This window comes from Osmerus mordax, chromosome 18 (assembly GCF_038355195.1).
Source record: "Osmerus mordax isolate fOsmMor3 chromosome 18, fOsmMor3.pri, whole genome shotgun sequence".
Lineage (NCBI taxonomy): Eukaryota > Metazoa > Chordata > Actinopteri > Osmeriformes > Osmeridae > Osmerus > Osmerus mordax.
The window spans coordinates 6015727-6086423 of NC_090067.1; the positions used below are offsets into that span (position 1 = coordinate 6015727).

General features: G+C 45.2%; 5 protein-coding genes across 5 annotated transcripts; 2 read left to right on the forward strand and 3 right to left on the reverse strand.

The window, feature by feature from the left end:
* Positions 1-6519: 6519 nt before the first annotated feature.
* On the reverse strand, positions 6520-9818 carry edn2 (endothelin 2). Its single transcript, XM_067256088.1, has 5 exons — positions 9665-9818; positions 8862-9012; positions 8616-8729; positions 7943-8035; positions 6520-7833 (listed from the first exon to the last, which is right to left on the reverse strand). Exons 1-5 carry the CDS (start codon positions 9726-9728, stop codon positions 7743-7745), a joined length of 513 nt encoding a protein of 170 aa, XP_067112189.1. The 5' UTR covers positions 9729-9818; the 3' UTR covers positions 6520-7742.
* Positions 9819-13119: 3301 nt separating this feature from the next.
* hivep3a (HIVEP zinc finger 3a) lies at positions 13120-22605 on the reverse strand. Its single transcript, XM_067255863.1, has 6 exons — positions 18736-22605; positions 18274-18437; positions 16100-16275; positions 15886-15984; positions 15105-15793; positions 13120-14481 (listed from the first exon to the last, which is right to left on the reverse strand). The coding sequence occupies exons 1-6, from the start codon at positions 22603-22605 to the stop codon at positions 13900-13902; spliced, it is 5580 nt and encodes a 1859-aa protein (XP_067111964.1). The 3' UTR covers positions 13120-13899.
* Positions 22606-36941: 14336 nt separating this feature from the next.
* On the reverse strand, positions 36942-41713 carry serinc2 (serine incorporator 2). Its single transcript, XM_067255457.1, has 10 exons — positions 41567-41713; positions 40256-40417; positions 39824-40017; positions 39491-39570; positions 39258-39395; positions 38987-39156; positions 38765-38855; positions 38370-38523; positions 37998-38213; positions 36942-37670 (listed from the first exon to the last, which is right to left on the reverse strand). The coding sequence occupies exons 1-10, from the start codon at positions 41603-41605 to the stop codon at positions 37532-37534; spliced, it is 1383 nt and encodes a 460-aa protein (XP_067111558.1). The 5' UTR covers positions 41606-41713; the 3' UTR covers positions 36942-37531.
* Positions 41714-46810: 5097 nt separating this feature from the next.
* Positions 46811-52180, forward strand: LOC136962604 (cAMP-dependent protein kinase inhibitor alpha-like). The gene is made up of 3 exons (XM_067256417.1): positions 46811-46899; positions 51555-51731; positions 52098-52180. The coding sequence occupies exons 2-3, from the start codon at positions 51590-51592 to the stop codon at positions 52178-52180; spliced, it is 225 nt and encodes a 74-aa protein (XP_067112518.1). The 5' UTR covers positions 46811-46899; positions 51555-51589.
* Positions 52181-63173: 10993 nt separating this feature from the next.
* Positions 63174-66081, forward strand: LOC136961946 (stathmin-like). The gene is made up of 5 exons (XM_067255461.1): positions 63174-63219; positions 64624-64658; positions 64746-64936; positions 65124-65315; positions 65396-66081. Exons 2-5 carry the CDS (start codon positions 64643-64645, stop codon positions 65456-65458), a joined length of 462 nt encoding a protein of 153 aa, XP_067111562.1. The 5' UTR covers positions 63174-63219; positions 64624-64642; the 3' UTR covers positions 65459-66081.
* The last annotated feature ends 4616 nt before the right edge of the window (positions 66082-70697 follow it).

Consider the following 70697-nt stretch of genomic DNA (forward strand, 5'->3'; position numbering starts at 1 on the left):
TATGAACAATCCAAAACTAATCATCTCATCTCAGGACTTTGGCCCACACTCAAACTGTAAAACACGTTTCTTATATACTAGTATTATAATTAGACCAATACGCTGTTCTTATTGGTCCAGACGTTCTCAAAAGTTAACAAATCCGTTTATTTTGCATCATAATTAGCTTACCGCAATGACTGTTTATGACCGTTATCATCACAGATATATCTATGGTTACCATGACAAGACATAATTAACCTAAAACAGACAATCCTTGACTCAGTGTACTGTCCTATGTATAAACCTGGTGAAGGACAAAGGATCAAATCTGAACAGGTTCAGTTTGAAGAGGGGAAAACAATAGCACTGATAATATGCGTCACTGTTGTCATGTGTGGGTTGAAGACAGACAGTGAACCCATGCGGTTGGAGACAGAGATGTTCATGGACAGTATGGCACTGAAACCAGAGATCAGTCATTACTGCAGTCTGCTTTCGACACTGCTTTGGAGTGACTCATGGTGGAGCCTTCTACAATGCCTGATGTACAAAACCTCACAATACCCGTAATATATACCGATATCACACACCGCTGGAGATGCCCTCCTTGTACGGCTAAGAATAGGCACTTGAGGATCACCTTACTGACGGGCGGCAGAATGAACGCAGGGATGAAAGGAGGAAGGGAGGGTTGAGCTGTGAGAATGGAACACTCTCTTTTATCTCCATTTGATGTTTGTGACACTGGTATGCTCAAAGCGGGGAGGCCCCTGCCTCAGAAGGACGGCGAGGAGAGTTTGTGATGTCACAGTATAAGCTCGGACGTGCTGCATGGACAGATGTGCTCCAGATTCTTGTCTCTTGTGGGAGTGGCTGATGGAGAGGCCCGATAGACAGCTGATGATGGCGTGACTGTACCCACCAGGAGAGAGATCGGCTTTTCATCCAGCACGTCCCATTGTTGACATGTCCGAATCATAGTGTTTATTTCAAATCAACATTAAGTAAGAAATGTCTGTAAGACGATGGCTAAAACTCGTGTCTGACGATGTGTGATGTTCATGAATGGTAAAGAACACCTGATGGATTTTTAACAGTAATTATGACACATTGTCTTTCTATAAACTAATGTCCCAGACACCGAACGTCGGAATGTTATTAAGTCGTCCCACGTCACTGGTGAAAGTAGGTCTGACAAACCCTGCACGAACACAACCTGGCAGATTGACAGGTGAAGAAAACAGTTGCACACCAGATTGAACGTTTGTGGCACTGTCATAGACCTACGGTGTGTCTGTGTGGGTTCTCACATTCCCTGGAAGCTCAATATCTGTCAAATAAATTGGGCAAAAACAAAACTTATCTTGAGTAGTGTTTTAACTGTCCTGAATCACTGGATCATGAGAATGCACTTGTCAGTGATCACAAAAAAACACCTTAACTGCACAATTATAACCATTCCAGGCATAAAAAACGAATCTGCTTCAGACCTTGTTGAGTCATCATGCTGGCAGGGGGTGATGGGTATTCAAGAAGGGAGATGAGAGCACGTGTTAGTCTTGTGCCCCATGCATGCCAGGGACCGCGTGGGCTCATTCTGCAAGCAGACAAGCCAGGCAGGCAAGGGTCTCTCCACCCTGTGGTTCTGGAGGACACACCCCTGGGTCTGACATCACCTTTGGGGATAACAAGCAGCTAGCCTGGGCCCAACCTGCTGTCTTCCTGAAGGTGAACACCCAGAGGCTGTCTGACTCCGTGATGCCCACCAGACTCACATCCGCCCCCTCGCCTCTCAACACCACACAGAAGAACTAACAACGTCATTCTCTTTTTCCCTCCTCTGGAGAGCGAGGGATCGGGACCTGTGTCTCACGGCCGCCGAAACATCACGGAACCTTGATAAAGAAAGTTATTTAAAGAGAGGCTCTTTGTTTTAAGCAAAGGTTATGAAGACTATAATTAGAACAGCCACATGCCTGGAAAATGTCAGATAAAGTTAATGCAGAAGATACATTTCCTTGACGGCTATTTGGGTGTTTCCGCTTCAATAGGGTAGACATGTTAGAGCTCAGTCCTGATTTAATTTGGGCTGTGATTGGGTTTCTGTTGTGTTCTGAAAAGGAATGTGACTCAGAAAATAAATACTCCACAGTGGATCACTTTACCCTGATCTACAATGATGGTTAATGTTTTGTTGCAAGGTGACATTTACTCATCCCTTCAGGCATTTTGATCCAATCTCTGCCTTATAAACTGTCAGGGCTCAGACTGGTAGTCATAGCCTTGAGTCATAGCAGACTGAAGTCAAGTGTGTCACCTGTGTGGGTGTGTGTGTGAATGTGTTTGTGTGTGTTCCTGTGTGTTCCATACACGGTAAAGAAACTCTTCCAGAAGGAGGTATGGACACAAATGTGCAGAGAATGTACACAAAGTTCCAGTGTGATTAATGTGAAGAAAGATGAGATGTCACTAAGTTATCCAAGTTTATTTTTAGTAAAGCTCTTTATCTGCATTATTTTGAGAGTTGTCGCACTTCAGGTAAACCCTGCAATGTCTGGTATGTAAATTCCCCATTTTAGATGTTATCATCTCATCTTCTCAGTAGGACTGTATAGATAGACTCTGAAAAGTGATTCCTGTAAAGTGGTTACTGAAAGGTGCGAGGACAAAAAAAGAGATACGGATTTCTTTCTAAGTGAAATTGACCCAAATGACTCGTGAAGGAAAAGCTAGTTTCATTTCTGAACAGGGAGGATTAGTGGTACACACCCAGGTTGTTCTCACCCTCTGTGAAAAGCAGCAACATTCTGTCTCCGTAGTCTTCGTGAAACAGAACATTGCAACTCTGACCTTTCCCTGCAAATCAAACAAATGTGGCAGATAGCGTGCCTGCGGACCATTTCTCTTTTCAATCGTGGACACATTCTAAGAATGTCTCTCTCTCTCTCTCTCTCTCTCTCTCTCTCTCTCTCTCTCTCTCTCTCTCTCTCTGAGGGGTACACACAGAAGCCAAGTGGACGACTTCATGCCTGGAGAAGGTGAGGAAATACTTAATAAGTGACTGATCAGAGACCCCACACGCTGTCTTAAAATGGTAAGAGCCAACATTAAAATAGTTGCCTACTCCCGTTACTTGCCCATCTAAGGTACAATTAAAAGTCATCCATTTCTGTTGAACTTCAAGATAAAACTACAAGTTGCCCACTGGACGCATCCAATCTAAACAGTGCAATCCTGACGGCATACCAGGTGAGGAAAGAACTATAATAGATCTGCCTACCCTGCTTTTCCCCTGTTATTGATACCACCTATCTGGCCTGTGTTCCCAACCATCTGGGGCCATGGAATGTTCCTCTCGAACCCAGCAGCTTCCTCCAGTGTGCCAGGCAAGAGGCAGCGCCTTCCCCTACCCCCCCTGCCCCCCTAGCCCCAGACACAACACAAACACAATCAACCCCATGCCACACAGCCAGGCCCTGTCAACCCGAGAGAGGGAGGGAGAGAGAGAAACAGAGGACAAGGGAGCTCTGGAACGAGCATGAGTGTGTATTCTTCTTGTGTGTGCGTGTGTGTGTGCGTACCAGGGTGCATGAGGGTATGTGTGTGTGTGTGGGGGGGGGGGGGGGTTTGTGATTGAGAGACTTGTTTGTGAGGGCACTGTGAGGAAGCAGCCCTTTCCTCTAATGGAGCCAGTGGCTGACCAGTCTGGGCCCCCTGTAGATGAAGCTGAACACAGGCACACCTCAGACGAACCTGTTATATATCGTTCAACCCCAACAACAATTCACAAAAAACAGTCTACTTGCACAGCCTGGCGTGACTCTTTGGTCACATTTATGTTGGAGCGAATGTCTTTAGAGGTCTCCAAAGAAAGCAACAGCTGTTGTAAGCCCTTCCTTTTCGACCCTGTGATAAAGGATGAGGAAATTGCATATCAATGTGAACTCTGACAACCCGCATGCCTCAACCTCGAAGGTAAAATGTCGATGATGTGTCATTGACATCTCTGAGACAGACTGCTGTTACGGACACAATGCGATCGATACGTCTGTGTGACACGTGTACGTGTTACACGCGTGTGCTCAGTCTGCGTTCTGTGTCTGAACACAACAATCGCGTGCTCATCCTCCCTGTGATGGAGGGATACGCAGGCATGGCTGCCACTGCTAGTTTCCTCCATTTGTGCCTTGTCTTTTGGCATGTCCAGGGGGTAAGCAGATGGTCATCATCGGCCGTTTGAATGGACCAATTAAGATCGCCATCAGCTGCTGTGAATGGAAGACAGTGTGTGTTTACAGAGGCTGTCAGGTTGTTTACACAGAGCCACAGGGTCTCGTCGAGCAACCGGGCATATCTCCTCTGGTGTACGTGTGCCCAGACACATGGGAAACACAGATGACAATCAACACGACGACTAGCCCCAAAAATGTCATCCAGTACAAACATGTCATAGACAAGTCTGAGAAATACACTTTCTGGTCTGAACAGGAATGTCTGGTATATGTGGTCTGTGAAAGTAAACGTTTGTGATTATCTGGGACTGGAATAACGAGAAGAAGGCTGACTAATTTAACGAAGAATGGGTAGACGGGCTGGATTGGAATGATCGAACCGCGGGGTGACGAGCTTCACCTTTGGACTTAAATACACAGTCTACATGCAGGAATGTGTGACCGTCTTTGAGCACAGAAACCCTTCTGGGGACATTCACTATTCTGTCCAGGGGGTTGTTTTGCTCCAAAACACTGCACACTCTCCCTTTTAAAGTACCAGCCACTGTTTTTTTTAAATCCGTTAAACAAGCGTGACTTGTAATCGCTGACCTGGGCCTTGGTCCCTGTTTCCTTGCTGCTGGTGTCGGCCAGGCCCAGACGCAGGGCTGCGGTATCTGAGGGCTCGCGTCTGTCTCAGACTGCAGTGACAGCCATGCAGGACGAGCCCCGTCAGTGGTCACCCTGTGTCCCCAGCAGCCAGCCACCTAACGGTCCCCAGCAAACAAAACCAGGAAGAGAAGGAATGTGCAGATACCGGACCAGACTGTAGCTGGTCTTTACTGCGTGCTCTGGAGAGCTTTCTCTGACTGGAACCAAACAACAGCATCGACCAAGTGATAGCATGTGCATAAAGAAAATGGTACAGTAACACATTTGCAGTATTGTTCATCACTGACGGGGCTCGTCAATGGGGAATTGCATCGCTTTACCAATTAGAGCAGTTACAATGTGTCTCATCCTACCATAATCTATGTGTAGGTGTGTTGTGTGATGACTGATTAAAAAACATAAAAAACATTTGTATCATTTATTTGATGAAGCAGGAGTTTATTAAGTGCATGCAAATTGTCATTTTGCAGAACAGCCTTAGTGAAAGTAAAGGCAGGTTGACACTAAAACACAATCCGTTGTTTCGGCTGTAAACTGCCAACCACAGACAAAAGAAGAAGAAAACTGTAGGTTGAGAGAGGGTTGAAGAAATAAAAGAAAACAAACAACCCAGCAATGTTATGATAAGCGAGTGATTACGCTGGCCAAAATCACAACCTCCATCCATTTCGTATCAGTTCCTATCACTGGGAGGAGTGGACACATTTTTCCACTGTTTTTCTCTCTTGTTCTCTCCTGTGCTATAGGAATGTGTCGGGAATGTGAAAAAAGCATCCTGTTTTCATTTCTTACACTTAGTCAACCATTATGTAGGCCACATAAGTCTGTGCTGGGGGTCTGTATATCCTTCACGATGTCTGGTTAAATAAATATTAAAGGAGTTTGGTCTATGGTAATGTCAATGCAGGTTCACTTTTGACCAGCTGTTTGTCTCTAAGCAACCTGTTGAAGGTGAAGACAGCCTTGTGAAGACAGCTAAGAAAACTGATTTACTGAGATCCACAGTTCTTTGAAATAGCAGAGGTATGTGCGACTTTTCTGGGATAGTAAAAAAGACGAAAAACAAAACACAAGCATCACAAGTTGCTTCACCAAGATACCACATTGAGATACCCATGTCAATACAATAGAGTTATCTTGACTGAGTTGTCTTACCATAATACATCCATTGTGCTCATACACTTGTATCTATACACCTGCAGAGACATCAGCCTCTGTCCTATACCAACTAGCAGTATCTAGAATAAACATAAGTTCATGGAATAAGGCGAGACAAAGGCTGCACACATCAGGGATAGATAACAAGTGAAATTACACAAGACACAGACCTATCTAGATACACCATATCTAGTATAGGTAGTATACAAAACAATACTGTACTTTCCTCCAGACTGGAGACTGTGTACACTGTGCCTGTAAAGGCACAAATGGGACTAAACAGAGGAAAGCCCATACTTGTTCCTGCTTTATCCTTCTCATCCAAAATCTGAAGTCAGATATTAGACTTTTCAGTCATTAGAATTATTGTATTAAATTGCAATCAGAAATGAGATGATTTGTTGATGGAAATCTTAAAAAGGTCAAAAACTCAACAGAACAAGCATGTTAGTTGATGTATATTTATTTCAACACAATAATGAAGTAACTCGCAACAATAAATATATATATATATATACATACAAATAAGTTAAATAAATAAATTAAATGATACCATCTTTAAAGTTTCTTTTCAGAGCGACTGAATGTGAAGGTAAACTTTTTCTTTTCTTCTTGGAGTGTCTTTGACTGGTAAACATTCATATACGGAGGACACATTACAGCATTTTGATAAACCTAAATCCCCAAAATAAATACAGCACTGGAATATTGAACATGAGTAAGACTTCAACAGTTCACTGACAGAAGCCACATATTGGTCAAAGATTGAGGGATCTCAATCCCAGCTTGGAAGTAAACAAATTCCTTTGGAGGTTTGTAACATTGTCATGATTTCCCAATGGGTAGTTACTAAGGCATTAACAGGACATTTTGTTGAGAGAAAAAAACAATTACTGCATTTTTGGCTGGGCTCATGCTATTGAAACCTGCTGGCTTATCTACAATCAAAACATTAAACAGTAGCTACGCAATAAATACTTCCGCCATCATAATAGACCTGCTTTTCTTTTGTGTCTGTACGATTGTGTGTGTGTATGTGTGTGTGTGTATGTGTGTGGTCCACATATAGCAATGGATAAAGCCTAGGTGTAATGAGTATTACAAATAAGATCTTCTAGGATCTGTCCTTCATTATATTTAAGTGATGCATGGACCAGCTTAAACGTAGTGACATCTGATCTTATAGTTTCAAGTATATTTTTTGCTGAAGACAGATAAACTTAAGCTCTGATACAGAGAAAAAAAAGGAAATAAAAAGAAGAAAAAAAAGGATAAAATATTGATAAATGTATCATTCTGTACATGATGATTCAGAGAAGGCTAGGCGATGAGCTCCACACACAGAACACTCTTCTGTATGTGGGACTAAAAGTCCTTCCTAAACAGTCCAGCAGAGTCTCAGAGAACTGGTTGGGGTCCACTGTTTGGGGCTCTTAACAAGCCATGCACACGTTTAATTAGAATAGTCATCACCCTCCCAGTCAAGAGCTTAATATCCAAAGGCACTTGCAAGGATTAGATCCTTACGCCCTTCTCCACTTAGGTCCAGATGTCCAGTCCGTACCAGACCAGACCAGGAAGCAGGCTGGCAGGTAGGCAGGACCAGGCTAGGCCAGACCACACCAGGCCAGGCCAGGCCAGGCCAGGCCAGGCCAGACCCCATGAAAGGTCTCCCAACAGGTCATGTTGTTCCATGCTCGCCTCCGTCCAGCTCTTCCTCTACTTGATCTGGGGTCTGTTGGCTCTGGAGGATTTCTTCCTTGAGGAGGCTGGCAGACGTGCAGCAGCCATATTGGCTTTGACCACATTTCTGTTACGACAAAAAGAAACAAACGTTAGGACTGTAAGAGCTGTCTTGAACAATATTTGCAGTTTCATTTTCAGTTATTGTACCATGTTCTAATTTTGTGCTGTGTTACCTGAGGGAGGTCAGAAAGGTTTTGTGGCTAACGTCTGAGCGGACACCCATCTCTTCTAAAGGGCTGACCTTCACAATGCTGGAATTCTCAGAGCTGTGGATTAAAATGAGAACCGTGTTAAAATTAGGCCAACAAAGCAACCCTCTTGGCAACCCCTCCAGGCGTCATTTGTATATATATAAATAATTCGGCAGACCAAATTTTTATGGTTTACGACAGATTTCAACTCAATATGCTTTCACAAACCCCCCTGGCAGGGAACCTGTCCCTGGATAAGACATCGAGACACTGACTAATCCTCAACCTCGGTTTCATAACCGCAATAATGCAGTGCTGTTACAAACCTCCCCTCCGGTGAGGGTGAAAAAGAAACTATCCAAAAATAGAGACATGACTAATAGACCTGCAGCGGCGTGCAGGTACTTCCCTTCCACTCCTACAGTACCATCATAGCCACATCACAGACACCAGCCCTACTCCCTCTCTCCCTGACTCTCACTATGATCTGTCTGCTTACAAACCACCCTCATGCTGCTCACACATGAATTATCCACTGGAATTATCCTTAAGATAAAACTCTCTGTTGATACAATCTGGAATGCCGAAATGTAGACGTGAGGGGAAGGAAGTCCCTTGGATCTTGGGAGACTCGTGGGGATGGGGATAGGCTCACCTGTCGTGGCAGAACCCTGAGCAGGTCTTGTCGTCAGGGCGGGCGCACTCACAGCGAGCGGCGGAGCGACGGCGCCGAGACAGGGGGCTTCCCAAGCCATAGGGGGCGATCTTACTGTGGGGGAGAAGGTAGATAAGTCAGTGGGTGCGTGTGTCTGTGTGTCTGTGTGTGTGTGTGTGTGTGTGTGTGTGTGTGTGTGTGAGACTCAGTGAGTATATGCGTACAGCAGCTGTCAGTCAAACTCACCTGGGAGTATTAACCCAGATAATATCCAGGTGGCAGAAGTAGATACATTCCGTGTCCATCCAGTTGCTGCAGGAGCAGCGCTTGGTTCTGACACGGTGTGTGGCAGGCTTGGCTGGAGTCTCAGACTGACCCGATACAGGCAGCCCAATACCTAGATAGACACAATATCATATGTGGTTAGCACTAGACAACCTCAAAGGTGCTTAAACCGATACTGTTTCACATAAACACTGATTTGCCATTCAACACAATTGCCCTGGATTTATGTGATAGCTTTTCTAATCTATTGTGAAACTCCATCCAGGTGTTATAAAGTCGGCTTAGTATCTTATTTTCCTTTTCTGCCTTGTTTCCTAGGCGTGGCTGTACCTGCACCCTCTAACAGTGAAACCAGTCTCTGGACAACCAGCAATAACACACAGCCTGCTTAGACATGATGCTGTAGTGCAAGCTGCTACTCCAGCTTTCAACATCAGGGGTCTCATGATGTTATCTCAGATCAAAATGTCTACTGAAAAAGCTATTTTATTGTTCATTATTTATATTCTTTTTTTTGTTTGATATTTTTTAACAATGTATCCATGCCACTTATGTTTTGTAGTTGTAGAATGTGTTTAATAGTAAGTAGAAAATGTTTAAGTCAATGCAATCCTACAATGCAAATCTTACAAGTTCTATGTTGAGGAAAACATCTTCAGTACTTGCAAACTTTACCAGTCTATCATAGAGACCTATAAATAACATCTAAAATCTCTTAGTCATCTAACGTGACTAAGAGAATAAAAATGAAGTAGCAAGCTTACCCTCCTGTAGGACCACACAGAGTATGAGAGTGAAAGTCAGCGTTCTGAACAGAGAAAGAGCCATTATCCGTCTCCTTGTATAATGACAGGCTAATATCCAAGAGCAGAGGTTTTTTACACACACAGAGGGTGCAGTAGAATCTGTACGGTCCGGATTGACGGGTATAGTTGGACAGAGAGAGGCAACAGGTGCTTTGTGCTGAGCAGTCTGCCTGGCCCTCCTCTTATACGATCATGTCCCTGAGCCCGCCTTCTACCTACTAGCCGTGTTGTTACACAACATAGCGTTCCAGCTGCCTCTATACATTCCAAGACTCTCCTCTGGCACGACCTCCACCAGGAAGGAGGAAGTTGAGTGTCAGACAACGATAGAGAGAGGGAAAACTCCATTGAATGTGTTGTTTTGGCCTTCAAAGGGCAGGTCATTGTCAGCCAGAGACAGGAAGTCTAGTGAAGCTATGGAATGTCTATGGGTTTTTCCGAGACGCATGGCAGAGAGGGGAACCTGGAGGTGGGATAGACCCCAGTTCCATCAGGAAGGGCAGGAAAGATAGTGGCTGATGGGCTCATGTTTTGCATGTGCCACAAGGCTGATATGGAGTTGAGGGCAGGCCGCCAGGCCTCGCGTCCAGCTCCCCTACGGAAACTGATGTCACGGCAGACACTTCCGGGATGAGCCTGCTGCCACACACAAGCCCACGCTATCTAAGCATCCTCCCTGCAGAACGGCATGCGCCCTGACCTTCTGTAGAGATATAGGGTGACGGACCTTTACAGCCCTGCTGCCCCCAAACACCCACACACCATGTATCTGTTTGCACTGCTTTGACTGTACCAATGTTTTTTTTCTGAATGCCGTGTGATCAAATTGAGTAACTGGAAATCTTGATAAGAAGAAGGGAACTGCACTCCTCCACAGTCGTTGTAGATAGACAAATACAAGCCAGTTATACAATCTATTCATTGAGCAGAAGTGTTTTTCTAAAGCGACGTACTGGGTGGAGATTTGAACCTGCAACCTCTTGATCTGCAGTCAAATGCCATCTACCACGGAGCTAATACCACAACTTTGCCCCTGATACCCTAACTACCTGTGGACAGACTTGAAAACATGATTCAATGGCAAACTATGGCCACTAGAACCCACTATGCATTTGATAAGTGGTTATCCCATAAGGTAACAGAGGTGAAAGCTTGCTTAAAGGATGAGATGGCGACTATGAATTGGAACATGATCTCCATATTTGCGTGTTCACAAAAACAAAGGTTGAAGGTACAAAGATACTTCCCCTGAATGATGGCTCACAGGTGTGCACTCTCGCTGCTGTTGTAGAAAACACGGGCCTCAGCAACAAACCCAATGAACAGATAACTAAGATGACAGCACCCACGATCAATCCATAGTCCCTTTGTGTCCCTAATGCAACTGCTAAGAGAAATTCTCTCGCTATTCTCACACGCTGGGGCGCTCTGCAGAACTGGCGACCTCAGCAGTTTTAGTTAATCATTGTACTTTGTCATACAGTATACCAGTGTTTGAAGGTTTCAGGAAACACACTGAGGAATTCTCTGCAGCCTTTTAAGAGCTTGCTTTGATCTCAAACACAGGGATATCACTAGGACAAGGCTTTGGGGACACCTAGGCATGGACAAACAACAGTTTTCAATGACTGGGTAAGAAACAATTTGGGACATGAAGTGTTTGCGAGGGGGTAGACTGAGCGGTAAAGGGAGGAAATGCCAAAGTAATGTCATAATCTACAAAACAATGGCATTTCAGAAACTATTTGTCCCAATGGGGGAAAATATCTAGAACAAATATTTGTCTGATGGCAGGGTGGCGAGAGAGGGAAGCCCCCCCTTATTCTCCCCCTCCCCTCCCCTGCTCCTCCCCCCTCCACCCCCCCTCCCACTTTCTTGACGGCCAGTGACTCTGCAGTCACAGTGTGTGTGCCCTTATCCCATTTTCACTTCCGGAGGAATGTGAAACGATGACAAACACAAACAGACGAGCCACTTGTTCATTGTCTGGATTTCATGGAATTCATTCAGGCCTTCGAAATCATAAACCAATGATCTCACCACACTCACATACTGTGTCATAGAGAGCGAGGGAAATATTAAAAGGGTGAGGAATGATCTACCAAACTGACCAGGATCTTGTCCTAAATTAGATTGGAATGTGGAGGTCATGGTAGATGTCACAGATGACTTGCGTGATGTCATTTGTGATGTATTTTCCTCTGAGAGACCCGGTTAAATATATCATGGATCCTAGAGTGAGATGGAATGAAAAAACTCAAAACATAGATTTGGGATTAGGAAAGAGCCCGGGTAGTGAAGAAAGCAGCTGTATTGTAAGAATTTGCAGCTGTACGAATTTGCACACCCCTTATCCTCTTCCTCATAATTCAAATAGCGTGAGGGTTGAGGGTTCTACACAGTGTAAACAAGCACAAAGAGCATTATGTTCGTCTTTATCACTATCTCTATTGTGAATAGAGGTGTATCAATGAATCAAACAACTAGTAGTTGATACACTGGCGTTGCCATGGTGACAGAGGCACAATCGGACAGTAGACGTCACTTACTCATGCATCATAAATATTCAGTATCTTATCATGCCAGCACCACCATAAACAGAGGAAAATGTGTACCTCTATTGTTGTGCACTATCGTGATCAGGTATAATCACAGCACTGTCAACCTATATTTCTCTTTATAAGTAATCGATAAAAAAAAATCACTAGAATGTGAATACTGCTGATACGAGAATAAAAATTGATTTAATTTTCCAGATATTATATTGTAATGTCAGTCAGATTTCCAATGTACCTTTTTTGTAACACTTTAATAGGTCTATGGACATGTCCTGTTTGTCTTTGACAAAGTGGGCCAAGAGTACGTTTAGCCAATGATGTCACCCTTTTCACCAAGCTGCAGTCTCAAGCCCCAGGCAGGGAGGCTGCATGCTGACACCTAGTGGTTGCTGCAGGCAGGTTCCTCCATGTGGAGACAAAGGAAGGCGGCCTGGACCACCCTAGCATCTCTCCAGCCAAACACCAGCAGGACACACATGCCAACAGAAGTGAAATCCTTACTCTATCAAGCACCTTACATGTATCAAACGACCTCCACATGACACTACTGAACGACCTTATAGCATATGCTTTGTTAAAAATTGTCCCAAGTGTATTTTTGAAGACATGGACATCTTGGTCCTTCCCTGCCTTAGGGATTAATGCAAACACAGGGTTGTATTAGATCGATATCTAGATTGTGAGACACTGCACCAGACTGCAAAACTGGTGCACGTTCAAGAAAACAGGGTCGTGTTTTTTTTGTTTTGTTTGGCCACAGGGTGGTGCTATTACAAGATAACACAAGGCACTGTACACATAGAATCAAAAGACACACAGTGACATCATTTCATTATAAATATGTAAAAACGAGAGCTTTAATGGCAACAGACATGGAAATGACAGAAGTGACTGTATAAAAACAACACAAAATACATGTATCTGTTACATATGACAATATCAACTGTACCATGTGAATGATCATACATATTTCTTGAGATTATCAAATCATCTGTCAGTGCACTACAGGTCAAAATGTGTTATTTCGAGACGTAACCTTCTGAAGATTGTAGAAAAGGATGATGATTTTCTAACCCTGCTTGACTACTCAAACACAAATAGAGGACACATGGTAAACATATTAAAGTCACAGCCTGTAAGTATGACAGTTCAAGCCACAATCTTGACAGAAATTGCACTTCAAAATACTGGTCGGGGTGAATAAATATTTCTAGTACCTTTCTATAATCATTTTGGTCATACAGTACATCGACACGTGAGTATATTTAGCTGTCCAAAAGGTTAACAAGGTAAAGATGGACAGAATAAAATCATTATCATCTAAATTTCATTCCAGCTGCTCTCTGGCATAGTACAGAATTGCATAAGAGCACATCAATAAATTAACAATAACATCAAAAAGAAAGAAGGATAAAAAAAGATTACAAAACATATACTGCATATTTAACATACATGTATCTATATATTATTCATGAAATTACATAACAGCACATTGTCAGAAGCAGCACAGGAGTACTGTTTTAATTTCCTTTGTCTTCAGTCTCCAAACCAGAACAGGATACACACAGTACCAACAGCTCCTAGCTTGTAGAATGAAGTCTTTTGCACCTTCCCTCAAGCTTTCCTCCACCCGCATCAGAGTTTAGTCTGGCAGGAGGGAGGAGAGCTCTGGCCTTGAGATGTCTCTGGAAAAAGAGAGCCGTCCAGAGCGTGTGTGTGTGTCACTCCCTGGGCGTGTGAGTGTGAGCTGTCACCCTGCGCAGAACAACAGGGCTCGCTCTCCTCTCCAGGGCTGCCCGCTGCTTGCGTGCCGAGACACACCCGAGATGTGCACTTCCTATCTCTGACCTCCCGTACCCTGTGGTCCTGGTGGCTGGTGTGCGAGCTCGGCCCGGCCTCTCTCAGGGTGTCCTGACATTCCAGTGAAGGTAACCTACCCAGTAGGTTCTTCCTCAGGCCAGCTGTCCAGGCTCCGTGCTCCCCTCCAGGGCCATATGGAGCTGGGGCCGTCACGGGACTCCTCACCAGGCTGTAGAGTGGGCTGGTCCTGGGCTGGACCATGTGGATCCCCCCGATAGGAATCATGAGGCTGGGTGTTCTAGCAAGCTGCTGGGAGTGGAGGGGCAGATGGCTGAGGACCCCCTGGACCCCTTGTGGCAGGCCCGGCCTGGGGAGGAGGTGGGGGGGACGAGATCCCTGGACCGACTGAGTCCTCTGCTTGGAGAAGAAGGAAGGGGAAGGAGGTTTCAACTTGATGGATGAGACCAACTTGCTGTTATTATTTTCAACTTTTAAAGGGATAAAATTGGTCGTTTTTATCACCAGCTGCCCAAGGAAAAACAAGTTGTGTGTATTTTAAGCTGCAGCAATATTGGCTTGGTTTGAATAATATAAAAGTAGTTGACTTTCCTTCCTTTTTCAATAAAGGTGTGACTTTAAAATAACCTAGAATATATTAAGGTATCTATATTTGTTTGAATGTTTACTCTTCTGGAATTTGTTTACCCCTTGACAGGATTTGAAAAAAAGGGGGATTATTTTAATCTCTCGACTAAACCAGCAGGTAATGGAAGTCCCAGCAGAGTGCGGTGATCAGGCGTCCTTTGACTAACATTAATTATACAATATACACACAAAAAAAAGAACACCATAATAACAATAATTATGTACTCCACAAACACATTTATCCAAAGCAATGTACATAGGGACATTTAATAACCTGTGACCCCTTGATCTGCCGTCAAACCCTCTAACCACTGAGCTAAACCCGTCCCCTCAACGGAGGTTGTTCTTAACCACCACAAACAAAGGGGATTGTTATAGGAAATGGAGCGACTTACCAGCCTTGTCATTGGTGTGAAGCAGCCAGCTCGGTCCATAGGGGCATCTGAAGGGGAGTCTCTGGGCGGGCTGGGCCTGTGGAGAGCTGAGGTGCCTGCCAGGCAAGGGGCAGGGGAGCCTGGGGGGCTGCCACCAGGGGACTGAGCTCTGATGGGGGACGGCTGTCTCCCTTGGGAGGGGGAGACATGACAACTGGAGGGGGACAGGTACGAGGGAGGGGACCCGTGTCGGAGGGCAGGGGACAGCTGAACCCCGAGGGATGGGCTGTGTTGAGCGGACAGGTCGCTTTTTTGGGAGAGGGTGCGAGCAGGGGACTGGCGTTGGCCTGGGGATGGAGTGCCTGTTGATGGGATGTGGGCCCCTGAGGAGGCTGTCCCTGGAGGGGGCTCAGCATGGTGATGTGAGAGTAGGGCTCTCTTCGTGCTGGTAGTAGGAGCAGGGTAGCCTCTCTCTGGCCCCTTGGATTCAGAGGACTGGCTGGACTCAAGCTCTGCGGGCGGGTCTGGTAGGCTGGTCAGCTTGTGTGTGGAGGCGCTGTGGGGGTTGGGCCTGTACCATGGTTCTTCATCATCTTCATTATCATTATCATCATCCTCATCCTCATCTTCTTCCTCGTCAGTTTCCTCCAGGTCTGAGTACTGATGGTCTTCCTGTGTCTCTGGCCAGCCTGGACAGTCTTCACTGATCCCTAAGATTTCAACATATTCTTTTACAGTACAGACTATAGACATTGGATTATTGGTTGCCCCCTTCCCACGTACACACATACACTAGGTTTACCTTCATCAGCCTCTGTGTCGTCCAGGGAACAACCAGCAATCGGCCGCTCATGAGACTTCTTACCGTGGGCCTTGGACTTCATGTGTTTAGTGAGGTTTCCTGCAATTGGGGAAAAACAAACATCTGACTTCTAATGATGATAAATGAGATGGATCAGACTTGGGTCCCAGGGCAATTCAAAACATAACAGAACAGGTGGGTTATCCGTCTGTACCTTTGGTTTTAAAGGCGAAGTTGCAGTGTTTGCAGACATACGGGCGAGCGTCGGTGTGCAGGCGGATGTGCTTGTGCAGCATGCTGGGTTTCCGGCAGCGGATGCCGCACTCCTCACACACATACCTCCCCCTGCCTCTTCCCCACACGTACACATACTCCTCATTCGACCGGTAGCTGTGAGGACACCAGGGGAGGTTGGGCTATCAGCACTGATACAGTTTACAGACATTTGTCCATTGATGCGGCTACTCTCACAATGACAACCACAATCGATATGACTGTAAGAGGATCCGGTACAGTGTGGGTCCTGTACTGCAGCACCTGCGAGCTGCAGGCTTGTGTCTTTATTTATCCAGTGTACCGTGTGTGTCTGTTTGGCAAACGCCCTTATTACACAGTGAACTCACACTCTGGCAGCTGGGCTGGCGGTCCGCCCCTGGGTGTGGGCTGTGTACGGAGGGTCCCACAGCGAGCCCCCCACTTCAGCTTTAACAGAGCAGCTTTCATAACCCCCAACCTCCCCACCCGCCCGCCCTCTCTCTCTCTCTCTCTCTCTCTCTCTCTCTCTCTCTCTCTCTCTCTCTCTCTCTCTCTCTCTCTCTCTCTCTCTCTCTCTCTCTCTCACTTCCCCCACTCCCCTGAACCCCCTATACCCCACCCTCTAACCTAAGCACACCGCCCGGCGCTCGCCCTCTCTTTCCGCACACGAGGAGTCTGCAATCTCGCCCAGGGGCCGGGGGTTTGCTGCTGGCAGCCAATAAAAACAGCCCAGAGAGGGAGGGAAACCCTGGTCCAGACCAGCTGCTCCAAATAAACACCAGGGGGGAAAAAAACGAAAGAAAATAGCAACACATTTCTAGAACAAACAATCATTACGATTAGAATCTATGTTATTTTCTCGATCTTCTTAACTCCCACTGCTAAAAATGACTTCCCTGGCTGAATAAATCACAGATGGACCATAAAGGAATACTGTGGGGTATTCAGGACTGAGAAAAACATCGACGCTCTCCGGATACACGAGGGTTATCAAGCTTGAAAACATATCGACTGCCATAAAAGCAACAGCCGCCGCGCAGTGTTAAACGATGGCCATTCACAAATTGAGCACAGGCTTTATCTAGAGAGACAGCCCACACAGAAACCCTTCACTCACTCACTCATTCCCCCCATAGACGAGCCATCATGAAAGGTCCTTGTTTGACTACCTGGTTCCCATCCGCTTGGTCTTATCATCCTCCACACACCCCGAACAGACGGCGTTGATGGCGGGAGCGGGCGAGAGGATGAGTCACTCGGAGGAGAAGGCTGTGATGAGTGTCAACGTGAGTCACGACGGGGACCGGCTCACAGACGCACTCCGAGCCACAAAACAACACACAGATGGCCCCTCGCAGCACTCTCCGGTATGACAGTGGAACGTTATTTCTGATAACTAATCGGACCGCGTTTCATACTGTGCGTGATTCAATCGCAGATATCGAGCTGGCGGTCCGAGGGATGAATCAGACCGTCTCTCTTATGTTTCCCGCCCGTATGTCACTGAGTCAAAGTTATATTTACATCTAAAACCCTTTATATGTGATAAAATATAAACACTACCCTCATTCACAAAGAGGTTAAGTAATACACTTCAGTATGGCTCTATGGCCTACCTGTGATTTATTCAGCAAAGGAAGAACTGTCTTTCCAGTAAACAAACTTGAAAAAACGCTGCATTCATCCTATCAGTCACCATCTAGAAACCAATGGGCTGTACTGCTACTGGACATGAATGGTGGTGATCATTTACGGACATGGGTGTAAATGGCCCTCTGCAGGGGTACAGGGTGAAGGGAGCTAGGTAGTTTCCTGGCTAGGACCGAACTAACAGACGGGCTCTGTTGGAGCAGACGGCCAAGCCTTCTTCCCTCCTGCAGGAGGAAAGACAACACTTCCCAGCATCCAGCTCTCTGCTCGCTGACAGAAACCAACCGCCTGCACTGTAGGGAGTTTGGACCATGGCATACGCATATAGCCACACACTGGGTTGTATTCTGGGGGTTCTAAGCTATTTGTGAATGCAGGGATTGGGAAGGTTAAACATGATGTGGTATGGCCTGCATTGCACTGTGTTTGCAGTGTTATCATTTCAGCTGGGTTAGGCTGGAAATGTGATGAAGTCTTACTCACCCTCCTTCACAGACCCAGATCCGTGACGGTTCACCATCTTGGTTGGATGACTGGGGCTCCCCTGCCTCCTCTTCTTTCAAAATGTTCCCCCGGTCTTCTGCTGACCGTTGATCATCCTTGGTCCGAGCCTGGCTGTGATGACACGCTGTGACAGTGTCGTGGACCTACACCCGAGAAAGACATGGGCAAAATCACCAACTCTGCTCCAGCGTGCCAGGAGACAGAGATGGGGGGGGGGGGGGGGGGGGGGGGATTCTCATTCAACTTTGTTTCATTATGTATCTTTATGTAGATATTCAGTTGTTACTGGTTTGCAGTTTGAATCGGACAAAAAACACAGCATCGTGAAGAGAGGAGCACATTTTAGATGCCAAATGACACACACAAGCAATGTGCTTCCTCCTGGGGGGAAGGGATGGGGTAAGAGAGATTATACCAAACATGCTACTTTAAAGTAATTACCTCAGAAGAGCACGGCTTCGTGGTGTCAGAAGGCTGTGGAGTCTCGATGGTGCTGGAGGACATGGCAGACATGGTGTAGATGGAGGGGCTGGAGCTTTGCTTGCACTGCAGCAGGGACATGGCCGTCTTACTGGACAGGCCCGGCGGGTTGGGGTCGAACTCGCTGGTGGACCACGAGGAATACACCGAAGGCTGTTGTTCATCCAGGGTGGAGGGGTTGGGCTTTATGTAGTTCAGGTAGCACCAGCTGAATGAGGTGCTAGACTGGAGACTTGGGAATGAAATTCCACTCTGGCTTGCTGGAGAAGGATGACTCTTCTTTTCCTCTCTGGATGTTTCTGTTTCATCACCGAACCTTTCCTCCTCCTTTTCCTTTTCCTGCTCCTTGACTCTTTTCTGCTGCTGTTGGGATTCTGGGCTGAGCTCTATACTGCTAGAAGGGGATAGCATCCTCTTGTTTCCCCCTGAACCTGACGTTCTGAAGCCCTCCATGGACCCTATCTGGCTGTCTAAAGACATGGCCACGGGGAGTTTATATTCACTGGTACCAATGTTCAGTGCCGAGCACATAGGCTCCTGGGACCTGGGGCACATGGCCTGGGACATGGTGGTGTATATGCAACGGGCTGGGGAGAGGGTGTCTGCATGGAGACGGACTGCTACCGCCTGTGACACGGGGGGCCTCAGCATCTCTGAGCTGGGGGTGATATTAGGTTGACGTGATGCCATTTGCGAGGGGGGCGTTAGCTCAGGTTCTACATGATCATGTGAGGGGATTTTCAGTTGTAGTCCTGTAGACATGGGGAGGTAATGAGCCCTGGCTGCCCCTGTTGGGAATTGGTCAGACTGGGGAGGGAAGGGGTGAATGGAGATGCTAGAACACTGTCCTGATTGGATGAGTTTCGCCAATGGGAGGGGTTCATGGGCTGGGTTCTGAGCAGGTAGGACATCTAAACTTCTGGTTGACTGTACACTTTGACTGAGGGGTGTTGAATTGCATGACATGACATCAGTTAACAGGGAAGAAGCAGGGGAGCGACTGAGAGGACCTGGGGAGGCTCTGGACAAGGCGCTGGAAGAGGTCGGGTCAGGTATGGGACTGGAGTGGGAAGGGTTCAACTTCAGGGCACCACATTTGGAGGGCTGCTCCTCCTCCTCTGGGTCTCTGACTACCGTGTGTCTCATCAGGAGACACTTGCGCCTCTCCCTCCAGCCGGCCGCGGAGCGCTCTGGTGACAGGCAGCTGTAGTCAAACGATTTGCTGCGAGTTTCCGCCATGAGGACGCTATGCGGCGGGTCGTGGGGAGCCTGTTCTGAGGCTGAGCGTCTCATCTCCCGGTGCGGGTGGAGTCCAGGGACGGGCAGCGTGTGAGGGGCCCTCGATCTCCTCAACGGTGTTGTCGTCCCTGCTGCCTCCATGTCTAGCCTGTTGGACTCTTCAAAGGAAGCAGAGCGACTCGATGCGTACGAGGCGCTGCTGTCCTGACTCGGGCTGCGGGGGAGGGATGTGGAGTCGAAGCTGGACTCCCCCGATGACTGGGCTGCCTCTGCAAGGCGGAGGCGCTTCTTCTTGGGCGGCAGCTTTTCGATTGGGAGCTGGGCCAGGGTGGGGCTCCTCTGTGGCCACTGAAACTCGTCTGTCCGCTCTGTCTGTTTGGGTATGGACGCCGGCACTGGTAATGAAACAGACACGCTGGCTGTGTTCGAGTCCTCTGTGACGAGTATCTCTGGGACCTGGACGTTGTGTTGGCGGACCAGCTTCCGGGGTGCTGGTTTGGACGGCGTCTGCTGGGATTGTTTCTGAGGCTCCTCGTCAGGTGGAAAGCGGGCCTGCACCTCGTCGTGGGCTTTGCTATCCGCACAGAGCGTCTCCTGCCTCTCAAATGAACTGGTGTGTTGGATCACAGAGAAGCCTTTCCCCGAACTCCTCCCACTTTTTTCCACTTGTGGCCATGCGGTCCGACCGGGCGTCTCGTAGCACGCGCTGCTCTCGTCTCTGCCGGGCACGGACGAGGGGAAGACGGGTAAGGACGTCGCGACAGGGGAGGAGGAGGGATCGTCCAACTCGAAGCTCTCTTCTTTCCTTCTCTTGCGGATGGTTAAAGCGCCAGGCCTCATGAGATGGTGTGTCAGACTGAGACGATCCGACTGACATATTGCTATTTCGCCTTCGAGGGTCCGTTGTGCCAAGCAGAGGCTCTGTTTGTGTGTCTTGTAACCCTCCCAGTCCTTGCATCCGGTGCCACAGGACTCACACTCGTATGGCTGTAGCTGACATTGCTTGTGGTCAGGCACTGCGGACATGTGATGATGGTAGTGGGGTTGAGAAACCGGAAGTTCCTCTTTTGGTAATTCAGCACCAATGGGTAGTTCGATAGCTGGCTGCCGTTTTAGGATGCCGTAGCGGCGAGACAACTGTGTTTCTGAAGCTTTCTGTTCATCAAATGACTGGCTAAGGCGAAAGCTACGTGGGCCGGTTCTTGAGGCATCAGTTGAGCTAGCAGCAGACGGCATGGATTGACTTCTCAGAAGAGGGGCGGTGGATGTTTGGCCAGCCAAAGAGTTCACGTTTAAAGATTGGTGATGAAACTTATTACATGGAACACCCATAGTGATGGAGCCACTGCTTTGGAAGCCGGGCTCTGCAGCTTTAGGGCTGTTCAGAGTGGGTTCCTTAAGAGATGACGCTTTCGGAGATTCTGAGCTACTTCTCCTGGAGAGAGAGAACCTCCTAGGCTTCACGCTGTCGATTTTACTCGTGTCCACCACGGCCTCGTTGATGGTGATGAGCTTGGTGATGTGGTCTATGACCTGCTTCTTGGGCACTGTGAACGGGATGTTGTTCTCCTCTTGACCTGATGGCTGCTGGTTGTGATGACGAGACATCCTCTGAAGGTGCCCCAGGCGCCCATACTTCCCCAGGATGATTTCTGCATAGCTTTTGGCACTTGTGTTGGGAGGGCTATCTTGGGATTGCTCAGTACTCTCGGAGCGGGAGAAATAGCCCGATTCTGTGCTGCCCCTACTCGCTAGGATCAGCGAGGAGCTCTTCTCATCGGACGAGCCGAGAGGTCCACGTTTTCCGCGGCTCAGACGCATGGCCAACCGTTTTTTGACGGCAAAGGAGTCATCCATGCCTCTAGGAGGCTCTTTAGACCTCTCTGAGTCAATGTTTTTGGTCGTACACACACTCCCTTGTCTGTCCATACTTGCAGCAGACGAAAGCTGTCTGGACTCATCCTCCGACTCTGTAGCCGGCTCTTCTAAGGCCCTCGGCTCAGCAGTGGCGAGCCCAGCCTTCACCCTGTGGGTGTGAGATTTTCGGTGCTTGTAAAGGTTACTCTTGGTCTTGAAGGAGAAGCCGCAGGGACCGCAGGGGTAGGGCCTCTCTCCTGTGTGGGAGCGGATGTGTTTTTGGAGGACACTGGGCTTAGCACAGGCACGTCCGCAGTAGGAGCACACATATTTCCCTGGCCTTTGAGGCTTACGCTCTCGTTTCTGCTTAAGGCTGCCTTCCTTGCTATCCTCCGTGGGCCGGGTCTGTGTGGACCGGCTAGGAGTCGACGGTGAGGGACCCGGAGGTCCCGACGATACCCGGCCCGCTCTCTGTGAAGCCGGCTCCGGACGTTTACTCTCCACTCCTGTATCCGAGTCGACGCTCTGCCTCTGGTGCCTGAGACGTTTGCGCTCCGGAGGCTGCCTTTTAGGCTGCTTGTGCTGCTGGGACGTGTCATGGGGCTGCTGTTTAGACTGAGGTGATTGTGGCGGATTTTTCGGGGAGGGAGATCTGGGCTGAGGAGAACCGGGCTGAGGGGGTTTGTGACCTCCGGACTGCTCCCCAGTCGTCAAGTGGCTATGCAAGTCCTCCATAAAATGGAAAGGCAGCCTCAGGTCGACACCTGGGATGTGTCTGCCTGAGCCAGGCCACTGAGGTCAACCCAATTCATTCAATGGATAATAGGCTGAATGTAGTCTAATTCAGCCTTTATGAGATCTGGGTCGACTGGCTGTCTAGACTCATAATTATCTTCAATATTATTGGGCTTTATTGCTTGACAATGGGATGATGCCATCAGAAAGGAAACGGCAGCGCCAGCAGAGGCAGCTGTGATTGGTTACACTGTGCTGAGAAAAACCTTGTCCATTCTGGCCTGAGGCCTCTCATGTCGTTGGCACACAGGGTCCACCTGGCCTCTCAAACCAGTTCTGGTGTCCTCAAGTACGGAGAGAATTTATCTGTCTTCTGATATCACCTCAGTCCACCTCAGAACATCTGCAAGACATACACAGACTCAACAGATTAGATGGCTGACAGACACACTGAAGAAAGTTCAAATCCATCTCTCTCTCTCTCTTTTCCCCTCCACATCTGCAAAATCAGTTATTCCATTCAGTCAACCATTCTTCTGAAGTTTCTTGTGGCTTGCCATAAATCTACTTCAGTAGTTCCAAAATGTTCTTCAACTGAAAGGTGTTAGTTAAGTATCAAAGTTGTTAGTCAGGTATATTTATGCATCTCTATCAAATCTTTCACCTAGAAGTATGAAGAACACTTCAACAAAAAACAGGCCCTTTCAAGGCTTTTTAATCATTTGGGTGCTTAGTCACAAACCACTTCCTTGGAATCACACTGTTCAGACAAGTGAGACTGATTTCTTATCTTGATTGGCCAACGTCCTGAGCTTTTGTTGCAGCCAGATTCTTCACAAGCTTCACTCACTCTTTCTCGCTCTCCCAGTTGCTGAAGCTAGTGAAAAAAGACCAAATGCCAACTCTGTAGTCCTCACAGGCCACTGCAGAGAAGAAACAGCCCTGTCTTCAACGTTATCAGTAGCACTTGTGCTTCCCTCTCATTCAGTCGGTCTTTGTCCCTGTCCTCTGATCTCCTCACATCGTAATCAAGATCAACAACGGGCTGAGATGGCAGGCACAGTGTTCCTGTCATTGGTGAACATCTTTTCACTCGAGCTGCTCATTGATTATAGTCATGCCTATAGAGAGTTTGACCTTTTGATTCTAGCACTGTAACACGCCGCCTAATCTTTACGTTCATATTTGTCTTGTACTCGCATTCCCGGCATCACAAAACCTGCCTCACTCGTCACTCGGTCTGCAAATTTTCATCCCAACACATGTAGCACGTTGTAGTCCAAACGGAGTGAAAACATAGTGTTCTCGGTGCTGTGAAATGTATTATAAAACCTGAAAGAGCATCACCATACAGATGTAAAGATGTGACTTGTGTTGTCTATGAACAGTGCGTGGATTTATTCTGAATGCTTCCTGCATTAACTGAAACTGAAAAAGCTGAATATTGGCTAGGACACACCAAATAAGAGCCATGTTTATCACCATGGAGAAAAGCTGACCGTTTCCAGTTTGGATAGCCAAGATGACCCAAAGTCCAGTGCATGTACCGGGTGAAAATTCCAGTATTCTTCAAGCCAAACCGACTGTAACAACAAAACATGCCATCCTACTCAGTGACCAGCTGGTTTCTACGCACCCACACTGTCATAGAGAAGGGCAAAACCATGGGAGAAGCTGCTGGTCAATATCCAGTATAACAGGTTGACATATCTATACTGAGGGTGTGTAGTTACAATGACTTGCTGACAGTCACAAAGTTGGAACGCTTGAACGCATTTAAAGAAAAAGTCGCCAATTAGAACAAGTATAAGTAGGTCAGACAGGAACAGTGCTGCGGATTAACGAAGGTCTTCAAGAAGCGATCCAGGCATCTCACAGAAAATAACACCTGCTTCTTTCTCGGCCTGGCAATATCTGTGAGACGTTCCAAGAAACGGTGGCACGCTCTGAAGCCAAGTGATGATTGGTATGAGAAGAGGCTACATGCAGCTCTATCACACTCCCAGCACACACCCCATAATGTATTCACACGATAAAACAAAAACAACCATGTTTAATCACTGAATATCACCTCTCCCTCAAAGTGTAAATGAGATTTTCTGGCAGCTTGTTCCTTATGACATGTACAACAGTGTACAGTACACAATGTCTATGGGTAAGCCATCACTTAGAGACGGACACACAGGTGGTGCAGGGAAAGACTCATGTCAAGGGCCAACTGATAATAACAGGGCCAACTGATAATAATATTATAGACAGACAGAACTGATTGAGGGAACAATTTACATGTTATTGTTGCAGCTTAACTCAAATGAGCTAACTGAGAGTCAATAAGTATCTTCATGTAATGGACAACTGACAGCCAACCACACCCCCCATACTTTAAGACCCAGATAGACGGAGATAGAAAGCCAGTGTAAAAGTGGGTTATGTAATTTCACATAATTGTAAGACTTTTATGCATTTCAGTGTGAACAAAATATTGTTTAAATGCCTATTTTTTAAATCAAGTCAATTTCCTGCTCTCACACTAATGGGCACCCAGCGGTGGTTCCTATGGTAACGGCCCTAAACCATGCAGCAGCAGATGGAAGGAGAGCTGGAGGGCTAAATTTATCTCCCAGCATCCTCGCTGACTACAGAGAGAGTGAAGCAACCAAGGTGCCACCCTCCCACAAAATACAAACCCAATTCTTTTTAGCAAAAAGAAAACGGTAAGTGTCCAAAAATCTATGCCAGAGAATACTGAATTAATTCCCAACCACTATGTATCCCTCTAGTAGTATGATAGCATACCAGACTACTGTGGCCAACACAAACATAAACTGACTCATTTTGATTCTTCAGTTACTAATTCTGACATATTAGAAAGTCGATTTTCTAACAACTACCTAAGTGTCCCTCATGGAAAACCCAAAATATCCCTAACTGAGCCTTCTACCAGTGTCATGTGACCTTGCGAAAAATTACAAATCCAACTCTGTGGACTTGTGCCGGTGTTATCAAAGCTGGAATCAGCCTGGCATCAGAAAGAAAACACATCCCCATCAACAGGCTCTAAAACTCTATCCCCAGACACCAAGCAGGACCCACAGGGCTCTCCACAAAACACACAGCCTTTCCTACGGCGATTGTGTGTGTGTGCGCGCGCGTGAGAGTCTGTGTGTGTGTGTGCGTGTGCGCACACCTCGGGGAGCCCATAGAAGAGCGGAATGCGGAGCGCGGGAGCTCCGTCACACAGCACAGGGAGCCCATTCACTCCCAGACGGAGCGGTACGCTGCTACACCCTACAGTACCACAGCCCTCGCAATCATGCTCTCTCTCCCCTCTCTCCCTCGCACGCAGGCACACACGCTGAAAACACCTCCACACGCAGCACTGGGCAGCAAACATTGTATAACATTCATTACACACCGCATTGTGTGTGCTGTAGCTGAGACAATCCACATAGAAGATATTTACATTGGATTAAATCCGATTATTGTAGAAAAACATGTATCAATACCTAAAAACATGTATTAATACCAAAATAAATACCAACACAGCTCTCATCCAATCAATCCCACAGCTGTCCGACTGTCAGAAAAAATGATTAATTGACAATAATATGTTATAAAAAATATCAATGGATTTACCCGGTAGCAGGTGTTTATTCGTCCTGGTCTGAATGGCAGAGAGAGGAAGAGCAACAAGAGGCGGCAAGATGGAGAGAGTGAGACACCGAAAGAATGAATGAATGCCCGTACGATGACGGAGAGGAGAGGGGTAATCGAGGCTACACTGTACGTGCTCTGCGCTGACAAACAGGTAGCAGAGTATATCATGCCTATGAATGGGGAGGAGGAGACTGTCTCTCTTCCAACCCTCCCTCTCTTTTCCTCCCTCCCTACCTCTCTCTCCCTCACTTTCTCTTTATCTGCCTGTCTCTCTCTCTCTCTCTCTTAGCCAGGACTCACAGATAGTAAAAATGAAGTGGAACCTCCTTATTTGGAAGGCAACGTCAGGCTATGTTGGTCTTGGCTGAGGTTTCAGGCAGCACAGCTGGCAGAGAGCTGAGAGGGGGAAAGGTAGAGGGCCAGGGTGTGTGTGGTGACTTTCTCATTTGATAGGGGAGGTCACTTTGTATTTTTAACGTACAGTTTCTCCATTCAGTTCTCACTTCCCGGGAAGGCGGGAAACAGAGTGCAGCTTTTGCTACAGAGTTCTGAGAAACCCCTTTAGAAAGCTGAAAACACAAGGACCCAGGTGGAAAAAAGGCACAGGGGTCCAGTTTTAGCGAGTGGTTCTGGAGAATGTCCACACGCCACGGCCCCCTTTCCCTCCACGTACGCCAGAGAGAGATCCAGCTGAAACAAGTCCAGGCAATTCTGACATCACTGACTTCTTTCATGCCATGTTTTTCTTTTCCCTGTCCTTCTTTCCTTCACTTTAACTTTTCAAGAGACTGAAAGTGTGCCGACGTATGTGGTGATGAGGGAATACCAGGCAGCTAGTGGGTGAGGAGGCTGGCTGGACCGCCTTTTCTCCAGGCTGCCTGGGTCAGAGAGGACAAGCAGGTAGTGGAACAGACCCAGACCAGACCCAGACCGCGACCAGACCCATCCCCAGATACTGACCTATACCCAGACCCAGACCCAAAGCCAGAGCCAGGCTCTAATAGGCCCAGCAGAAGTACAGAGAAAGCTCCTGTCCTGTCACAGTCATTACTGGAGTGATAGACCTGCTAGTGTGTGTTCCTTTCCAGTCTGGGTCTGGCTTATTTCATCTGAGACTTGGGCTCAATGGCCAGGCAGGCCTATGCTGGACCACATAGCCATTCTCTATCTAGCAATCTCTTTGTCAATTAATATCTGGGTTCTATTAGTGACCACGAGAGAGGGGGAAAACTCCGCCAGTGGGAGCTTACTGCATTTTCACTTAACCAAGAACTTGAGAACCTTCTAGATGAGGCCATGCAGAGCAGCCGGCAGTTTATTCAGGAAATAGGGAAAAGCATGAAAAACACAAAGAACAGATTCTTTGTGAGCACTTATACTATATATGTACAAGTGCATGTCTGTGGGTTTTTCCATCAAGCCTTATGTAAAAACAGTACTTAAATCAGGTCTTACATTAAAAAGTGCATATGCGCCTTACATGTTCCCACTCATTTCCATTGTACATGTTATCTATTAATTGACTGCAATCAGCGTCCCCTCAATGCTCTACAGCAGGAAACCATTAGAAAGTACTTGTTGACCTTTAGAACGGCAGAATACGCTCGACAAATGCATGTTGAATGCCATCCCGAAGCCTTTGAATGGGCAACTAGATGTACAGCACCAGTAGGTCACAGAGTGAAACCGCAGGGTTGCTTTAAAAGCACAGACGCTCCTTGGTGTGTGTCTGAAGCTGCCAGTTTCCCTAACCACCCTTATTATGGCTTTGCCAGCAATAATACACACAATATCCCCTCTGAGGCAGGTAGAGGAGCTGGCCGGTGTGTCTTAGCAGTGTCCTCCAGGTTGCTCCAGTGAGGCTCACTGCCAGGCCCTCTCCATCCTGCCACGCCACGGGGGGAGACGGTGCTGTGGGCCACCTGACAAGAGGAGAGAGAAAACCAACGTCCTCAGCCTTCCAGCGGTCCAGGGGGAATACACATGACCTTTAAACGCCACTAAGACGACTGCATTGGTCACTGACATGCAGGGACTCCTTTAATACGAACGTGAACATTTGTAGGTAGGATACCTAAATGACTTTGTGTTGTTTGTTTTTACACAAAAACGGGTATGATGTAGACTGGAGCAGCGTGTACTTTGTCTGAGGACAGAAGAGATAGGGGCCCTTTGAGGAGAACCTGGTAGCGAAAAAACAACAGTCTAGTTTAAAAAAAAACTTGCAGCAAAAGAGTAAGCCTACAAAGCCTAATACAGCTTCACTAGCCTATCGCCCCACCCAGACCAACAAACCAACGAGACAGAGACAGTCTTTTCACCTCTTTAGGACCCTGCTCGAAGACCTGGCCATGGACTTCTAAAAGCTACCTGATCAAATGGACTTGTGTGTCCACAACAGATATAACCTCCTACGAGCAAACCAGGCGCTGTTGACGGACAGCGTACAGTCGGCCTGTGTGGTGGCAGGTTGGGTGGGTGACCCATGTTCTTTTCACAACTTGTAATTAAGTGTTCCAACAACCTTCTAATGACATGTATGCATGAACTGTGTTTGCACATGAGACCGTACGCGGCTTTCCGGGAATCTTTATTTTGGAGACAGAAACCGATTGCTGCGCTCACCTGTTTAGCCTCCCTCTCTTTTTCTTCCTGTCTCTCAGTCTCTTTCTCATGTTCTAGTCCATATTTAAGACACCATTGATATAAACAGCTGTGGGTTTCTTGGCCAACAGCATAACCCCACATAGTCAAAAGAATCCTTTGTAGACATGGGTGATGCACTCATCTCAAAATAACTAAAAGACAGTTTATAAAGAGGCAGGGGGGGGGGGTGACAAAAGCCATTTGAATGATAGTTATTGTGTGGACAGGGAGAACATGCCATATAAAGAAAGAGGAAATGCTAAATTTAGAGTGTTGCTGACCGCCGTGGCAAACTTAGGCTACTGCAGAGAGGTGGGTGTGTGTGGTTTGGTTTGTGTATTTGTGTGTTAGAGAGGGGTGGGTGGGGTGTCAGGGTGGGGTGTAAACACTGATTGAAACTCTAGCATTACGTACTACACTGCCATCTGGATAGCTAGGTGTCTCTCGGATGCCAACATTACAAATGACAGTGTTGTTCTCTTCTAATGGGCATGAAGCCTGATTGCATGGGCAAAGTAAACATCAGTCTATAAACTGGCACAGATCTGTTTGAAACAATCACACATATGAAAACAATAAAGGCCTGGACCGTGACATGCAAAGCTGCCCAAAGATGTGATGCAACAAAACATTCAGACAAATCAATAGTACACTAGCGAAGAGATACATTTTCTGAGAGCTAGGTTAACCAGCATGTTAAAAAAAAATCTTCAAAAATCTTTATAGAGAAAACCTACTCCATTATGATGGGTTTGGTCATTTTGACTCTGGTCTGACTTTTTCAAAGTGCAGCTCAAATACCAGCCCTTTGAGAAACAGTGTTTTTTCAATTGTCCCTTTGGTTAGGCTGGACTGTAATAGCAAACCAATCTGCTACAATATCAGGTGATGTAATGCGGAGAGGGAGCAGCCATATGTTCTCTTATTTCACCAAACACTGAATCAACAGACAGGCTGAGGCAGTCGGCCAACTCACTACCCCCCTGCCCAGGAATCTATAGCAATCACTGAGATGGAGAGATGGCGGGGTGAGAAAAAAAGAAAGAGAGAGAGAGAAAGGGAGAGAGAGAGAAAGGGAGAGAGGGTGATAATGCACACAGTGAGATGCGAAGGACAATATTTTGACATGTACTGCAATGAGGACATTCATCACGGTGTGTCAGAGCTGCGTCCGGAGGGTGCAGATGACAGGTCTCCATTATTCAGGTACACGGCTCCACACTAACCTGGGACTTAACCAAATCACTTTGTTTACTAAACAACTCTATTTTGAAAAAGCTATCACCAAGGTCTCACTGAGGAAATGATCACAAGAATATCTGGGGGGAAAAAGGAAAAATGAAGCTTCTGGCCTTGATAGCCTTGAAGCCCCGGTCTAGTCATCTCCCTGCGAGATGACTAGACCGACTAGATGACTCCTACCTCGATCCTAGCCCTTGACCTTGCCCTCGATCCTAGCCCTTGACCTCGATCCTAGCCCTTGACCTTGCCCTCGATCCTAGCCCTTGACATGACCTTGATACAGACTGACAATGGCAACAAGTGGCAATAGTAAAGATGATGTGTGATGATAAGAAACGTCCCCTCAGCTCACCATCATTTCCCCCCCCCCCTTCGTAAGGGAGAGAGGAGAGAAAAAGAGAGGGGAGAGAAAGAGAGGGAGAAAGAGTGGGAGAGAGAGAGTGAGTGAGAGCGAGAGAGAGAGGGAGTGCATGTGCACGTGTCCATGTCCATGTAGGTGACTTGTGAATTAGCCCTACAGCTGACCAGCCTTCTGCCCGACAGGCTGCTCTCTCCACAGGACAGGGGGAGAGTTGAGAAAGAGTGTCTCTCCACCTGACTGAGACAGCAAGCTGAGTCCATACGCCTGGCCCCGGGGTCGCAGCAGCATCCAGACCCTCACAGGCCTGGGCAGCACTTCAGACCAAGGGCCAAATGCCTCAAACTGTACACACGCAGCCTTGCATTCCCATACTCTGACCTGACAACAGAACACCATGCAAAAACACTGTGGTCATTCACGAGTGACACACACGCACTGTAGAGCAGGTCGCGCGCACGTGACGCACATAAACAGCAGGTGTGCTCATTCACGTCCAGCACACTTGTGCTAACACACACGTCTGGAGCTACACAAGTGTGCGTGGGTGTGCGCGTGCACGCACAGAGGCAAGTGTACCCTTTCATTAACGAGGATGAGGGAAAGATTCAATTTCCGCTCCCGCCGTCCTAAGCCGGTTGCCAGCAGGCAGAAAATCTGTTCACTTAGGGGCAGTTTTGACATTTCAGCTGTCGCCACAGCGACTGGGGAAAGTCCTTCTTGATGGATGGCCAACTTGAATCTCAGGTTCTCAACCTTACTGCGAGGGCATTTTGCTGCCGGCCGAGGACCGATGTAGGCTTATTACTTTTGTCTAGGACTGTATGTAGGCTACATTCCTGAACAAAAGGAGATAAGCAACACTAGACATTCAAAACTAAGGTGTGAGCGGCAGGAAGAGGCTGCGAGGGAACGCTGGTGATGTGGGAGTTTGGAGTGTTGGCCAGCGATTATGAAATGTAATGTGAAAAGACTGAACTAGAAGGTATAAGGGCTGGACATAGTGTACTCTAACATTATCGATCGATGGTGAGATCCAATTTCCTGGAGATTGTTATCGCCGTAAGTAGGACACTGTGTGGCCATAATTGGTGATCTGTTCACTGTCTCATTAGAGGATGGCAAGTATGAAGATGAATATGGCTGCATGAGTGGTGCATGGTTTTAGAATGAGCCTACCCTCTTAGCTTCAAACTGACTGTTGATAGCATGCGAGCATTGTTAGACAACTAGTATTAAAGGGATTTGAATTAACATTGCTTTAAACACCTGCGTATCTTTAGCAGAGCTAAATTCTGACTGTGGTTTAATGACGGGGTTCATGCTAAAGAAAGTCAGCAAAGTGTCCATTAAGACTGTCTCACCAGAGAAGAAGTGCCCTCTCATTCACCTGCTCCCAAGGACACTGTAATGACTGACACCTGAGGGATGAGGTGCCTGACAGTGACTCCGTAAGCTAGAGGAGCATGAATGTCAATGTTGTCCTCACCGGGCCGGCCGCCCTTGGCCTGACAGAGGGACCTTTGACAGGCAGAGAGAGAGAGAGAGAGAGAGAGAGAGAGAGAGAGAGAGAGAGAGAGAGAGAGAGAGAGAGAGAGAGAGAGAGAGAGAGAGAGAGAGAGAGAGAGAGAGAGAGAGAGAGAGAGGGAGGGAGCATGCCATTTCACAGTGCAAGGGCAACAACATGCCACACAATTTCAGGGCGCACTTTAGGACTCCATGAGCTTCTTCAATGTTTACCATACCCCCAACTGTATGTGTCCTGGGCAGGAAGACAGATCACTCTTGAGGCTGCTCTCGTTTTGGGTTGTGCTCGTTTACAGCCTTCAAGAAACCACACACCATTCTGGCTCGGAAGGAAAACACGTTGAAAGCTGTTTGGGCTCTGGGCCTATCTGTGTCACAATCCCTGCACTATACTCCATCTTTGTGTACCACCGGAAACAAAACTACACAGTGGGAAATTCTATCCCAATAAGATTCAGGATTATTCAAGAGTGATGAAATGTAAGATTGTCTTTACTGCAAATCAACACTCAAAAAGAGTGCCACAGTGACTGAAATACAATGTTTACTGTCGGGAATTCTCTCTCAAGCTTCAGATTGCATTGCATGCATGAATAGAATCTGGGACGAATGTCTGCCACTGGGTTGTTAGAGTCTATGTGAGTTCAGCAATCTCCAAACAATATTGTTCAGGAACAGAACACAGGGAGCTACCTAGCCCGCGTCATCAATTCCTCAGGCGGACATTGATGTAACTGTATAACATCAACCTTGACCAATGGAACACACCGGCCTGTTATATAGCCTCTCTGTCACATGACTAAGAGGAAGAAGGACGACACTCAGAGAAAATAAATAATGACACTACTGCTGGCTTTTCCATGCAGCCACAGGGGAGATTCCCTGTGAAGGCACAGTCTGTCAGAAGAATTTCAAAAATCCTACCCCTCCACACAGTGAAGGAGTTAGACAGCATGCTCTCTCTTAGCATGCCAGACTGACACACAATATTGCAACACAGGATTAGGTTCCATGGGACTCAATATGTCAGAATTGATTGGTTCACGGCACCAGACTTCTGGCCTTCAGGTCAGATTCAAGTGCCAGTTTTGGTGAGCAACACAGTAACCCAGTCAAAGTGTTTCCATTTTGACTCACCCAAACTAAAATACAAGGATTAAAGAAATTAATTGCACCTTGTTTTCTCAAATGTTTGTTTGGGTGTACTACAATCTAGTTAGTTTTTTAGTTATTTGTCTCTTCTTGAAATCACAACAAAGTTCTGAATCTATTCTTAAAATCACAACAATTGAAATGTTGATATGGCATAGGCCTGTACAATCCTCAAAATCAGGTAGGCATCCCTTGGCATGTACCTTCAAGGAGCATCGAATACATTTCAGGGTTTTATACATAGGACTTAGGTTGTGTCCTGAAATGCCCTCGCGTAAAGTACTCTGTTCCCCGTAACTTGATACTGTAGACTTAATATCATGTTGAAAATCGAAATAATATGAAGCTGAAGGAATCGAATAGTTTTTTCTGGACATTGATCTGTAAGATGCTGCAACTACTACACATCCCAATACAGCATTGGCTGTATTTTGATAATAAGGAGGCCGTAAAGCATGCGTTGTAAAGCAGTGCGCACAGGATGCCTCATTCGCGTGCTTTCATGGACGTGAACTGCGGAATAACTCGTACGTTCCAAGAAATGAACAGAATACATTTTATTTTCCCTAGTTTTTATTACCGTGTTTTTTCTTTTATTTATAAAAAGCCTGTTTCGGAGGATAGGATGGGTAGACTAATGTCTGAATTTCTCTCAGAAATAAATGCACTCGTGCCTTATTCACTTCGGTAAGCATATGGAGGATCTATCATACCGCAGTAACACCTATTAAACCCAAACAATGCGCAACACGAGTTGGCATTTGAGATTATGTAATATGTTATTCATATTTGTTTGATTCTACTGTTGACAATGTCGTGAGCAAGGGTATCTACTCTCATCTGCGTTGACAATGACACGTTGAATTCAGATGGCAAGAACAAATTCACGCAACCCACACGGCTAGATGTACAGTAGCCTACTATGACTATATTAATTCTTATTATCCTCAATGAAATGCGATGGACCTCCATTTTATAGAAATAAGGAATTCCCGTTCCTTGTTGGACTGAACTAGGCATCCCGATTTGCAGTTTATAGTCGTCTCTGCTTATCTGAGGGGGACCTTTTCTTTACAGGTTTGGGCTGGATACATAAATAAAATTCCAACCACAGGTTTTAATTGAAACCATAATGCAATAGGTAGGGCTATCATTACTGTGCCAATGTTTTTGGGTGATCGACAATTGAACAAATTCATTCATCTCACAATCTTTACTGTATGTTACAATATTGACTGACAAAACACATGGCCGGTCGAGCATCGACTACTTCAGTTCTCATTTTACAAGATGCCTGTGATTATGGGGCGAAACTGAACAACGGCTTGCTTCAACATCCTCAAATTCCACGTGAACAACTGGGTAACAGTTCAATGCCAATACTAAGGTAGACCTCTTGAATACTACACATACCCCATAACTATCGATAATGATGTATTCTCCGTCTTATAATAGGCTACAATCATATTTCACATAATCGCTGATTGAAGAGCTTCAGGCACGAGACATGGAGCGCGTGAGGAAATATACATTTCACCCTCCACTGTGAAAATAGTTCGGCTACTGTACCGTGATCCTGAACATTTGTTTAAACAATAACACATTGTGTTTGACAATTACCTGCAGAGCTGCTGAACTTCACTTCTCTGCGGTACCGAGTCTTCTCCGGAAACCACCTACCCGTGTATTAGCCAGGAGGATATGCTAAAATATGGTAATTGCACCCGTTGCTAAAATTTCAATTTACTACATGGGAACATTTAGCTCCAGCCAAGTGAGTTATTCGTCCGCGGAGCCGTCTTTATGTTGGGAATCACCACGCACAGCCTACTGAGGTGCTGTGCAAGGCAGAACGGATTGGGCTTCTTGTTCTTCTAGAACCTTGTAAAGTTGATGCTGCAATTTCACACAGCGCCAGTGTCCCACGCACACAGCTGGTCCGCGCGACAAACATGCTGCCTCTATCCACGCAGAACCAGTGCTGCCCTCACGCACGAGACCCTCGAGATACCCCGCCCACTTCTACTGTACTGTAATTGCGGATGCGTCGAGGAAGACAGGCTGTACCTTTTGTCCGCCGGTGGAGACCAAAGTTACTACAGAATGTTTTGGCCTTGCTTGATATTGTTAAAGGCTGGAGGGGTCATGTAGGCTAATGTTTTAGTTTGAATTTACAATGATTTATAATTATTCTGTAATAATTATGCGTTGACATATACCTTTTTCTTAGAATGTACTGTATAGTTTAGTCTCCTGCAGTCAGTTTGAGATCCATATTCTGTTTTGTCCTTTGACACAATCCTAGTGTACTAAGCAGAAGCAAAAGTATGAGTTCCTGTATTTGTGTGGATTGATGTATGTCCTGTCCTAAAAGAATCACAGGGGAAAACCCTTTTTGTTTAAGTTAAAAACTGTGACAACATTTTGCACAAGAGTATAATGAAGACCACTGGGACATCCCATTTAAGGCTATATGTGTGACATAGCTCCTTTTAGATTGTTTTTCCACCATGGTTGCCAGGTTATGCTTTACACTCATGGCTCTGGGGAGACCTGTCTGTTGGCTGATTCTTCCTCGCTCCACCGAAGTGCTCCCCGGGGCAGGATGAGCTAACTGAGACGCAAAGAGGAATGGTGGGAGATCTCCGTCCCAGTGAGAGCAGGATCCTAACCAGCTTACGCAACCAATGTCTCTCACTCTTATCTCTCACTCTATCTCCCATTCTGTCTCCTGCTCTTGCTCTTTCTCTCTGTGTCATGGCGCAACCCCCCCCCTCCCCCCCCCACACACACACTCCCATTATATAACAGCATTAGGTTTGCCGGCTGCTCACAGCTGCACTGGGGAACACCACTATTGACTATTCCCAGGGTCGATAGGGGGTCACTCCATTATAAACAAGGTCACCAAGATAGACAGTGTTGTCACACCCCTGTCCAGACTATGGGTTGTGATGTCAGGAAGGGTGGGGATGGGTTTATCATAAGAGGTGCTAACACACATCCTGAATTATAGATGTCAGCACCCTTAGTGCAAATCAGAATGCTTTCAAATATGGGTGCAATGTACTTTGGGCCAAGAAGAATAAAGAACTTGTCCAAGTGCTCAAAAAGAAGCTCACTTCAAATCAAAACAGACAGAAACATCAATTATAGATGGGGAGGCAACTCTGAGCCTCTTTAATGTATTACTGCCTACACAGTGTTTGAATGTTTGTTTTAGACCGCATATGTAGGTCTCTGTGTGTAAACTAACACTCAAGCTGTGTCTGATGGCTGTGATTTGATTCCAGACGTCTGAGGACAAGTCTACAAATGTGTCCCTCTGTGTGCTCCTCCCCAGCACCAGCCCCTTTGCTCCGCACAATGAATACGGGTCTTGTGTTCAACTGCCTCCTCATGGCGATCTTGTGATGGGGGAAATCACATTCCCCCTCCGTCTCCTGCCAAGAGTGTGTGCGTGCGTGCGTATGCGTGTTTGAAGAGGGAATCCTGCCACACTGGGAAATAATCCCACAGGAGAGAGGTCATGTGACCAGAGGGGGGAGTGTGGGTATGGGAGGAACTGGAGTCCCTGTTGGCTGTACTTGGTGATGTCATGTGATGTATGTTTGTTCCTTTTTCCTCTGGATTGGGGATAAATGCTTAATTGTAAAGCACTAGTTGACTTAAAGGTGGCCGATGCCGGAAAATCGGAGGTTGGACAGTGGAAACAATACTTGGCATATTGAAGAAAAAAATATCCGGTGTGATATGTTGTCAAGATGGGTCTTTTATATCTTTATTATACTGTATGTGAAAGGGGTGGATGGGTTTTAAAGAACAACAGTCCCACCTACAGGGCACAACTAATTCTTGACTTTTATACTCAAGCAAACAAGACCATTCTAAGATATATACCATACCAGTATAAGTGTGTTCTAAAAAAGAAGAAACATGAAAGTTTCAGTGTAAAAAGATATAAAAACTTAAATCACTTGCTATATAGACCTACAAAAGTAGGACTGTATTACAAACACAAAAGCACTTTTCCAAATGGTAAAAAAATAAAATGCGATATTGTAACATGAACTTACTGATTCTAACAAAAGACCTAAAAGCATTTAATCTAAGCACACAAACATTATTGCAAGTGTCCTGATATTTAAAGAAAAACATATAAAACTGGATTTGATATCTTCGCCCATCGTCAATTTCCCCATAGTGACATTTTAAGGTAGTGTATAGTGCAAAGCCCATTGATACCTGAAATATTAAAAGTGTAAGACAATAGGGTAAAATACAAAACCAAACTTATTGCCTACATAACGATACAATTCCTTCAAGAGGGACAAAAACTGGAGACTAGTTGAATTCACGGTCTGGGAGTATAAGGGGTGCCACCAGGGTCCACAGGTAGAGTGCCAGACCTAGCCAGCTGGAGCTGATCTTCACCCACACAGCAGGCATGGTGCTCTGCATGGCCTGGTAGTCTGTTTCTGGCCTGTGGAGTCATAGAGGACAGGGGGGAAATGAGGGTCTGAGTCATCCTCCTAATCGGATCCATCCTTCACCCTCACTGGTTTCAGAAGACGTATACAGACCCTTCCTTAGCTCGAACCACTCAAATGCTGAACCATTCACTTCTGATCCTGACAATTCTGCTGTATTTTCGATATGCACTAATAGACGCTTTGGATCAAACAGACTACACAAATAAAATGTAAGAGCGGTCATTATTATAAATCCTAGAGGCCGAATGAATGTTAATAATCGATTCCATCCCATTCGGATAAGATTAAGGAAACACCTACTCTGGCGGCACACTTACTTGTACCAGTTGGTGAGGGTCATCATGATGTAGAGCGAGGCCAGGCAGAGGCTGAAGTGGAAGAAGGAGTAGTTGTAGGTGACCCCGTCCTCTTCGTTGTCCACGGCCCGTCTGACCCCGTCCTCACCGTTGGCGGCCTCATAGTCTGCAGCCAATCCCTGGCCCTCCTCTGTCTGCATCAGCTTGTTCACCTGTGTGTTGTTGGACGAACGGATGCTGGGGAGGACAAGCCGAGACCATTGGACAGGTTTTTTTGGGGGGGGGTTTGCTTAAGCCAAATGTTTACTGTGGGGGGTTTATACCAGTTGTTTACTGTGGGGGGTTTATACCAGTTGTTTACTGTGAACCGGCTGTTTACGGGGAGTTTCATACCTGGCATAGAGCGTGCAGAAGAAGAATATGAGCAATCCCACAACACTCTGGGCGTCCCACCACTGCACGTTCTCTTTGACAGCGGGGGCAGGAGGCGGAGTGGCGGTGGGTCCTTGACTGACCAGATCCAGCAGACTGGGGTTACACTTGCGATCTGACAGGAGCAAGGGAGCAAAGGGAAAATATGTTTTGGTAGAGACAACATATTCTTTACCAGGAAGTGGAACAAACTACACCAATAATGGGATTTTCTGCAACAACCCAAAAAATAAAAAAAAGGTGGGTGTGTGTCTGTGTTTGCAGTCAATTGCGTTCAAAAGTGTCCTTGACACTGGACTCATGGTGTGGTCACCAGAGTGTGATCAGCAGAGAGGTGAGTCTGTCAGGAGACTTACTGGGATTGTTAGTCATGGCGGACCAGGTGACATACATGGTGTAGAGGGTGATCATAGAGGCCTGAAGCAGACCCGAACTCGGCTGGGACTCCTGTGAATTACGCACTGTTTAACTACTGGTTTAACATATGTTTAGCTTAGCTCGATGACTAAATGAGCAAGTCACAGATGTATAAAAGTCATTGGTACAGTAGAGAAGGCCTGAGGAGCCTTGGACGTCACCTGGACTTTGGGCAGGATGGCGACGATGGAGACGACAAGGCAGAAGATGAGGTTGAGGCTGATGAAGACCTTGTGCTCTGTGCAGTCATCAGGCAGTGTGTAGTACACATAGAACAGTACCATGGCAGCAAAGGCCAGGGCATAGTGCACTATGGTGAATGACAGGAGCGCTGCAGGGGAGATGAAAGGGTACATCATCTTTAAACGCCAGTTTATTGGTGCAGTTGCTTGAGGGTTTAGTCCAAGTTGGGGAAATAAAGAATGTTGACACCTGCAAACCAGCACTTGGAGTTGCCCTCCTCTGCCTTCTCCAGCCAGGACTGGTTCCAAGTATGAGCGAAGTCTATCAGAAGGATAAGCTGGATGATGATGAACACGAAGGAACCCACCACACCAAAGTAGAACCACACTGTAAACGACAGAAACACTGTTAGTTATTCTGGAGCAAGGTTAGGAGGCTCTTGGTTTTGTAGTTGGTTTATGTCTGGATGAGTTAGCCTGTACCTGTGTTGAAGATGCCATCTGGAATGAAGAAGGCTCCCACAGTAATTCCAACCAGTATGAGGAATTTGAAAAACCAGAATCTGTCAAAACAATTCAACAGATCTTTAGTGCATGCAATGAAAGGAAGACGTTTTAGAAATATTTATACATTATAAATTTTTTCTTTTTTCTTTCATATTTAAATTTTTAAGATTCCTATACGTTTAATGTATGCAACTTGCTGCCAAAGCAAATTCCAACTTTCATGGCGATTAAAACCCATTCTGATTCTGATTCATTGTCTCACCAGCAGAGGGCCCCATTGCCTCCCTGAAGGAACACAGGGTTACGTACCCGTTCTGGATGGAGGCTCGAGGGTCTTTGCTGCTGCGCACACGGATCATGATGACAGAGAAGAGGAAGAAGAAACAAGCCATTGCGAAGCACATGCGGTAAACCGACTTGTAACCCACGATGATGTCACAGTTCACCTTGCCTTCTATTCCAGGTATGGAAGTGCCAGCCCCGTCCACACAGAACCCTGGAATCTGACACAGGTCAGGGGACATTGTAAGGGCAAGGGGATAGGCATGTGACAGCAAAATACATGGAGGTCATCACAGTCACCTATTAAAATATGAGCAGGCGCACACACATGCATGGTTGCACGCGTATACACAAACACAACACGTACACACACACACACACACAACACTTACACACAAACACACCGCTCTCTCACTCATGGTGGTGTTAACAGTGTTAAACAGTTCAACAGTGAAACACCTTCTTGAGCTGGGCCTCCATGCCTGGTAGGATCATGATGACAGAGACCAGCGTGCCGAGCAGCAGGAGGAAGGAGAAGGCAAGACGGGACACCACAGAGTTGTACGTGGAAGGACAGCATCCTGACAGGAGACAGGGCGCCGAGCCACACAAACAAGATGCCTGGAGATAGGAAGAGAGGCAGCCTCGGAATTAGGACAGTACACACAATGACTCACACTTTGGCAAATCTGAGGGAAATGGCTTGGGGATGGGAGGGGGGATAATCTGTGTAATGCATGCATGGTTTGCACTGTAGATGGGGGGGGGATACTGTGGAACTACTGTCATGACAACCACCCATTCCACGCTTGATTCCATTGGGTGGAGCACAAATAGCTGATTATTTTTGACAGTAATCAGGCCAGCTAGCCACTCATTTAGAAGTAATCATGTCACCCTTCCACTCGTGATGTGTTTACATCGAGTGGATGAGGTCTCATTGGGGTTGTCAACAGAAGGCTGCATCTTCTTGTTCTTTGGTGATGCAGACATACTGCTAAAGGAGGTGTGCCAATAAAAACATGATGTACAGTAAGATGTAATTGTGGTCCAGCCAGTCATCCTTCACTAAACAAGTTCTCTATTGCTCCAGCACTAAGCATTGGAGCAGTAGTTACAAGCATTGAAGGATATAAACAATGTGTAGCAAAAGCTGCTTGGAACAACAGTTGTCACGAGTAGGCCTTAAGGACGGAGAAAGGCCCACATATCACCAACTGGGCCTACTGGATCCTTGGTCTATGAAAGCATCCAAAAACAGCATGCCATGGGACCTTTACACTTCATAGATTAGCGATTTTCTATAATTTTGTATGAAACATAATTGAAAAAGTAAAGGCTGTTGAAGTATACCAGACATTGTTAGAATACTCTGGTGTCCGTTTGAAGCTTTTTATTCATAAAAATATTATAAAAAGGTCATAATTATTCAAAATTGTATGGGTAGTCTCAAAAGTGACGCTGCAAACTAGCGTTTCCCGAATGTGAGACGAATGAATGTCGAATATGAAACTAACTTCTCCTCGCTATTAGGCCACTAAAGAGCTAACTTCATATGCATTTCAATAAAGTATTCCAAAACCGATTTACAACATCTATTTTCAGTCAATTTTGTAATACTCTGAATATACTTAACGTCAATGTTACCATACAAGAAAAAGTGAATCTGTGCTTGTTTATCTAGCTACGTGCGCCATACGGAAATGTAGAGTTTCGAAGGAACTCCAAACAACGACTTTAGGGAAGTTTAATAATTAATAGACTACTTACACAGCTGGCAAGTGAACACAGTGCCATACACGCTCCCATTTTACTTAAAACAAAAGTACTTCTCCAGAAAAATAAAGTGAAAAAGGGGAATAGTGACAATAAGTTGTAGCGTAGCCTCAGTAGCCAGCGATGAACCCAGTCAAGACAACAGGGCTTTTCTTTACATCAGGGAATGGGGGCGGGATTTCTTTTTTTTTTCGGTAACTCAAGACAAAGGATTGGTTCAAAGATATTGAACTCAAAACTCTTGAGAATTTCTCTCGTTTTTAACAGATAAACATTAAATGACTTGAATAATGAACTTGAAATAATTTGCAACCTCACGACTTTCTGAACAACTAATGCACATATTGCTCTGTGGCATTTTCTTTCAGAAAGTGTATGAGCCTTTACATAATATGTTATGAATGTTTTGCTACCACTTACAAATCTGAATATAATCAATATTTTCACTCTTGAAATGCATCGTGTAGTCTATTTCTGAAGTTTTATAGGGCAACAGCATTCCAATGGACTATATAATATAGCCAAACAGTCAGGAGACAATTTCCAGAGGAAACTCAACTAATTTCTCTCTCTCTCTCTCTCTCTCTCTCTCTCTCTCTCTCTCTCTCTCTCTCTCTCTCTCTCTCTCTCTCTCTCTCTCTCTCTCTCTCTCTCTCTCTCTCTCTCTCTCTCTCTCTCTCTCTCTCTCTTTCTCTCTCTCTCTCTCTCTCTCTCTCTCTCTCTCTCTCTCATGCCCCTTCCCTCTATCTTTTACCCCACCATCACCACCATAAATTGAAGTACTCTGAACTGTTAAGCCGGATTCAGGACTAGACTACAGCCAGAGTGCACCAGACCTGGGTCAGCAAGGCATAAATAGATAATCAGATCTTCAAAATGCATCTGCAGTCATTTTCATGCCGTTCAGACGCCACTTGTTAAGCTTTATTATATGACTGAATTCTACTCATTTGATGAAAGGAAGTGTGGGAGACACGAGTGGCTGTGGAGAATGTGGTTATATGACATGATCTTGCTTATTGTAGACTAACACAGTTTTATATATATATATACGAATTATAAATTAGTAAATGTAATAACAGTCTAAAAAACAATTAAATGTAATAGTGTTTCTTTATTTATAGGCTCATTGTGGTAACTCTTGTACATGCGGTAACTGTTTTACATTCTGTTGTCCAACTGACACTGATCTACAAAAAAAAATATAACCTTTGGATTATAATTCACCTGTTAGATGACAGTTCAATTCAGGATAAAACATATAGATTTGGACGGTTCCTGAAACACAATGCTATTGGACAAAACCGCGTTCGTACCTTAAAAGGGTAAAACACATTACCAGGTTTTATTCATTCTTTGACTATTGGGTGTATATTTGCTTTAAAACGAACAATATTAACAGTTTTATACGTATTAAAAAAATAAGAAACACAATTACAAATATAATTCTAAATGTGTAATATTAAGGGGCGTCTATTACTCGTACTCCCCTGCCTACATGAATCTTGGTATTGCCTTCTCAATTGTGAGGCGAGAGCACATTGAACAAGACGGAATAGAAGAGCGTGAAACCCTTCTCCTGCCGCTCTGCCACATACCAATGTCTGAAACAATTAATCCGTACGGGAAAAGCGATATCCATATAACGAGAAAGCTTTATTTTGCAGCATAACATCCTATCTTACATTGGAGAGGATGGTGGCTGGGTAGTTACAACTTTGGATTTTGATTTTGACACGCGCATTGATCCTGTCGGTGAGTGCTCTACAAGTGTACTATTATAATGTTGCTGTATTCATACAGTATCACTATGATATGAAGGTTACGAGAAGCCGTGCTTTTTACGTATTGACATTGTGAAAACATAATTACTAAGCTTATAGGTCACCGAGGGTATATTTTACTCTCACACAACTTTGGTAATCCTTAACTTGAAGTTGACATGGTTAAGAAAAAATGCCATTAAAGAATGGGCAGGAATGTATCCAAGAGGTTCTGTCATTCACTGGACCTGACAGTCGTTGAAGGAACTCACTCCGAGCCTACCACTGCTGTAGCCTAAACTGAAGGATGTTGTGCAAATATTGACTGGATTTTATGTTGATAGCCAGGGCCCCAGCATAATTACAGTATTATAATTACTATACTGGCAATGTTAACAGGCAAAACGTCATTTTTTTCCAACTGTCATTTATAAACAGTTTTAGTCACACAAGGCCTATTGGAGCTACATGCAAACTTAGAAAGCAATTAGAACTAAATAAATCCATGGTATCAAATTACTACGCTCAATTGTTAACGCAATAAGTAAATCATTAATTTACAGTTAGTCATTTATTGACTTCTTCATAGTTCAAAAGCCATGCTTCCAAAACGTTCTAAAACCAAAAAAGACATTCATTAACTCCCATATTACAATTCTCCTTCTTGATTTGTCAATCCTAAACAATTCATCACCATAACCTCCCTTTTCCACTTAACTTGAAATATAGAATCCAGGGTTGTATGTTTGTGTTTGTATGAATGTGTGTGTAGTGTGTGTGTGTGTGTGTGTGACAACTATTTGTATGACCTCAAGGTTTTGATGCCCTGCCATTCATACTGTATATCTGTCACATAGAGCTATGGCTGCAGACCATCCCTCACTGGTGGGTGGTGAGTCAGACCCCTTCTGTCGTCACTGTCACCTATGTATGTCCTGGTCATTCTGCCCCAGACAGTTGCAGATCACCCTGACTGCCCCTTGATGTGGCTTCCCTCCCCCTGGCCTGGCATGACTCCTCTGAAGTATGCTTGGTCCTCTATCACAGATCAATGACTCACTCCTGTTTTTCCATCCCTGGGCACTGTCCAGACTACTGACATTAGAACGCACAACCTTAATTGCTGTGTTCTGATGAAGCCAGAGTCAAACAGTCTGTCATTTTAATAAGCGTCACCACTTAACCCACCGTCTTATTCATTCCTCAACATCATCTACCTCGCGCCGAGAGCGCTTCCCCCACGAAGGCTTCTAGAGAGACCATTTAAAACATGCAGGTTATGGATTACCACCTCCCTCACCTCCCCCTCCCACTGAGACAGCCTGTGGAGCCCCTTCGGAGTCTTCCAGAAAGCGAAGAAGAGAGGGAGAGAGAACAACAGCTGACGCTACTGTCTTTTTAATTTGTCTCGGTGTCGCCCGTGGTGGAGGTATAAACAGACGGATGTTTCCTTCACCACGGGAAAGCGTCAGTGTAATTTGATGGAGGCTACCTACGCATAGCCAGATCACTGTCTACCTCAGCTGTTTCCTTACCATGGAGCGCTGCTTGGTTGCGTTTCCCTCCAGAGGGAACTCTCCATGTGCGTTCATCGCAATGATCCTCCTGCATCTGCATGTAGGAATGGTTTATGAAGACAAGTTGCTGTTGTTGTTTTTGTTGTCTAATATACAGACATTAAACGGCGTGTGAAAGGTTTGGAGGGTAAAAACTAATATCTGGAATAAAATGGCAGTTGGTCATTAGCATAAAGGTTTATATCTCTATACTTCAGAAAAATCAGTTTTACATTGACTTAGAACTTTGACTATGCACCACTGGAAGTTGAATTTTAATTCTTGTTTCCTGTCAACCAGTGACCTATGAGAATAGCATCTGTTCTAGTGCTTGGCTGAAGATAGCAGTAGCCTTTACTGTGACCTATGCCTCAGAATGGATGATTTCATTTCCAGGCCATGACATGTGTCAGTCAGGAATCTCAGAAAAAGAGTCTGTCAGCCAATGATATGGGTTTTTGGTTTTACAACAACAAAACAAACAACACCACCATAAAACCACATATGCACACATGACTCTAATAAAGGCACTGAAACCAGGGTATAAACTGGGTCAGATCAGCACACTCACACACACACACACATACATACACACACACAGACACACACACACTTTGAATAAACCTGTGTTAAAAGACGTGCAGCCCAGAGGATGATTGAGTGACTAGAGGAGAGTTTTTCCTCTAAGGATGAGTTGGATGTGTTAAACGTCCCTGACCCCAACCCCACCTTCCATTCCCCCTCCACCCCGCCACCCCCGTCTCCCCCAGCAGCAGCCTCAGGGATGATGGGTACAGTGAGCAGCTGTAACTCAATATGCTGGCACTTACAGTACACTCCTGCGATTACTCCCTATGTGGAATTCCAAATGAGGACCTCTGACCTGTCTTGACGCAACATGCTGGTGCTCTCTCAATGTCAGACTCCTGCTGAAGCCTTCTCTCCTGCCCGACAGAAACACGGACCAGATTGAAGGCCACCCTGGAGACAAGAGTTTTTTATTTTTTTATTATTCACAGAGCCTTCCATCCACAGATCAATGGCCCAGCCTTTAAGTGAATCAAGGCAGTCAATGCGTGCATCTGCTTTTGTTCCACTGCCAAATTATAGAGAATAATATATCCTAACCCATCCAGTGAGTGTGACATGTAAACCCTTGAAATGGTTCGTCAGACATTGTTTGAGCAAGTCTCATTCAAAAGCGCACCGTTCGCAGTCTCGATCTGTAAGAGGGGTCTAGCTCCATGACTGGTTCAATTGCACCTCTTCCGCAACCATTAATTAAGCCTTCCATAAACGGCCCCTCTCAAGGCCCGCCCAAAAACACAACAATGCGCTTCATGCTCCCTGTGATGATTGCAGAGGGGGTGACTGGTTTGAGAATGTGCACCCTTTTGACAGGACATGGCTGCCCTTTTGTATCTATGCCACTGCCCCTTTTGCCAGTATTGTTGTGAGAGAGAGCTGAAGGCTCATGGGTAGCGAGCGGGCAGTGTGCGGGAGAGCCACATGCAGGCGCAGCGAGCCTCTCTGTTTACGCGGCTGTTTAGAACGGGCGAGGGGGCAGTGGGGGCTTGTAGCCTCTCCTACAAACAGAGGCTCAGGGCTAAAATATTGATGCTTTGATTTTGGCAAACTGCACAGACCTTCTTCCCAATGTCACAAGGGGGTGGGACTCGGAACATCACATTCAGTCTTCTGTCTCTCTCTCTGTCTCTCTCTCTCTGTCTCTCTCTCTCGTTCCCTCTTGTCTGCGTTATTACAGTGACTCATCCCTCCTCTGTCTCGTGCCCTCTCATTGATGATGTCCTCTAAACCTGCTCTAATCAGCCGTTGTCAGACTCGTGTTTCAGGGACGGTGTTTGAACTTAAACCCCGGTGGACCTGAGTCTGAGATTTTGTACCCAGCTAAATTGTGATCCCAGATGAGTGGCATGCAGTAGGAGTCCTCTTGCCAACTGCAAAGAGAAACAGTAACCTACATGCCAGCCAGGCAGCAAAGCACTCTGTAAGTACATTAATTGGTTTGAATGGCTTTGTTGCTGTGTTGTGTTTGACCCCTTTGAAGGAGCTCGCAATTTATCTCACATTTGGCGAAGAGGAAGGCATTTTGCTCCCACACAATGCTTTTGTCCTTGCTCAGTCCTGGTTTTGGTGGTATATTTTTTGTATTCCTTTTTACTTCCTCCTCTGTTGGACCTTGTACCTATTTGTGATGATTTAGTGGTGCTTAGCTATCAAATGCTTTCCATACTGACGTCAAAGATTAGATAAGGGATCTCATAAGGAAGACAACTTGAGACTTCATTGGCTGGAGTGTTTGAATGGTGTTGTGTTGCATGCGGTGCAAAGAGAGGCCCTGTCGAAGCAACAGATTTTCCTTCCGTCGTTTTGCTGGTTGTTTTTAGAACAGAAGTCAAAAGACACACGAGCGTTTGTGAAGCTTCTCTCAGCCAGCAGGCTCTTCCTGGAAGCCCCCGTGTAGCCTGAAGCACAAACAGAGCTTGATTCCGCTTTCAGGGTTCACTTAGTAGAAGAGCTAAATGAAAGTCTTGGTTGATGCCTGTGAGTCTGGGTGCCTGGGTTATAAAACATGAAAGACGCCACGCATGCTTTGTAAATAGCTAAGGATCAGTGGATACGGGAAAAGATCAGCCAGGCTGTGGGCAAGATCTAACAAAGGGGCGGGATAGAGTTGTCTCACCGGATCAGTCGACCTCCCTGCTTCTCCTCCTCCCTTCTACCACTCAGTCTCTCCTCCTCCTGTTCCATTAGGTCCCGCAAGCTGCTGACCAGAATCATGCTTTCCCCCCAACAGACTAAAAATAGACATTCTGAAGTCCTGAAAGAAAGGAAGGCCGTTTAGACACAGGGTATTAGGACATGCTGTCTCTGTGTGTCTCCCTCGCCCATCCTATAGGCCACCACTGATCACAGTGGTGCTGTTACCATGGCAGCAGCACGTTAAGCTTTATGATAAGGAAGAGTAGAGGAAAAGGAGAGAGGGATACAGATGGAGAGAGAAGTACAGGAAGTAATCGTAGGCATGAGGAATTATAAATAGAGGCAGAGTAATCCCAGCCATCATTTATTCAAGAAAAACGTACTTTGTCCCCTCCGTAGACATCATTTCCTGCTTAGTCCCGTGTGAGGCTGTCTTCACAAAGTGGGTCACATCCAGTGTAAGTTTCTGACCTCATCCATGAGATAAACCAGCTCATTTAGGGATGACACTTTCTATTCTGTAAAGGGCGGAGGAACACAGTCACCCAGTACAATAAGCGGGTCACTCAACGACCTCTCTCACGGATGCTACAGAGCAGTTTCGATGGAAACTCTGCGGTTGTTTTGTTGCCGGCCGCAATGTGTCCTTGGGCCAGCAGAGAGTATGAAAGTGAGCAAGGTACAGAAAGTGAAATATGACGGCTGAAGGGAGAGGAGCCGGAATGGCTGTCATCATGAGGCGATATGCCATGGCTGAAAATATCCCTTTCTCCCACACCTCTTCGAGGAAGTGAAGCAGTGAACCCCCAACTCCCTCCCCCTCCTCCCCAGTCTAATTTACACGTTGCCGTGGAGCCCCGTTTTGTGATAAAAAAGTCCTGAACTCCTACTTTTTTCCCCTCACACTCCTTGTGTTACACTGATGAGAAACAGGCAGGAGACCAGTCTCAGGTCCTTGTGAGATATATCCATGGGAGTTGTCTGCCTGACTGGTTGTGTGCCTGACTGACTCACCTGCTGCTATCGGAGTGCCTAGAGAAGAAGCAGCAATGAAGGTTATATTTCCCTGTCCATGGTGCTGAAATAAGAGCAGAGCTCGTCCCTAAACAGGGTAGTGCACTTACATAAATTTCAATTTGCACAAATCACGTAGCTTTCTAGCTTTTAGACTGAAAGACCCCTGTGAGTCTCTCTTGGTTCTGAGAGAGCTTAGGAACTCACAGCCTTCAGAGTTCATTCTGGATGCATTTGTGCTTAAAATGACTCATGAAGTGTTTTTTAGCTTTGAGAAATCTTGTACATTTTCAGATGGATATTGAATGGATATAAAATGTCCTGATGAGTTGAGAACTGAATTTGCACATGGATGGGAGGAAAGATTCATGAATGGGAAAAATTATTTAATGATTTTTTGCTTAGTCGCCAACTGGACGGAACGTGGTTCAAACACGTATCCTTTAGTGGGCAATTAAATTGGGGAACGCATTTGTAAATAACACAGGTAGCAGTTTACCTTCTTTAATGACAGGGTGGTCCATAGTCTAAAGAGGGCATGGAAGTAAGAGATCCTTCTATGCCGGTTCAACCTTTTGGTCTTACAAAATCAAGCAGTGAACATCCCCCATACCACTAAAGCTTGCCTCCATGAACACGTTTTCCTTGTTTTTTTTCTTGTTTTTTTTTTCATCGTCTGACTTTATAGTGTATAATATAACCTGCTCCAGCATCTGACAGAACTTCCTTTGAAGTTATATAGGTCACAAATTCTATACAGGATTATCTCAGTTAAGCCCTTAGTGGATTATCACCTGTTCAACTGCACTGCATTCATTACTTTCTTTCGAAAGTCTTCTCAAGTTGACCTCAATCAAACAAACCAAACAATAATATATATATATATATTATTCCTTTTTTTAAAACTTAAATCAATTATTTTTGACCACAGATGTCTAACACACTAAAGATGGTGGAGGGAGCTCAGCTTATCTCCTGGGTGCTTGTGCGTGGGAGGCAGAGCAGACCTGTGTGGAGAGCACGTATCCCCCCGGTGCATGATGTGCATGCTGGCTTCAGTTTGGTCCTCCTTTTGTCCTCTGGTGGTCTCCTGTCTGCCGCCAACGTGCCTGCCACTCGCAAACCGTCTCATGCTAACCATAGTGTGTCTTCTCCGCCTCAACGGCTGACACAAAGGGGCACTCTGGCATGCTTTTGCGGAGCGCTGAGGCAAGGCAGGGAAAAATGCCTGTGCCCTGGCTGCAGACCTACACTGTCACCATGAAGAAGATATTAGGGTGAAGGACCACGGGTAATCTCATCTCCAGCACAACCCCCCCACCGGATGGCTTTGCCAACTCATTCCTCTCTTTCTTCTACAGTTAAACTGCACCCATTGGACTATCTGTCCTGTGGAATAACTCAAACGAGAAGCCTGACAGAAAAGGGTTCTCATCAAGCTCATTGAATGTAAAACTGGAGAGTATGGCGGGTACTATTATAGTTCTCCTCCAGAAATGGGTCTGAACTAGTCAAAAGAGGCGAAATGGAGAGTGAAGAGGCTGGCAAGACAAACAAGCAGTGAATGAGTGGGAGTGTTTTATAGGTTGAGAAGCAGAGAGAGAGAGAGAGAGAGAGAGAGAGAGAGAGAATGGGAAAGTGTTGCAGGCAGAGCCCCAATTATCGACGCAAGACTAGCTGGCGTACGCTCCCCTCTGTGCCCACGCAAGTCCACACAGAAACGCCATGTCATTATGTTTCCACTGTTTATGGCCATCATCCTGCAGTTGCAGAGATTGATGAGCACCAGTCACGCTGTGACCCATAATATGGTGGAGAAAAGTGTGTTCATATGTAATACCACAGCATGGTGCTTGTGAAGCCATGTTCAAATTGGGACGCCACACAACTTGTGTTGGATAACAACTAAATAACCCTTAAGGGCAAAACTAATGCTGAAGGCAAACAGATGGCCAACCTGTGGCCCCCACTCTTGAGTGTTTTTGTGTGTGTGTGTGTGTGTGCACTGTGCACATGTTTCAGCCTTTCAATATTTATAAAGAAGATGGACAAAAAAACAGAATGCAGATTGATAGCACTTCATAACATGTTAGGGTTCATTTATGTCAATAACTAAGAGAAGCAGCAGACAGAAAGATTTCGAGAATGCTTTGGACTCTTGCATTTGCTAAGCCAGAGGTGGTTTTTCAATCCGTTGCCATAGAAACAGCAGCTCACTCTGTGTGTGTGTGTGTGTGTGTGTGCGCGTGCGTGCGTGTGTGTGTGATTGCAAAGCAATGTGTACTGTGTGTTTGGTGCTGCTATATGTGTATATGTCCACTTGAAGAATGATTATGTGTTGGTGTCTTTCCTAAATACTAGTTTTTGTTGGGGTGGTTTTCATCATGATTTACAGATTGTATGCATGTGTACATGTGCTGGCATGTGCATGTGTGTATATAGTGTGTGTGTGTATGTGTGTGACAAGGGATATAATTCAGACTGTCACTTGTGTAGCCTTGAGCATGACCAAACTGCTGGTGCTCATGAAAACACACAGACACATCCACTACAGTGACCGACTGGGATATTCCAGATTAAACCAGAAACCTCATTGAGAGTATTTTGATGATGTAGAAATAAAAAATAACTGAACAGGTCAGATAAAACCCCAGTGTGAGAAATTGTTCATTGGGGAAATTATGAATAAAACATTGTCAAGATAAAGCTACTCACAATGCTATACAAATATGTTTTGTTACTGCAGAGTGCTAGTGCTAGTTGCCTTGAAACAAAGTAAATGTTGTTTGCAGCAGTACAAAGCCACATGTATGTTTTTGAAGAAAGCTCTCCCCCCAGTGGGCAAAAATGATACAATAAATCTCTCTATCTCTCTCTGTATCTGTGTCTTTCTCTCTGTGCCCCCCCCCCCCCCCCCCCCCCCAGACTGCTACCATAGGCAGTAGTGATAGGTCCCTGAGATGACGGAGGTGGAGCCTGTGTTGGACTTCGCATCGTCGGGTCGCTCTGGGAGGAGGAACGCCCTCCCAGACATCCTGGGTTCTCCAGCCGGGGTCAACCCCACCGACCTGCCCCTCAAACTGGCCGAGCTTGCTCTCACAGGTCAGCCCACTCAACCTGGCGCCGTCCTACAGGGCTCTCTCTCCTGTTACTGTAAACACACCACTGAGGAGGATTTTTCTACCAGAGTACAATAATGTTATTTCTCGGTAGATCGGTGGTATGGTAAGGGAGTGATTATTTTGTCTATTTTTGTTTAGTCACCACTTATTTTCTTGGAGGCATGTTTAGCTTTTGAGAAAGATTCAAAATAAACACTGATTGGGTTTTGTCAGCTTTCTTAACATGCCAAAACACAAAAGGGAATCATATGATGAATACACAATGACTGCCTAGGTCCATCTTGTATTATTACCACCACACATAAAGTTACATTGTGATGGATACTGTCCTGTGTGTGTGTATCAGATGGTCCAGGAGGGGCCCAGTCTCCCACCTCGGAGGAAGCTCAGGCCCCTGCAGAGAGCTCGGAGGGGACAGAGGGATCGTAAGGGCCCTGGGCCTCACCTCACCGGAGGCCTGCAGACATACCTAGAGAGGAGGGATGGAGGGAGCGAGAGAAGAGGATCTGTGAAAGAGCGATGGTCCGACGGGTCTGTGGAGAGACCGGCTGTGTGCACAACAGCTGAGCTTCTTAGGAAGGACGAGGCCCCCTACATCTCAACAGACACAGAGATGTAGAATTGTGTGTGTGTGTGTGTGTGTCAGTTAGTGTGTGTGTGTCACCGAGTGTGTGCGTGGAACCGCTCACTCTGCACACTCTGCTGTATTGAGAAACTAAGAGACATTTGCAGAACATATACTGTACACTACAATTTTTCTATGACTTCACTTATAATCAGCAATGAATATCTCATAAGTGCAAATATAAAATTAATTTGCTTGCATTTCCTGTAGATATATACAGTATCTATGTGTATCACTGATTTTATACACCTTGTGATGGGAAGGAAGGTTTCCCACAGTGGCCTACTGGTTCTTGGCTTTCTGACATGGAAATGGTAACTTGTAAGTGTATTTGTAACAGGAAAATGGACTGTGTTTTAAAAGAGGCAGGCTTCCTCTTAGACTTTGGTGTGTGACAGTCATGTTTTTTAACTAGCTGGGACTGGATTTGAGGTGTGAAATGGGCATGTGGTATGTTTTTTTATTTGCATTTTTTACACTGTTAGAATGAGTTTGAATGCTAATAACCAGATCAGCTGATGACCTTGGTGGAGATTGGTCAGGATATTACCTGAGGTGTTCATAATACAAACCAGTGTTTGTCACAGTAGCCTGGCACTAAAGGTAATGGGTAGGACAAATCCTTATGTCGAAACATTCCTTAAATGGTATTTCACTGCCAACCACTTTCCACCACATTAAATATGCTGAGAAAACTTAAGATGATAATAAGCTCCACTCGAGGCTCTTTCAAAGGCTGCCACTTTCCCAGACATTTCCTCTGAAAACGTGCCTCGTTGCAATTGAAAAAAGATTGCATTGCACTCTATTTCTGAAGTACTGTTATCCAGTATCGGGCTATTGACACTTCTTTGTAGTCTTTTGTAGGTAAGTCATAGAACATCCCAGCTGTTCAAACTGTAGAGGGGCTTATCACTTTGTCCTATCACGATCCAGTGTGGCTTCTGAAAGCACACTGTAGGGCATGTGTCAGCCTCGCCACCCGCCCACTCACAGCGAGCGGGCCACTGAGCGTAGCTGCACACGTGCCACCCTGTTGGCAGCATATGCCTGACGACGACTGGGCGCCAGAGCAAGCATGGCGTCACACCACCACCTCCACTAAACACCAAACGGTTTCACGGGGCCGACTGTGGAAGAAGATGGCGGCATGCCTCGCCTTCTGCCACTCGGCAGACTGGGAGGGGACCAGCCTGTTTGCACTCATCAACACGTTGAATGGAGCCTGTGACACAGCATAAGATATGCAGGATTGTCGGGAGGACTGTTATGGTGTAAACACAGGCCGCCATCACCATATAGAACCCAGAGAGACAGCCATAGATAATCCTCAACTTATTCCAGTTGTATATATTGTAATGCAGTTACACTAAACTCACTCACTTGCGTACATGTCGATGGGCATATTATTATTGTCTCTATTTTAATCTGTTTGGGCTGTATGTATATTTGTATGGTTTTGTCTATCAAATGCAAATAGGGTAGGCTTATGTCCATCAGGTTCTCTACTGGTCCTCTATTGTAATAAACTGTTCTCGATGATGACTATGAAACTGTTCTTATGATAATATCTCAAGGTAAACTTATTCAAAAGACTGTCCTTAATCTCTCAGTGGTACGTGCAGTATATATTTTACTCAGCCTAATTTGACATGTTAATTATTTGGGTTTAACAGGCAAATGGCATAATAAATCCATAAGACAAGTCTCTCATGTGTGTGGTGTGATGATACCTAAGTAACACGTGCATCTCAAAAGCACATGTCTGTCCTTGTCACGGCGGTGGTGCTTTACCAGCGACGGGAGGGTGTTGGGTGATTGCTGCCATGTCACTGGTCAACAGATTATCCGAACATCTGAGATTTTGAGTCCTGTGTTGTACACCCTAACCTACAAGGTTACAATTTGGGCTTGTATTTATAGAAATGTCATTGATGAATCATGGATTCTCTACGTTTTGTGATGGTACTGTATCAACATTTATTTCAGTATCCTGTTGTTTTATGAGGCATGTCCTCTTGTATAACACCAGGTGGAGACATTTACTCATAAACCAATGCCAAGACGTCATAGTCCTGTTGTGAAAACCTCTTTGTTATGTCTGGGCACAAAGAGAATCTGTCTGGAATGCAGATTGAACAGGATCTATGACAGATCCACTGCTCTGTCATGACCCACATCTTTGTAGTCTCGAACCCTTGACCTGAGCATCTAATAAACAAAACTTTCTTATGAAAACCTCATGGCTTTTGCCACACACCCAGTGTTGTAAGTGATGCTGCAGCTAGGTAGGCTGCTCTCATACAGGAACGCAGGTCTCCATTTTAGCTGAAAATTGTTGTTCTATGCAAGTTGGGTTGTGTGTCAGGGGGGCGAGTGTTCATCGGTCTGTCTGTCTGTCTCTGTCTGTCTGTCTGTCTGGAGTAGCATGCACATCTGTCTGTCTGGAGTAGCATGCACATCTGTCTGTCTGTCTGTCTGTCTGGTGTAGCATGCACATCTGTCTGTCTGGAGTAGCATGCATGTCTGTCTGTCTGGAGTAGCATGTCTGTCTGTCTGTCTGTCTGTCTGTCTGTCTGGAGAAGCATGCACGTCTGTTTGTCTGTCTGTCTGTCTGGAGTAGCATGCACATCTGTCTGTCTGTCTGTCTGGAGTAGCATGCACATCTGTCTGTCTGTTTGGAGTAGCATGCATGCATGCATGCATGTCTGTCTGTCTGTCTGGAGTAGCATGCACATCTGTCTGTCTGTCTCTCTGGAGTAGCATGCATGTCTGTCTGTCTGTCTGTCTGTCTGTCTGTCTGTCTGGAGTAGCATGCACATCTGTCTGTCTGTCTGTCTGTTTTACTGTCATCATTCCGTATCATCTCATCAGGATGTCCTATAATCCCAATATTATTCTGCTTTGACATGTTACATCACAATGCGTGATTCTAATATATTGATGGAATTGTTATAATGGAAGGAATGTGTTTTTCAAAGATTCCCCCAATGAGTTCCTCCTCCTGTCTATATTGTCCTACCATCTCACACCTCCATGGTGGGTCCCTGGCCGTGAAGGTTGCTATGTAACTTGTTGCTAGGGTAACCTACCCCTGAGAGAAGCTTTATACTGTGTATCATATTCCATTAAGCTTTAGGTTGTTTTTTTCTTTTCAGGTATGAGAGAGTGCTGTGTCACATAAAGTAGCCATGCTGTCGATGCACACAGGACAATACAGGGAGTCTTAGATGACGTGATACTTTAGAAGTTAGACACAGTCGGGGGAGAGGAGAGGTGCTGACATGTGGCTTGATTCATTGTAGATGTAAGGGTTACATTTGTCAACAACTGCCAATCAGCAAACCAAAATCTCAAATCTCCAAATCTCAGATAACAACAAAAAGGAATTACAGCATTAGGTTTTTGTTCCCGTCTGAAATTGAAAAAAAAAGCAGAACACTGGCCTGATATCCAGCATGATGTCAGCTACTGTACATTCAACAAAGCCAGACAAGTAAAGCTCCATTACTGTAATACAACCAGAAAAGGTCAGCACCAACAGGCTGTAAATAGATTCCCTAACACCAGTCGGGAGTCAGTAATTGCCCTGTTGAAATGGACTGTAGCTCTGTTACAGACTCATTCCATTATCAATCGAATCAAAGTCAATGAACAGTCTCCCTCCTTCTGTCCTCCTCCAGCCCCATGCTGACCATCCTCCTCTGCTGTTTCACCTCTCATGACCAGACCACTACTGGTGGGTCTGTCTTTTGCAATGAACTAGCCACTACAGACTGAGGGGGAGAGAGAGAAGCAAGGGGGAGAGACCTAGACAGAGGGGAAGAGAGAGAGAGGATGCAGACGACAGAGAGACTGATAGGCCGACAGGCAGACAAGGAATGGATGGAGAAAAGAGAAAGAGAGGGAAAGAATAGACTGGTGAAGTTAGAGAGGCCGGCACTGGGGCAATGGAGACATGGGTCAAATAGAGTGTGTGGCGGATGGGCGTGCTGGCAGCATAGAGCAGCCTTCACATGCAGCTCAATGTGCTGCCATCCCTATCCTTTCCCTGCACAGCCCCAGGAGATAGACAGAGAGAGGGAGGGAGAGAGAGAGAGAGAGAGAGGGGAGAGAGGTAGAGAGATAGAGAGAGAGAGAGAGGGGAGAGAGGTAGAGAGATAGAGAGAGAGAGAGAGAGAGGGGGGGGGGGGAATGAGATGAGAGACAGGGATGGGAAAAGAGGGAAGGGAAAGAGCAGAAGTGAAGGGCATGAAACAAAGAGCAAGGCAGATGGTGAAAGTACAGAGGAGTACACTAGTTGAGCACGGCTTGGAAATTCATGGCATACTAGACTGTGAATCCGATGTGATCCACTGTTGTTAATCCGAGGCAAGATAAACTAGAGAAGGGAGCTCAACCCCCTGTTGAGTACGCCAAACATGTTGCCTTTCAGAGAGTTGGCCCTCTATTCAGAAGAGAGGACTGTGACCAAAACATCTCTCTCAACTGACCTCTTAATCCTCTCTTTCCCCAAAGATGTCTGGAAGGTACCACTGTAACATGACAAGAGGGGTGTAGGCAAATTTTAACAGGAGATAGTATGTAAATTCGATTAGTGCTGGACCTGCCTGTTTGAACGGTTCAGCCTCAGCGAGGGCAGTGTTCTTTATTATCCACACTGATGTCAAAAAAATCTGTCCTTCTGGTGAAGTCCCCCCCCTTCCTCCTCCCTCCAACTGGAGCTCAGCTTGTCAGTGACTTCATCCTTTGTCCAGAGCCAGATCACAAGGCTGTGAACACACCCTGCATCCTTGCTCTTAACACTGTAATTGAGCTACTGTAATCAAGATGTTATTGTTGCTATACATTTGAGCAATTGAAATGGTGTTGTTGCACTGTAGTATCATTATAGTATTGTAATACACTGTAGTCTTATTCTTGTTCACAGCTTCTGGTAGTATTGGTGTAGTTACTTTGCAGTGTAGCTAGTAAATGCAGACTATTCTTTGACTCCTGTATCGTGTATTCGGATCTTTGATCTTCTTCTCTACTTTCCATTGGTACTAATTCTACATAACTTTGGATAACTTAATAAATTGTGAATGTAAACACAAGCCCTGGACCAGCTGCATCAGCCATCCGCCAATGGGGCGGAGACTGGCAGCGTCAGCTCGGCATCACCCACTGGGATGGCATATCTCTCTGCCCAGAAGCTCTCTTTTAGACAGCCTCAGCATGATATCACCCTGTTACACTCAGTTCAGAATGAGCTTGACTCATTTTTACAGCGGATACAGTCCATGCATGTTCTTATTTTGTTTCTGAAGTGCACTGATTGTAGACATATGACTGCCAGGACTGCCAAATTTGAAAAATACACCTGCATGATTCACTGATTATTCAAATCCATAGTTAATCTAAATTGAGAACATTACAGGGCTCAAGATTGACTGACACTATTAGCACAGAGCTAATGTTCATAGATGGGATTAGGATAATCCAGAACAGTCCCTGTACACAGCTCAACACTGCTGCAACCTGCATTTCCTGTGTACAGAGATATGGAGAGGACATGGTGTCTGCTGGGTGTGGCAGAGAGGGCAGTGATGCCATCAGATACCAGGATTACATATAATGTGGATGCCAGACGGCAGACATCTAGCTGGTTTTAGTATTACATTGGATGTTGGTACATTGATGTCAGATTAGCACCCAGATTGGGATTACCAGTCAGTGTTAATACACAAACTAGGGTTTGTGTTTAGTCTTGGTCCAGTCAAAAATGGCTCCTGCTTTGTGAGCTGTATTATTTGAAGATATTTAGGTAGGCCAGTCAACCCATGGTGAGTGGATAACGGTGAAGAAAAGATTATATCTGCAATAACAATCATTATCTATGAGTGGTTATCGATCCCTCTCTTCTTGCCAATACTCCTGTGGTTGCTTTCTGCCACCAACTCCTCCGCCCTCCCTCCTTCTCTTTGTTCCTCCCTCCCTCTCCTCCTTCTCTCTTTGTTTGTCTGTCCCTGCCCTGACATCATGGCCCCAGGGGTACCCAAGGATGGTAACAAGCCCTGATTCAGCAACAGTCTTACACCCCACCCCCATACCCAAACATTTAGTTGCCTCTGTCTGTTCTGTAAATCTTTTAAATCTGTAACAATTTCTCTCTCTCTGTATTTGTCATTCTCACTCTCCCCTTGTTCATCAACGCCCCCCTGCCCCCCTTACATTATCTCTGATTCACACTCTTATGTGCCCCTCTCCCCTCTCTTGCACCACCGAAAAAATAAGTATATCAATATCATTCTAAACAAAGACACAGTGTGATACATACTCATATTTCCTATTTGTGTTTCAAAATACTTCCTCAATATTTCAACATGGGTAAAGGCAAAGTGTCTGTATTATCTGTGAAATATATATAGACATACATATGTTCTACATAAAGATTTACAGTTGGAAACATTTACAAATCCGACTACACAGTTTCACAGTTGTAGACCCAAGTTTTTGCTTCCATAGTAAATATTTTAGCTTTCACAGGCTTGAAAATGCTTTTGAGTCAGAGCAGGTTTTATAGCCCCAAAACACATTCATTATTAGTGCTAGCTCATTGCAATATTCATATCCTCATTTAAGACATTAGCGAAGTTATCAATGTTTTACTTTATCTCTAAAGATCAGAGGCCATACCAAAGGGACACACTACAGTCCAGGAACTGCCCCCTCTCAGTGGAGAAACACTGCAGTGTTATCTTAGCCCCACAAAGACAGACCAGCCTGTAGCTGAGAAAGGAATTCCATCTGTTGTCCCTCATTAGGCGCCTAGCCTGTTATCTGTCTGACGCTGAGGAGGAGTCAAGGTTCAAGGGGAGGAGTCCATTCAGGGAGGGTAGGGGAGACAGGGCCACCCAAAGGAACATCAACAAGGACATGCCCTGACCCTGAAGGTGTGAGGGAGGCAGGGTGAGGGGAGAGGGATCGTGAGGGTTGAGGGAGAGAGGGTGAGGAGTGGGGGATGTTAAGGGGTGACACAGGGCACAGAGGGAGAGAGGGTGAGGTGGGATTGAGAGAAGTGAGGATTGAGGGACAGTGTGAGCTGTGAGAGAGAGGGATGCAATATAAAAAGTGATTGAGAGGGTGATAGCAACCGTAGCATCAATCATATATTACCTCAAATGTGTCATATTGAATGGGTCACTCTCTTTTTTCAATTTCATTCAATTATTGGAAAAATGCATGCAATTTCCTCAGAATGCTGTCCTATCAGGAGAAGTAGGCTAGTCTGTAATTCGTGTAAATTTAGCTCCAAACCTTGATGGAAAAAGAGCACAGTATTTGTGTTTGTGTTTACCGAAACTTGCAGATTGCTCACACACACACAGATGCATTCACACACATATACACAAACATAACACTCAGAAACACACACAGTTAGTGGTACTATGGGAGGGGGTTGGGAGGTAGAAACCACTTCTCAACAGCCAGAGGCCTCCTAGGGAGGAGAGTGGGTTATTATGTAATGGCGGATTACATAAAACACAACATTTAGTGTCTCTATTGATTTGCATACAATTGACAATTTAAATGTAAAAACCAAGAGGCTAAATCATGATTCTACCTACAGTAAGGATGTTTCAGTAACTGTTACATGCATAGATCAACGAAGCATTTCATTGGATGAGAGTATCACATATGTTCTTTTAGTGTCAATTTCTCATTTAGTCAATACCTGAAATGTATCTCTATAAATGTCATCTAAGTATATCGATGTCATGTGGTGGTTAGGAATAACAAATGTTCCCACACTGCCTGCACATCGGTCACCCCCCTTTCCTGTTCTCTCTCAATTGTCTTTCTCTCTCACAGCCAAGCATGATGTCCTACCCTGGTTGTAACAAGACAGCACAGCCTCCTAGGACTGCCTCATGCCCAGTCCTGGGAGGCTCCTCAGTGAAGAAGCTCCCAGCCTCCGAGGACGGGGGATAAAACAGCCCATGCTGTGTTTGTGATGAGCAATAGTGAGCCATTGAAAATGGGTCATCGTCCCAGCTCCAGCCACAGCACATACAGTCATGCTTGAGTGCCTCTGAAAGAGAGCTGGCCTCCCTTTTGATCAGAGACATGCTGCCTTTAGATCAGCTGCATGTATGTATGTGTGTGTGGGTGTGTTGAGTGTGTTTGTGTGTGTGAATGTGTTCACCCTCCCTCACAATGGTAGCGCTGCAGGAACCCCATAAAACAATAACAACCCTGAGGTCCGGTTCATGTCTTAGATCTCCAAGCTCCAGGTGTTTGTTTAGTTAGACGTATCCACCACAGCCAATCAGTTCATCTAAGAGATATGTTTGATGCCACTGTGTGTGTGTATATTGAATTTCCATACAGTGGTCCAAATGCAATCACACATTCAATCATTTCAAAGGAATCTGAGCTTTTTGACTCTTCTTAGACACATATCTTACCAATAAGTATTGTATACCTCTTGTAATTTTGGGGGGGGGGTTGTTTTGGTTTGAACACCATAGTCTCCCGATAGCATGGAGAGACTTCCAGCATCTTGACCTGGATAAAAAAAAGCTATTACTTTAATCTTTGACACAGTGGGTGGAACGGGACAAGGAAAATCATCTCCAAGGGATGATCACACACACACAAACAAACAACTTCATCCGGCCCCCCAAAAGATCCCCTGCCAACCACAATTCACATCTGCCTGCTCTGGTGGCAATAGAGACAGCCTCCCTTCCCTCCTGCTGCACAGCTCCATCCATCTTATCTGCCCGTCTTTGTCTTGTGGAGGACTAGTGGACTGGTCAGTGGAGGAGACTGGAGCTGGCAGGCAGTCAGCACCATCTGCTCCTTCTCTCCAGGGCACAGGCTCAGAACCATTCCCTGACTAAATGTGGTGAGGGTGGCAGACCAGCCTGCAGGTCCTTGTTGATTGAGAAAATAACAAATATATATTTTTAGCATTTAAAGGAAATAGTATTGGGACTGATTTTGCTGGCTTGCTTTGTAATTTCTATGTAAAAACTATGCCAGATACCATAGCCTAACAGACACATGGAGAGAATGTCTGTAATGTTAGATGACTCAGCTTTTGCAGGGCATCAAGTGGCTGACAGGCTATCTGCAGTAAAATCAATGAGCACTGACTACAGTGGTCTGCCAACAGGGCAGTACTGATATACCTTACGAAACATCTCTGTTTCTATGCCTTGCTAAACTGTAACCGGTTGATTGGAAATGAGATACACATGCAAACATACCCAATAACAACAGCCAAAGTAGATCTAAATATAAACCCAGGAACTTTTTTTTCATATTCAGAGCTGAGAATGGCTGAGCTCATACAGAGGAGGTTAAAGGAAACACTGATGTCCCAACATTGTAGTTTTAATTACCTGAAAGACCGTTAGGTAGTGGGGGATGTGGCACAGTCACACTGACCATCTTCTGGACCATATGGGCACCCTTGTGAAACACGGATGTCCTGGATATACGGATGTATTGCTGGAACAGAAATGAACAGAAATCACTCATGCAATAGCTAGTTCCCATTGAGTTTTGACTGGGTAGAAGGGATTTGCTACAGTCCAAACAAATGGCTTTCCACTTCCTTCCCCAGCAGTTCTACAGGTTTATATCCAACCTGTTAATCACTCATCATTAGCCTACACAATGCTAATTCTACAGCCGTTTTTGAGCTTTAGACAGCAAAACTATACATCAGTGGTGTACTGAAGATGGTGCTGCAAGGTCAGGGGAGGGGGTACACATTATATCAGGTGGAAAAACGGCCTGATATAATGTGTATCCCCTGATTCCCCTCTGTAACTTTTGCTAGAAAAGAGAAGACATCTCCACAAATGAACGTATTTATGTAGATAAATTAGTCCCTTGTTACTATGGAAAGCCCTGTTGAGTCTTCCACGTCTCTATTTGTTCCATTTAAGGGGTGAATTCTAAGTGCAGCAGTTAAACTCTGCTTCTCTGAGTGGACGCGCACTCCCGTGGCCAGGGGATGCAAATCCTGGTGGGGATAAGTGCCTTGGCACGACACTGGCGTGCACGTGCAGTAACATGACCCAGAAGCACACTATACTGACAGTATTTTTGACAAAATGATTTGTCCTGTGTTTTATTATGATCATAATGATCAACTAATCACAAAATCATTCAATGATCATGAAAATTCAAATGAGCATATTGATGCATTCACTTAATAAATTATGAGGCATTGCTTTCCCCAACACGAAAGTAGATAAGTTGCTTTTCTAAGTAAAAGGTATCGGTACTGGTATTGGCAATACTGGCCCTGTATTTACTTACCAAATGTTGCAATATCGCACAACCCTATGCAATATTCGAGTCTTATTAGTAAATAGTCTATGTCAATTCAGGCATCAAGTGCAGATCTTGTTTGATAAACGTCTGTCTATCGCTCTGGATAAGAGCGTCTGCTAAAAATGACTAAATGTCTAGCAATCCAAAACAATGTCAACAAATTGTTGCAATCAAGTAGGCCTGTTTAGGGGAGAGACAATGTGATTTAACTTACTAGTGTCAAAGCCACAAACCAAATGCTTTCCTAATATTTTCTATGATGATCAAATCTAAATCTTCTTGAGGAAAGGATGCCACTATCGCACGTCTGTCTCATAATAAATAAAATGTCTAGAAAGACAGAAAACTACAATTACCAGGAAGAAAGGAGGGGTGTTAAGTATCCAATGAATTTACAGGATGTTGTATGACGACATACATTTGGTCTTTTTATGCGCGAATTTGCCATGCTCTAACAGAATTCACAGGGAAGCTTGCTGAAGAGAAGTCCGTCTTTTTTCCTGAGAAGGTGGGTGTCATAGTTTAGCTTTCTCATATTTTAGTATTAAATACAAACCACTTTATCTTATGTTTTCGTTTCAGTGAAGTCGGGTAGGAAACTTGTCTTAGTATGAAAATGTTTACCTCAGACTTTTATTGAACTACTGAAGCGTTAGCTACTGTAGCGTCGTTCGTGTACTTTGATGTGCTTCTGTTTTTAACCTGATAACAAACACGTTGGCTGCCATTCATTCTCTTTTTGGAGATATCGTTTCTTTAACTTTTTTTACACGTTAACGCTAGCTAAATGACTTGAGGTTGCCGAGGTAACGGTTACTCCAATGTCCTAATGTCATGAAGCAGGTAGAAATAAAAGGAATTCAATGGCTCAACATGGCTTGCGGATGTTACCTCTCTTTTGCTTGGATTTGCAATTGGGTGGTTGATTGGCTTTCACTGTTTAGCTACCACGAGTGCAATTAGCGTGTATTTCGCCATTGTTTAGCTGGCTCGATCGTTGAAGACTAATTTAGCTTTTGCTTTGCCAAGAACATATTACACGTAAAACGGGCGGAGCTGTTCAGCACGCGCTCATGCTGGTCTTTGTTTGCAGCTGCTCATCAGATTGACATAATCAAATGCTGCTTTGTTTCACCCTGCAACACATTTTCCCGACTGTTTTAAATTGTTAGCCCGCTACACAAGAAACTGAAAGCAATGTTTAGTGGGCCGTTAAATGGTGTTGTTGTTACATCTATAGAAATGCCATCCATTTAAAGTTGTGACTTTTGAATTTATTAGTCTGCCTTAACTCGTGGTAGGTAGCTGCGTTTGTGATGGCATCTATGCATTTCAACGACAACCTTTAGAGTTCATCCGGTAAACCACATCTTGCGTTTCCGTCTAGATGAGCTTTTTAGCGCGCTTTTTAGGGTTCAGTAACCCACACCCCTGTATTGTGCTGCACTCTTTGCGGTAATTGGTGCACTGCACAGTTAAAACTAGTGCTCACTTTTGGCCTACAATTTGTCTAGGCCACACCCACTGCTGCCTGTGGGAGCGACAACTTCGGATCTTCATAGCCTTTTGTCTCAGTGATTACCTGTACATTTGAGTGACTGAATCGTCGGGGCATTGCCCTTATTTGAACTTTATTGGTTGAACTGTAACCTTGCTACAGTTCCAAGTGATCTACAAGCAGCAATTTTTTCATGCAGTAATTTTTATACTAATGCATCGTAATGAGTTGCATGGGTGGTTTTGCTGTGTTCATGTTGTCCTAAAGAGGGCGTGAGAGGACTGTTTGGCTGGGAATGTTGCTAGCACTAGAGGGTGCTGGTGCTCACTGTCAAAATGTCTCAACATGCTGGTTATTAATGGAAGGGAGGTGAGTGTACCACTTGATAACTTGATGTTCTGCTTCCCTTCACAGGTATTTTAGTCCTCTAGAAATGGCAGCCTCTGGAGGTGAGCTGTCCCATTTTGCTGTTTTGTCCATTTCAAGACTTTTAATCCTACCCGTCTTTAGTCCTAACTGTGGTCTACTGTTTTCAGACTCCAAACTAGCTTCAGACATTCAGATTAAGGAGCTGGACAAGCGGGCCTCTGGCCAGGCCTTCGAGGTGATCCTGGCTCCCCCGGCACCAGACGCCAGGATAGAGTTCCCTCTGTCCCCTCCCAAGAAGAAGGACCTCTCGCTGGAGGAGATCCAGAGGAAGCTGGAAGCTGCAGAGGAGAGACGCAAGGTACGCAGGACGCACACGCCATCTTAAGTCAGGCACCTGCATGAATCGCTACTTCCTTGATTTTAGCATGTGTAAAGTGGGTCATATTAATGCAAGGCCCTAAACGCTTGTCTCCACTGGTGTCAAGTGGTCCTGTTATAGCAGTATGCAAATGTTTTGGAGGAACTAAACGGTCTTCTCCTTTTAGTCTCATGAAGCTGAGGTTCTGAAGCACTTGGCTGAGAAACGTGAGCATGAAAGGGTGGTGCAACAGAAAGCTCTAGAGGAGAACAATAACTTCAGCAAGCTGGCCGAGGAGAAACTGAACCAGAAGATGGAGGCCAACAAAGAAAATCGCACTGCGCTCAAGGCAGCAATGGAGGAGAAGTTCAAGGAGAAGGCAAGTTTTGTTATGAAAACGATTCTTGAGTTATGACTAACTTCCAATAGAACGCCACACTGATCTTTTGTGTTCCACAGGATAAGAAGCTGGAGGAGGTTCGAAAGAACAAAGAAACCAAAGAGGGCGCCTCAGAAGACTGAGCTGTGCGAGGAGGGGGTTGTACAGGGGTTTTTGTATCCAAAGATTTATTTTCAGTTTGATGGCCAGTATTTGTGTTCTGCCCACCTTAAGAAAAAGCAAAAGATGTATAAAAAAAAAAAACACTGAATATTCCAATGCTCTGTAGTCTACCTGCAATGTGTTTGTTGCTTAACCATTTAGGATATGTTGCTAGCGGCGTCTGAGTTAATGATTAGCTGTGAGTACTTCTCCTGTATGGAAGCATGTGTCTATGCATAGGTAAACCGTTATCTATTCCATAGTGTGCTTTTGGAAATGTGTACCTGAGTCACACCTGTTCATGGCACTGAATGAGCCCAGTTTGTTCATCTGGACAGTCATCAGTGTCATGCTGCTTTTACTGCCCTGTCTCACTCAGAAGTCCTTACTGCTGTGGCCATGTTCTGCATTTGTAAAGATGGAAATGTCTCAAAGCACATGTAGTTGTAAGACCATGGAAGGATTTTGGTACACCTGTAAATGGATGTCATCTTGGAAACCATGAAGGGAGGTCTACACAAGCAATACGCTGACATCTCCATTGAGCTTGTAACTAGTTGACTTGGAACTGTTGTACTGAGAAATAAAGTTTAGTAAACTTGAATGTGGTTTTGTATTATATTAACTTACAAGACCCGAGTTGTGGTATGTTGTGCTTTGGTTAGTTAAGATGAGCAAGATCACTCAAATCCCCTTGACATGACATGGATGCTGTATTAGTGCCACATAACAGATGATGTAATGGTGCTGTGAAACACACAGCAGTGCACTTTGCCACATCTATGGGTGGGGTTCTCATTGCTCATACACACTTGGGAATTGGCACCATCTTGTGGTCATTAGGGTGAGAAATGCAATGGCACTTTGCTCACAGATCATTGATTGTAGAGTAATCTTGTGTATGGTCAGTCATGGTGCCAAACCTAAAGCCTTATAGGCACTCAGTGCTTTAAGGGCACTTTTCAGCCATGTTGGTGGACATGAGAAGGATCAGTTAATCTCTTAGTTGTTGGTCCACATCTAGGTTGTGCTCCAGTCTATGTTGGATCAATGTTGTAGCCTTTGACATCACTTATCTAACCACTGCTGCTAGACCAAACTCCTGTGTTTAACATTTTTGTCTTTCATTCCTGAGCACTGATGCCACTGGTGCTGTAGGGTTTGGACTTGTGATGTCTTGTTGCAATATCATGTTGATTCTGGAAATCAGTCTCCATCTATTGAATACAAAGGTAGAACCAGGAGACAAAATGTTAGAATTGCAATATATATGTCTTATGCTTACAAGCAGATAACTGGCTAACTCCTACACTGTCTCTGAGGTGCAGCTCAGTGACTTCCTTCCTTATACGGGAGGAGAATGTTTTCTGACATAAGACAACCGTGGGAAGTTGGCACACATTGTCCGGGTTCCGTTATTTATGCAAGCAAAGGTAGCCTTGATCTGATGTGATACACAATAATCGTTTTTCTCAATCTGTTCCCAATCATCAGCCCATAAATGACCCAACAACAAAATTTTACCCCTCAGCAGCTGGGCCAGGCATATTTGTACATTTGCACAGTGATAATTGTAAATCTTAATACCTTTCCACAGCATTTCCTATTCGAAGCATATCTATCAATAACATTTCTATTACAATGGTCACAAGATCCCTCCAAGCCTCTGCTATGCTAATGTCACAATCTCTCGAGTCCACAGTCCAGACTTTAGCTCAAAATGGCAGAACAAACAGGATAGCCACTAGATGGCAATGTTGCATTTATCTAATCTACAACCCTACACTTCCTCTCGCTGTCTTTCTCTCTCTTTTCGCCTTCATACTGACCAGAGAAACAGTGAAAGACCATGAGGTAATGCATTTCAGAGTTAATTCGTCCAAATAGCACATTTATAATCCTGTTATGATGTTGTGATATTGTTCTGGATTATAATTAACTTCATAGGAAATACTGTAAATCCTTAATCTACAGAGAACACAGCTAATTGATCAATGTTTCTATCATGTTAATCACTCGTCTTTTTTTGTTGTTGTTAGGTTAAACAAGCAAAGACAGGAACAAATGACACAGAGACAGACAGGCGACTTGCTCTGTATCGTCTTGCGCATACAGCATGCTGCAGGAGCCGGGTCTATCCTGACATCATCTTAATGAAAACGTCTGACAGTAAACACCAAATAGGACAGAGATAAACCTACAGGCAAAAGCTAAAGGCTAGAGGGTGACTGGAGATGAGAGCCGGATGGGAGACTTGGGCAAATGGTGTGCAGGTGGAAGCAGGGTCAAAGAAACAATATCTGAGAGGTAGATGTGTGGAGGAAAGAGCGGATGGGAAGATGTGAGAGGGTAATGGGAGGACAGATGAGGGGCGATGACTGAAGACGTTCAATTGGAGATGGAGTAGAGAATGAGGTAGTGCTGTTAGCAGTTGTTGGGTCTCTGAAGGATATAGTGAGCCCAAAAAAGAAAGGTTTCCTGGGAGAATTAGTGTTATGTGGTTTGCTACAACTGTGTGCTAAATCACTGACCAAGGCCAGACAGTTTACCGTGTTAGTTTACAGTTGTGGTGGAAACTGGTGCTTATTGTCGGTCTGTGGTTCCAGAATGTGTTTTGTAGCACTGGAGGTTGGATGTGGGGAGGAAAGGAGTTTCCTGCAACTGAAAATGATTCGTGGAAACATAAATGTAATTTCTTTCATCATCGAAACACAAATAATCTCTGACTTCTGTAAAGATATTATGTTTCTCAGCACAGTCATCTGAAGGAAGTTTATACAGTGCGAAACAGGGGTTATTGGCAGCAGAGTACTCGGAATCTCAGTTCACTCCTGTGATCTGTGTTTCATGTTCCTTGTTATGCAAATGGATCCGAATGTCAACAGCATAAAAGAATATGTATCAGCGTAAATGTGTGTGTGTCTGGTGTAAGAGAGAGTGAAATGAGAACAAAGAGAAGAGGATACAAACATCAGTATTCGAGAAAGTGATACAAAATAGGAGAAATGAATGGCCGATTAGAAATAGTGCTTGTTCTTCCCGTTACGTGAGTAAACTTTGCAAAATGTATACTTGTGTTCTTTTAGGTAGACACCTAGGGCTTAGGTTTACAGAGGTCAGATTAGTAAGAAAATGGTTGTGAAAGATCACTGAAGAAGCTTGAGAAGCATTTTTTTTGTATATTCTGTTTTATGTTGTGCTTTCCTTTGTGTATGTTGTGTTTGTTGTGTATGTTGTGTATGAGAGAGGGACCATAATACAGAACACAGGGACAGAGGAATAGAAGGTTAATTATCCTGTCAATAGAAAATACTCTGAATTACAACTGTTTCTCTCTTTAAAGCGAGACGTGCAAACAGACAGAAGGCCAGAATAGATACCCACTTGTTCAGGACAAGGTTGCCAAAGTTTCTCAAAGCAACTATGTCTGAGAGAGTGAGGTCACTGTTGGAGAGGCAGATGAAATAGGGGATTGATGATATGGCCAAAATGATAAATCTTTCTAATGGCCAGACCTCAGGGCAGTGGAGTCTGAAGAGATGAAAGCAGATCCAACCATAAATGCTATGGAGGCCTCTGAAGGACAATATTAACCGACGCTTCCACTTGGTAAAGTGTCCGGTATAACACTGGAAGTGTAAACAAGGATCTGTTAGGGGGAGGTTAACTCTCTTGGGTTGAAGCCCACCACATGCTCCCCTCACAATCAAAATATCCTGGCATGGATCCAAAGGAAAAACTATGCTGGCCCTAGATTGCGCTCGAGTGTGAAGTAAGTGTCAAGAAAAATAGCAAGATGAAGGAGTTGAGTGCATGTGCAGCTTGATGGGAGGTAAACAGCTGTTCCCTCAGTCGAAAGCACACCAAAAACCATCAAGATGACACTTTACAAACGATACAGAATATACAGTACATGTAGTAAACCCATACAGTTTCCAAGCTCTTATGACAGACACGACTGTGGATTTATCTGGCTCATGTACACAAATCATGTCATTTTCCTCCTCCATACAATCTCAAAGAACGTTTGACTTTCAATCATACCTTAGCCCTTCTCTCCCTCCATTCTAAAGCCTGACTCTGAACTTTCACAGCGTCAACAATTCACGAGAGTGCAGTAAAGGCTTTCATAATGCCATAAGTTAGAGCCAGAGAGGGACTTAAAACAATAGGGCATTAGCATACCTTTTCACCATCTATCAGGAGGCAGTGCCAGCCCTTAGCAGCCATTCATCACAGTAGTAGCAACAGCCAGCCAGCCATTCAGGCCCCAGGCATCCTCATATACAGTATATATATATGAAGACAGAGGCAATGAAGGATATATCCATATAGCCTATGTAAGACTTGCATGAAGAATAACCAATATAGAACATACAGCAGGATAAACACTTTCTATATGTGCAGTGACTTATAATGTCTTCAGAAAGTTAATAACTTCATATTGGATACAAATTAAATTGTGTTTATATTTGGTTTTGTAAGGACCACAGTTGTAGTTGAGGGCAGGAGAAAGGTAATTAAGTGTACCCTTAATAATAATAAATAATTTGGGACTTTGCTCTGAGCTGCTTTCAGGAAGGAGATTAGGAAGGAGATCTCCCCTAGCTAGGGCTCATCTCAGGTCACTTGGCCAAGTGGCTGACTAAGCTGCAGTCCATTACGCTGCTTTTTAATAGAAGAGGAAATTAACCTTAATGTGCACTTTGCTGTTTGATTAGCGACCCAGGCCCACTTATTAAACAGCTCTCTTTTACTCCCCTGCTGTTTGGTTCCTCCCTTTGTCTCATTTGGCGGGGGAGAAGGGGGGGAGGTCTAACAGAGGCCAGCACAGCCCCAGTCAGAATGGCCCCAGTCAGTCTCTCTGGGGTCTCTCCACCTTCATCCCTCCCACTCTCTCTCTCTCAGAGGCTGTGCAGTGTTGCGTTCCATAAATGACAATTAAGGGAAATTTTAAACCAATTAGAGCTGCTTTGTGCTCAGTAAATCTGATTATTCAGAGCCACGTACAGTACCTTTTTTTATAGAATCAACAGTCATGGCTGCTGACTCTGCCAGCTCCCATGCCAGGCCTATCAGTCTGCTGTTCAGACCTCTGGCTGCCACGCGGCCCATATAATCTGACTATAATGACATTTACGTAAGGCAATGAAGAGCGTTATACCAGACATTTCTCAAGTCTCCACCGTGCTCAACACGCAACATCAGAGACAGTTTTAT

What these genes read in the sequence shown, in the direction of transcription:
- edn2 (XM_067256088.1), bottom strand. Translation starts at nt 9,728, where the DNA reads ATGGCTCTTTCTCTGTTCAGAACGCTGACTTTCACTCTCATACTCTGT. An exon ending in CTGTGTGGTCCTACAGGAGG is followed by an intron (nt 9,013 to 9,664) that starts GTAAGCTTGCTA and finishes GTGTCTATCTAG; the next exon opens with GTATTGGGCTGCCTGTATCG. An exon ending in ATCTGGGTTAATACTCCCAG is followed by an intron (nt 8,730 to 8,861) that starts GTGAGTTTGACT and finishes TCTCCCCCACAG; the next exon opens with TAAGATCGCCCCCTATGGCT.
- hivep3a (XM_067255863.1), bottom strand. Translation starts at nt 22,605, where the DNA reads ATGGAGGACTTGCATAGCCACTTGACGACTGGGGAGCAGTCCGGAGGT. An exon ending in CTTCGCCTTTAAAACCAAAG is followed by an intron (nt 15,985 to 16,099) that starts GTACAGACGGAT and finishes CCCCAATTGCAG; the next exon opens with GAAACCTCACTAAACACATG. An exon ending in CGACACAGAGGCTGATGAAG is followed by an intron (nt 15,794 to 15,885) that starts GTAAACCTAGTG and finishes TTGAAATCTTAG; the next exon opens with GGATCAGTGAAGACTGTCCA.
- serinc2 (XM_067255457.1), bottom strand. Translation starts at nt 41,605, where the DNA reads ATGGGAGCGTGTATGGCACTGTGTTCACTTGCCAGCTGT. An exon ending in TGGAGGCCCAGCTCAAGAAG is followed by an intron (nt 40,018 to 40,255) that starts GTGTTTCACTGT and finishes GACCTGTGTCAG; the next exon opens with ATTCCAGGGTTCTGTGTGGA. An exon ending in AGATGGCATCTTCAACACAG is followed by an intron (nt 39,396 to 39,490) that starts GTACAGGCTAAC and finishes TGTCGTTTACAG; the next exon opens with TGTGGTTCTACTTTGGTGTG.
- LOC136962604 (XM_067256417.1), top strand. Translation starts at nt 51,590, where the DNA reads ATGACGGAGGTGGAGCCTGTGTTGGACTTCGCATCGTCGGGTCGCTCT. An exon ending in GGCCGAGCTTGCTCTCACAG is followed by an intron (nt 51,732 to 52,097) that starts GTCAGCCCACTC and finishes TGTGTGTATCAG; the next exon opens with ATGGTCCAGGAGGGGCCCAG.
- LOC136961946 (XM_067255461.1), top strand. An exon ending in CTGCAGAGGAGAGACGCAAG is followed by an intron (nt 64,937 to 65,123) that starts GTACGCAGGACG and finishes TTCTCCTTTTAG; the next exon opens with TCTCATGAAGCTGAGGTTCT. An exon ending in AGGAGAAGTTCAAGGAGAAG is followed by an intron (nt 65,316 to 65,395) that starts GCAAGTTTTGTT and finishes TGTGTTCCACAG; the next exon opens with GATAAGAAGCTGGAGGAGGT.